Source organism: Podarcis muralis, chromosome Z (assembly GCF_964188315.1).
Source record: "Podarcis muralis chromosome Z, rPodMur119.hap1.1, whole genome shotgun sequence".
NCBI classification, from domain to species: Eukaryota; Metazoa; Chordata; class Lepidosauria; order Squamata; family Lacertidae; genus Podarcis; species Podarcis muralis.
Window position 1 is genome coordinate 29,051,568 of NC_135673.1, and position 71,793 is coordinate 29,123,360.

The 71,793-nt window shown below is 43.8% G+C and overlaps 2 protein-coding genes across 2 annotated transcripts; both read left to right on the top strand.

Annotated features, from left to right (window-relative positions):
* The first annotated feature begins 2,000 nt into the window (after positions 1 to 2,000).
* Positions 2,001 to 34,835, top strand: LOC114589450 (sodium/hydrogen exchanger 2-like). The gene is made up of 12 exons (XM_028715811.2): positions 2,001 to 2,151; positions 6,994 to 7,457; positions 9,579 to 9,829; positions 10,784 to 11,001; positions 12,260 to 12,456; positions 16,625 to 16,714; positions 17,849 to 17,919; positions 21,820 to 21,984; positions 24,199 to 24,310; positions 25,147 to 25,281; positions 33,520 to 33,592; positions 34,143 to 34,835. The coding sequence occupies exons 1-12, from the start codon at positions 2,001 to 2,003 to the stop codon at positions 34,280 to 34,282; spliced, it is 2,067 nt and encodes a 688-aa protein (XP_028571644.2). The 3' UTR covers positions 34,283 to 34,835.
* A 4,465-nt stretch (positions 34,836 to 39,300) lies between these two features.
* Positions 39,301 to 56,388, top strand: LOC114589446 (transmembrane protein 182-like). Its single transcript, XM_028715806.2, has 5 exons — positions 39,301 to 39,587; positions 41,092 to 41,206; positions 45,726 to 45,824; positions 47,516 to 47,653; positions 55,281 to 56,388. Exons 1-5 carry the CDS (start codon positions 39,435 to 39,437, stop codon positions 55,508 to 55,510), a joined length of 735 nt encoding a protein of 244 aa, XP_028571639.1. The 5' UTR covers positions 39,301 to 39,434; the 3' UTR covers positions 55,511 to 56,388.
* The last annotated feature ends 15,405 nt before the right edge of the window (positions 56,389 to 71,793 follow it).

A 71,793-nucleotide genomic window follows, 5' to 3' on the forward strand; every position in this document is an offset into this window, starting at 1 on the left:
CTGTAGTTTTCACACAGGTCCACATATGCAAATAAGGAATGGAAAGTGACGTTCAGTGATTGGATAGTTACAGAAAGTTGTTGCTGTTGCGTTGTAGTTGAGCTCTATATAAGCAGGTTGGCTGAACCCTTCAGTTCAGTTCTGTTCTGGATCTGTGAATAAACAAAAGCTGTTTGAAGAATCACTGTGTCGTCTGATATGTTCACCCACAACTTAACACTTCCCTCCCCGATGGTGCCACTGCATGAAAACAGTTTGTTCTTTGCCACCCCAACAGGGCAGGACGAGAGGAGGTTTGTAACATCTCTGGGAGGCTTGTTAATGCCTTTGCTCCCCTGACACCTTCTGCATCTGTCACCAAGGCCAGGTTCTATGAGAGGCATCAGCAGCCACCCTGGGAGGAAGTGCCTGGCCTGTGTGGGAGGAACACTGAGCTACTCCAATAGTCAGTTCTAGGCCAGGAGACTCAGCTGCACAATGTGTATGGTGGCGTATGGTAGGCCCCACCTGCCCACCTGAAAATTTTCATTTGAACTCCTAAGCAGAGAGCCAGACACACATTGATGGCTCAGTTCAGGAATTCAGATACACATGCTGAGTTACTAAACCTGTGCTTTTGTCAGGGAAGCCCTACTATGACTACATTGCCCCATAACTGACCCCTATGCCCAGGAACATATTACTTGGTTGGACCATGAGAAGGATCTTATGGGAACACACACACAAATATGTATATATGCAGGTATTTGTGTATGTATAGATAAATATCTTGGATCTGCTGCGATGGCTATTGTCTGATTGTCTATCTCATTGTGTTTTAAATGTATTGTAAGCTGCGTTGAGAATGTTAGGTAGTAGGCAGCATGTATCGATCCTCTTAAATGAACAAATAAATTGACTTCAGTGATAGGAAAGTAGATTTCAATTGAACTTTAGGAAAAATGAATAATTAGTAAGAGCAGTTTCACCACGGAACAAATTTTTTAAAGCCAGGAGTGGACTTTGGTCATCTTTGGTAATATGGTGCTCTCAGTCAGGCCAAAATTGGGTGCCCCAAAATGGTTTTTCTCAGTTATGGATCTTTTTGACTGTGCACCCCCTGGGCTCAGCACCCAGTGCAAGGGAACCGTCTGTACTGTCCTAAATCTGGCGTTGCTGGAACTTCCCCTCAGGTTGTTGGGCTAGAAGGACTATGAGGCCTCCTTCAGCACTGTGACTAGTGATGGCTGGTAGGGTGGAAGGCAAGGAGGCCAAGAGTAGGTGTATCCTGAGCCAGTGACAGACAGAGACAGCTAATTCACATTTTGTCCCCATCCTCCTCTTTCCTGATGAGTTCTGTAAGGGCCACACTAAGAAAGAGGAGGAGAAAGCTGACAGGCAACACTACTCACTGAACTGGTTGAAAACAGGAAGCAGGTAGGAGCTAGCTGAGTGTAGATTGAGGTTAGTGGGACAGTGTCCCATGTGCCCCTAATGGACCACCCTCTATGAATTGGTTCACATCAGGCTGGCCTGCTTTGCAACCTGGGTTTATATGCCTTCTTTGGCTTGTTTTTGTTTTGCAAAGTTAGAAGGATTGCTTAGGTTAGGCAGCATAGTTTAGAATGTCTTGATCTGGCTAAGTGGAAAATGCATTTTCCAAGTGACGTAGGTAGTTGCTGCTGGGTCTCTTTCTCCCCTCACTCCCTGCTCCAGCAGTGGCTCTTCCCCTTGCACACCCATCCATATAATTTACAGCATGCAGCAGGGTGCATTAAGTAGAGCAGCCTCCAGAACGCTCAGGCAGAAGCAGCAAAAGAGCTGGGCGCCAGCCAGCCAGCCAGCCAGCCAGATGCTTGCCAGCCAGCCAGCTTGGCACTTCCCCTGACAGTGAGAACTCCAACTGGCAGATGGAGGCTCTGATCCTTGGACGGGAGGCCATGCCAGGACTTTGGCTTCTGGGATCCTCTGCCTCTGTCCTCCTCTCTCTGCCAGTAGCTGCTGCCTTCCAGAGTTCCACGATGTTGGAGTCTCTTGAGGATATGGATTTGGAGACAAGCCAAGCGAATGAGTCTAAAGCCCACTCAGTCTTCTTCTCTCTAGACTATCAGCATGTCCAAGTGCCCTTTGAGATTACCCTGTGGATCATGTTGGCTTCCTTGGCTAAAATAGGTAGGTTTCTCCAGGCAAGGGTTGGTGGGCTGGGTAGTAGAGCATCTGCTTCGCGTGCAAAAGTTCCCAGGTTGAGGATACGGATTTAGAAGAAAAGACAAGCAAATGCATCTAAAGCCCATCTAGTCTTCTTCTCTCATCCAGGTAGGGAAGGGAGAGACTCATACCTGCAACCCTGGAGGGCCACTGGAAGTCAGTGTTGACAATACGAAGCTAGACAGACCATTGGTCTGACTTGGGATAAGGCAGCTTTCTGTGTTAGTCCCAGGGAGTGGGTTGGGATGGTGGATAAATTTGGTTTGGTTTGCACCGTAATCTGAACATAACTAATACAAGCTTCCCAAAAGTATATGTGAGTTGAAATGCAGCTGCACTTCGAGATTCGCTGTATTTTGTGACGTGGTTCTTCAGCAAGATAATGCGAACAAACGTGCATAATGTTAGGGGGCAGAAAAACGCACATGATAGTGAAAGTACAAAAATGCATCATATTAGGCATAACTGCTTGCAACAAGCTGTATATTAGGATAAATTCACACTAGTATGTTGGTGAGTTTTCATGAGGACTTAAAAAGGTTTGCAAACTGATGCGGAAATGTGGAAAGCTGAACTTAAGATTGGAAAAATGGAAGAATTTTTTTAGAAAGTCTGATCCATTCATCTCTAGGGGTGAGGTATATTTTACGAGTGTTTATTGGGCACCTTGCCTCTTGCGGGTACCGTTTTGAAATGCATGTTGGAGACTTTCGTTTAACAGCAATGCCAAATGCCAAAACTGTACACCAGCGTCCTGTGAAACGATCAGGAAAGTTCAAAGAAATCAGACCACGTCCAAATCTTTATAGAGGCGTATCAATGAGTTATTTTTAGCAATATAAACTGTGACATGACATAATGCATGGTTTAAACTGTAAACAGTGCTTTTTTTCTAGGGGAAAACGGTGCTGCCAGGAAAAAAAGCACTGATTGTAACACTTTGAAGCTCTTGTTTTGTCTGTACAGGGACTCTGCAACAGGCCTCTCTGATTGCTATCTGTCTATAAAAAAACCCCCAACCTCCTCCAATCCATTTGTTTCCTTCAAGAACAATAAAACAGCTGAATCTTTCCAACGAGACAGTAAGAATCCCCCCATTAATGTATTATTCAGATGCACAAATCAGCCGGCTGCATTGTGCAGCAGTATGGATGGAGGGCTTTAGAAGGCTGCATTGATGTTTTCCGTTCATTTGAAGTATGAATGATTCACGTACATTTAAATTGAATTCTCCACAACTAATAAAGCCGTCTCTGATTACAGGCACTCAGAAGCTTTTTGGAACTGCAGACAATAAACCCTGAGTACATTTTTTTAAATAAAAAAGTTAAATGTCTTTCTGAAAGATTATGTTGAGTTGACCACATCATATATTTTGCTTGGAAAAGTATTTAATGAGCAGCTGTTGAAATCTAAATACCTCTAGCTATTTTTAAAGGTAGGGCTAGATCCAAAAATTCTTGGGATGCAGGATCCTCCCCCCCCCCCCCAATTGTGCATCCCTTAATTTTGAGGTGGCTAAGGGATGTTTGTGAATGTCCTTTCTTTCATTCTATACAGCTTGGGCCCAGGTTAGCGGAAAGATCTTATTTCCCTTTACAACCCACCTGTATGCTAAGATTCTTGGGTTAGCACATTCTCTCAGTCCCATCCACCGCATGGTTGGCGGTGCCACAAGAAAAAAGCCTTTTCTCTGGCTGCTGCCGTATTGTGGGATTCCTTCCCAAGAGAGGTTAGACTGGCTCCCCCCTTGTTGTCTTTCCACCTGCAAGCTAAGACCTTCCTATTCTGACAGGCATTTGAAAACTAAGGTGCAGACAATGCTGAGCACTGGGCTGCTGTCAGGACAAAGCATAATTTAATTGCTGGTCCTATATGCGTTTTAACCATTGTTTTTAACGACCTTGTTTTTATTACTTTGTATTTTATAATGATTTTTAAAAAAATGTTATAAGCTGCCTTGAATCCCAGCTTGGGAGAAAGGCAGGATATAAATACATTAAATAATAATAAATACATTCTAAAAACTATTTAGTTAATGATGCGCACTCTGCAGGAAACCCCCCCCCCCCACTTTCTGCAATTCAGTTAAAGCTCTGAAGAAGACATCACGAGGTCTCTCCTTCTTAGGGGCTTTTTTAGGTCAGGAAAAATGGGCAGCTAGGGAGACTGCAGAGTGCTGAAGAAATGCTTACTAGAAAGAAACACCTAGGCAGTGTGCATACAAACCCAGAGGCGTAGCAAACCCAGGTGGTACCCAGTGCGAAATTTTTTTTGTCACACCCCCACACATCGCCACTCAGGGTAGGCTTGGGAGTCATGGGCGGGCGCCAAATGTCAGCCCCTCAGCGAAGACACCTGGGATGGTCCGCTCCCCCTTCCTACACCTCTGCACCCCCAGAGTGCTGGCAAAGTTGCGCAGCTCGTCCTCTCAGGAGCCATGGCTCCTGTGCGTCCCCCTCCCTCCCTCCGATATGATACTGTCAGGGGTGCCTCAGGTCCCAGCTCACAAAGGACCAACGCCAGTGTCTCTTTATATACAAAAGTCTTTATTGAAGTTCATTGTTGGTTTTACATCCGTGGCGCGCAGCCCTACGTCTGTAACTCTAGACCGCCGAAGCTCCGTCTGACTCTTCCCCTCCCCTACACCAGTTTAACACCCGAGCTTTGCTCCACCTCTTCCTCTGCTCTTTTCTCCTCTGGGTCCTCCTGCCCCCTGGGGTCCCTCCCTTCCTGGACTCTTCGGAGGCGGATTCCTCTGACTCCTCCCCCTGTCTCCGGCGGGCTTTGGGACCTGGCTCCCAATCCGGATTTTCTGCTGACCTGCGCGCCTGCACATTTGAACTTGGCGCGCGCGCCCAGCCAGCCACTTTCCTCCTAACGGCTACACTGCTCCTGTCACTGCTTCCTCCTTCGGGGGGGGGGGGCTGGCTGGAACTGACCTCCGCTCCGCCCCTCCACTCTCCGACGGAGGCGTGGTCAGTTCTGACTCACTCTCTCTCCCTGCTGGAGAAGACGCTGGTTCTGATCTGTGGGCTTCTTCCCCCCCGCTACGCTCTGGCAGGGAAGCTGGCCCTGATCTCCAGCTGCCACTTGGGGACTCACCGCTGCCCCCCCTTGCCCTGACCCTGGGCGCCTCTTTCTGAGAATCTTCTGATTCGCTGGAGAGACTCATGGAATCTCTCGGGTCACTGTCATACCCTCCTAAGCTCCCCTCAGATCCTTCCCCTTCGCTCTCCAACTCCTCTTTCCCCTTCGGCTCTGCCCCTGAGCCCCTGACAGATACGATACGATAATCTTTATTGTCATTGTCCCATACAGAACAACGAATTTGAAAAATCTACATAAGACATTCAAAACCCAACAAGCCTGCTATCCCAGCTATCCGAACCTGGTTGGCCCCCTAAAAACTCTGATACCCCATTTTTAAATACAATATACTCCCATACAGACTCCTTACACTGCGTTTAAAACCAAAATCGCATTTGGGTAGCAACCTTTCTCAGGTGGCCTCCCTCCCAGCCTCCCTCCCTCCCTGGCTCGCTGTAAAGCTGCAAAGCAGGAGCCGCTTACGGAGAGCCAGGAAGGGAGGGAGGCTGGGAGGGGGGCTGCCAGCTCGCTGTAAGTGGCTCCTGCCGGCGGTGGAGGGATCCCACCGCCATCCATACAGCGCATGTGTGGCGTCGCAATGCACAGTGCATGCGTGCAACACCGCACATGCGTTATACCTAGCGTTTTGTCACTGGCGCAGCCTGAGCGCCGTACGGACAGTGGTGGGAACCTCTGCTTGTGGCTGCAGCGGCAACGGAGGGATCCCACTGCCATCCGTACGGTACTTGGGTGGCACCGGTAGCAGACCACTATGTACAGCGCATGTGCGGCGTCGCTACATACAGCACATGCGTGCAACACTGTGCATGCGTTGTACAACATAGTGGTTTGCCGCTGGCACTGCTTGAACGCTATACAGACGGTGGCGGGATCCTCTGCTCGCAGCTGCAGCCACAAACGGAGGATTCTCCACATGCGGCTGCGGCAGTGCGATGGCTTCTCCCACTGATGCGCCCGGGCAAGCACTCCCGCGGGGTGCCTTCTTGTCACCCCCCCCCCAGATATGGAACCCAGAGTGCACCGCCCCTGCCCCCACCTTGCGACACCACTGTACACACCTATTTATCCTGCATCCGCTGTGCTCCCACTGCTGGTTTGAAAAGAAGTGTGCACATAATTTTAGACACAGTCCAACTACCATAGACAGCCACACTGTCTCCAGCCACCTTTATGATAAACTAAGCTAAAAAAATGCACATCCATTGAAATGAAACAAATCAAAAGTCCCTTGAAAACGACACAAAAATGAAAGTCTCTGGATAATCCCCAACAGCATTTTAGTGCACATATCCTAATAATCACATTTTTACTCAAGTGCACCTATTCTCCCAAGCAATTTTCTCCACTTTACTGTATGTGTTATGTAAAACCAATATGTTCATTTTTATGCACCGTCTCCCCTAACATGCATTTTTGTAAATGTCGTTTGAAGAACTGCATCACAAAATTGGACAAGTGCAAATTTTGAAGGATAGTATTTGATTTCCCATATTGTTTTGGAAAGTGGGAATTTGATAGGTTCGGCTTTAATGCATACTAGTTCTGACTCCAGCCCACCAGGTGATTAATTTCTGCTTCCTGACCCACAATTCACACAACACTTGGTTTGGTGGGGACACAAGACATAAGCTGAAATGACCACAAAGCAACAAATGCTTCTGATTTCCCACTAATGTTGCCTCTTGACCTTTGCAGGTTTCCATTTGTTTGAGAAACTACCTTCTGTTGTCCCCGAAAGCTGCTTATTGATTTTCGTGGGGCTTATCATGGGAGGGATCATTTATGGCTTAAACGACAAATCCCCTCCGGTCATGGACAGTGACATCTTCTTCCTCTACCTCCTGCCACCCATTGTCCTGGATGCTGGCTATTTCATGCCCAGTCGCCCCTTCTTTGAGAACATTGGGACCATCCTCTTATATGCTGTTGTGGGGACGATATGGAACGTCTTTGGAATTGGATTCTCGCTCTATGGGATATGCCAAGTGGACACCTTCCAGCTACGTGATATATCTTTGCTTCACAACCTCTTGTTCAGTAGCTTGATTGCAGCTGTTGACCCTGTTGCTGTGCTGTCTGTGTTCGAAGAGATACATGTCAATGAGAAGCTTCACATTTTGGTATTTGGAGAATCTCTTCTCAATGATGCTGTGACAGTTGTAAGTACGTCTTCTTGAGATCTTGATGTGCATGGAAGTGCTGTTTCTAGGGTAGGGATGGGAAACCTCTGGACCACGTTCCAAATGTGGCCCCCCAGGCCTTTTTATCTGGCCCTGAAGTCTCACCCCTCTCCCCAGTCACATCAATTCTCTACAGGCTACATCCCTCACCAGACCTGCATTGTACCCTCCTTGGACATTTTTGCCTGGCTAGATTGTTTCCTCGAATTCTGATAATGCTTCTTGCTTGGATGGATGGAATTTTTGTTGGTTGCTAGGAAAAATAGGTATATAAAAGGATAATCCCCTGGATAACAAGATCCAGGTTTGGGGCAAATACTCTTTGATGAGAGGACCCCAGCAGAGATTTAAAATCACAAAATATACAATAAAGTAAAGCGTGAAAATTTGGCTGTTAGACCTTTAAAATATGCCCTTATAAGTACCTTCCAAAGTTCCCCTCTTCCCCAGCATAGAAAAACACCACACATTTGGTAAGTTAATTTTTTTATATATACTTACAAATTATTCAAGGGTTAGGTTCATGTGCTTTTCCATATGTCAGTCAGAAAACACAGGCAGTAACATTGAGTTACTGTGCTGAAAGTTCTTAAATTATTGGTATATAAACACAATAAAGGCATATTAGAGCCATGCAGTCTTGAGTTTGGAGCAACCAGCTCAGACCTCTTTACATGCTGAGCTTCTCAACAACAGGCCTGATTACCTTCCTCTTAAGGTGAGGGAGAGTGACCTAGCTAAGCTTGGCAGGGCAGCTTACTCTATGGCATTAACCCCATTCATGTATTAATTAGACATGCTGGAAACCCAGCCAGATGGGCAGGGTAGAAATAAGAAATAATAATAATAATAATAATAATAATAATAATAATAATTAATGAGGCTGGTTATCCCACAATTATATGTTGGTGGTTTATTGATGGCATGTGATGCACCAACCTTATTGACGGCTGAGAGTCGGAATGGAGTAGTGGTTGCAGTAGAACTTGGGAGGCAAATGTTTGAACCCTTGCTCAGCGATAGAACTCACTGATTGGCCTTGGATCAGTCATTGTGTCTCATCCTAACTGAGTAGTGTGGTGGCAAATACAGAAGTGCAGGGTCACTTCATGATAGTCACAGCCACACACCCCAGAGCCATGCCCCTTTCTAAAATTATACCACCTCTAAGACTTATAAAGTCTTATAATTATACAATAATAATAATTAGAAAATGCATTGCAGTGATCAATGCAGATCTCCATGTGTTGTCTTTCAGCCAGACCTACTATTTTCTCTTTACATAGATGAGTAAATGATTTGGAGTGCTCCAATATCTTTTTTCAGAATGACTTGTGTTTTCCTTGAAGTTCCATTGCACAAAGTATTTATTGAAACTGAAGCACCTTGTGTTTTCAGTCTTCATAAATCCATAGCTTTGAAGCATAGAGAACAACTCCTTGGTGCTCTTCCACATGCCTTCTCCAGAGTGACCCTGGGAGCAAATCCTCAATGGCTGGCTAACTTGATTTTACTCTGATGGACTCCAAGCAGCCCAAAGAGTGAGAAGACTTCTTCCCAGTGGTTAAAAAGCTCCCCTTTAAGCTGATTGGGCAGCTCTAAGATGCTGGAGACAGGGACCCTGTTGGGACCCTGCTGCAGAAATAGTAATGGGTCTTTGATTACCTTCTTCCCGCACTGCACAATCCTAGACCACTACACCTCTGTCCTAGCCTACCTCTTAGAGTTGTTGGGAGGATAAAATGGCATGGGGGAAGAACCATATACATGGCCCCAAGCTGCTTGGAGGAGGAACAGGATTGGATATGTGGAAATCTGGATATGGTCAATGCCTAGATGGGAGACGGCCGGGAATGTCTGTATGCTCCATGTTGGGTTCTGCCATGCCAGAAATGCAAAAGATACGGTAAATGCAACAGACCTATGGTTTCAGTAATCCTGCTTAGACCAAAGGTGAAAGGACTAGGATAATAAGCAAAAATGGAGAAGATTAATTTGCCCCATGTTCCACCACATGGGGATCCTACCTTGTAAAGATCTCTCTCTCCATCTCTCTCTATTAAAACCTTTCTGTTTTGTTCATTTCTGTCTTCTTCTTAGGTCTTGTATAAGCTGTTCAGGTCCTTCTGTGAAATGCCGTCAATTAAAACAGCGGATGTGTTGGCAGGAATTGGGAAGTTTTTTGTGGTCGGAATCGGCGGGGTCCTGGTGGGCCTCCTGTTTGGCATGATAGCTGCCTTTACCACACGATTCACCAAAAATATTCGTGTGATTGAGCCCCTTTTTGTCTTCCTCTACAGTTACCTGTCCTATCTCACAGCAGAAATGTTCCACCTGTCTGGTATTGTGGCGTAAGTAGATTGAGGAACTTCAGAGTATTTCAGGCTTGCATGGCTCAGTGTTGAACCAAACTGGGCCTAAAGTGCAAGCTTTCAGAAGTATCGGCATCGTGGTTAGGATTATGAGGGTGGTGGCAATGGAAATCAGTGTGGTAAACAGAAAGTTTTGGGAAATTAGCCCAGGGACAAAAACCTATTTGTTGTGGCTATATGAACAGGCAGAAATGGGGATGTGATTTCTTTCAAATGTAATCTGTCAGGGCTTATCCACACTTAACTTTCCTCTGCGCTTTCCAGCTTGTGCTCTAAAGCTCCATGTCTGAGCACCCCTTTAATTGCTCCAGAGCTTACCTTATGAAAACCTGCTCTTTAAAGCTGAACCGAAGAAAATAGCAATCTATGGAAAACCCAAATAGCTGTTTGCTCTGATTCAGCTTTAGAGAGCAAGTTTTTGCGGGGACATGTCTGGAGCAAAAATTAAAGGGGCACTCAGACACAGAGCTTTAAAGTGCAGGCCTTAAAATGCCCAAAAAGAGGTAGATAAGCCCTTAGTCCATGTATTGCATTATGATTTGTGGTTTGGAAAGGGAAAGGAATGGGAAGAGCCATTGTTCTGTGGCAGATCATCTGCCTTGCATGCAGAAGACTCCAGGTTCAATTTCCAGCATTTCTAGGTAGGACTGAAAACCCTTGTATGAAATCAAACCACACAGGCAAAGGCACAGAACTTTGCAAGGCTCCGTTGATCAGCTGACTGTTGGCCCTTGCAAAGCCCTATGCCTTTGTGAGCGCCAGCAATCATAGCAGAACATGCAAAGGCACAAGACTTTGCAAGTGGCAATCGGCTGATTGTTAGTACTTGTAAAGCGCTCCCGTGTGGCTTGGTGGTTTTCTGTGGGCTGGAGATTCCCTGCTGCTGCCTGAAGTGGAAAAGTGTGTGGAACTTTCTTTTATTTTCTCTTTCAGAATTATTGCATGCGCAATGGGCATGAAACGTTATGTGGAGGCCAACATTTCTCTGAAGTCCCACACGACCATTAAATACTTCATGAAGATGTGGAGCAGTGTTAGTGACACCCTCATCTTCATCTTCCTAGGAGTCTCCACCATCGGTGACAATCATGAGTGGAGTTGGTCGTACATTTGCTTCACAGTCATTTTCTGTCTCCTTTGGAGAGCACTAGGTATAGAGCCCTTGAAAGATGGTATAAGTTCATGCATGGGTCTGATCACAATTGCACAGTGTTTATATACGCATCCCTGTATCTACCCACCACCAGTGCTATTTGTTCTGCTGGGAAGAAGAATGCAAGCATAGTGCATATATATGTGTATGTGTTTGTATTTTTAACAGTTAATAGCAGCTTTTGGGGAGATGCTTAGACTGGAGAAGTGGTAGAGGAGGAAAGGATTAAATATCCTCTCCACCAGCCCTGGTGTTCCTTCCCCAGTCAAGCTTTGCAATAAAGAAAAAGAATGTCCAGAGGCAGGTCTCTAAGGCCCCAAGACAGGGCCTAGGGGCAGCAGATGACTTCCTCCAGCAAGCACTCAAGTGCCACTGGGCCCTTTCATAGTCATCTCCTGTGGCCCCACTTCCTTTCTAAGAAATGCAGAGCCTTAAAGTTGCAGTCCAGCACGTTGCTGCCTGTCCGAATATTTTTTCACTGGTTATGTTTTCTGTGTCAGCGAGCAAGGTTGGTGGAGTGTGTGGCTTTTAGGAATGAGACTGTTAACCCCCTGATGGATTTGGAGGTCCAGCTTCAGGGCTTTCATGCCTGGGGATTGTCCATTAGTGTTGGGCCTGTACTCTGTGTTGAGTCTTGTGTGTACTGCCTTCTTGGTCTCCATCACTAGCCTTTTGTCCCCTGTGTCACTGCTGGAGTCATTACAGAGCATTGGGATTGGCCTTTACTAGGGATGTTGGAGAATTCCAATGGAAACAGAAGTAGAAACTGCTTATGTTTTCTTATTTGTCCCATGTCCAGAACATAGCTGTCAACTTTTAGATTTGAAAATAAGGGATCAGCAGCCTCACCTGTCCTGGGGACAGTCTACGGGATATCTAACAATCCGGGATAGCAGCGGGAAACGACACTGGAATAAGGGAATTTCCCGCAAAAAAAGGGAAGGTTGACAGCTATGGTCCAGAACGGACTGTTGTTGCTTTCATTCCGCAAACAATATGTAATTGATTTCCTCCCACCATTTGGATTGTGTTTCTTTTCATTGAAATTCATGGGATGGAATAATACGATGACGATGCTGTTAATTCCATCAGTTCCATAACTTATGAATGTAGTTTTCAGCAGAAGACAAACTGCAGTGAAACATAAGCAACTCTACATGTGATGAGTACAGAGTAGATGATGCCCAAACTTCACAATCACCAGTTTAATTCCCTTTCACTCCTGATAACTTGCCAACTTACTTCATCTGTTTTAGGAGTTCTTGTCCTGACTTTCATCATAAACAGATCACATGTCAACACCGTTACACCTAAGGACCAGTTCATTATTGCCTATGGGGGGCTTAGAGGAGCCATCTGTTTCTCCCTGGTTTTTTTGCTCCCTGACTATCCGAGAAAGAAGCTCTTCATTGCAGCAACCACTGTTGTGATCCTCTTCACTGTGTTTGTACAGGTAAAATGAAGGCTGTCACTGTAATTCTCCTCTGAGTAGATTTGTTAACTACTATTGTAGTTTTCTCGTAGACTTGTAAACTACTATTTTGAAGACGTCCTTACATGAAATTTTCACACAGATCTGATTCTGGACACTCTCTCAACATACACAATTATTTATTTAGAGCAGTTCAAAAACTGCTTAATGAAAATTAAATCAAATCTCTAAGTGGTGTGCTTAAAATAATTAAAATATTACATTACAAGCAAAATCAACTAAGTTTAAAACTGAAAACTACCGTATTTTCCGCCCTATAAGACACACCACACCATAAGATGCACCTAGTTTTTGGAGGAGGAAAACAAGAAAAAAAAAAACCATTCTGGATCTCAGAAAGCAGCGATCCCTCTTGTTGTTCTGGCTTCTGGGATAGCTGTGCAGCCTGCATTCGCCCCATAAGATGCACACACATTTCCCCTTACTTTTTAGGAGGGAAAAAGTGCCTTATAGAGCAAAAAATACGGTAAATTATAAGTCATGTTAGGCTTGCTGGAATAAAAAGGGGTCAACTGTTGTGAAGGAGTCAACACCGGAGGCACAGGGCATTTTTAGTCAGCACCATGCACTTGTGTGCTTGCATGGGCTGCTGGCATCAGTTGGCATTGCTACTTCGTCAGCAGCTGTACATATTATTGTGTGCTACCCCATTTTCCTGCCAGTGAAAGACTCCAGGGGTTCCTATGCTTAGGCAAGGACTGAGCTGCCCCCTGCCTCCATTGCCACTTTCCAAAAGCCAACAGCAAAGGTGGGCTGCTTTTGCCTCTCATCTCAGCCGATCCACAGGCGAGGAAATTGATTAGCTTGAGAGAATGCCTGAAAACGTGCAAATGTGTACCAGCTGGTGCACATTTGAAATGATTGCACTCTCCTTCCCCATATTACCTGTGGCTTTTCAAGAGATAGCCTAGGCTTGCCGTATTTCAAAAAGGAAGACCCCAATTATTATTCCCCCCCCAAAACACCAATAAAACATCAATTCCGCCTTTGAAATGTATGGCAGCCCTAGGTTTGCCACTCCTACAGCAGAGGATATTGAGAATTTCACCAGAATTAAATTTCTGGTTGCTGTTGGCAGACATACTTGTAAACCCCTGAGCAGGATTCAATGATTCTAAGAAACTTTGCTCAACTCGTGTCTTTTTGTGGCACCATGTGCCCTGAATAGGGTGGAAGGGGGTGGGTGGAGGGGGGAACAGCATACAGTATACTGTAAAACAGATATAATGTCTATATTTGCCTTGCACTGCCATCTTGTGGCTAAACTACATCCTTAATTATAGCACATCTGGGCCCTAAATATATTTTTAAATATCTATCTTGAAACAGGAAAGTTGGAACTGGGTACTGGATAGTTTCCCCCCCTAATATCTTTATTGGGTTTTTTAAAACATATATTTTATTTTATTAAAACACAAAATCAAGTGTAAAGCAAACTAGTAACAGAGAACAGGTATGATATTCTGAAGCAGAAACAAAAAGGGGGCCCTAGACATCAGAAATTCAATCCAGACAATGATGCTGTTGCTGTTATATAGACTTGTTATAAATCTATGCAACAACAGCAACAGCACCACCATTAACATGGAAATCCCTTATGGGATGAGCTGCATTTCCAGTTAAGCTTAAGTTTGTGAAGCTATGCACATATTCCTTTTTTATTGTACTTTATTCTACTGAGTTTCAATAATGACAGGCAGGTACAGAACAAAGAAATGAAAGGAAAAAAAATAGGTTTTTAAAATAAATAAATAAATAAATAAGATTAGTTGTCACAGCTGTCAATAAAGAAATATAGGATGCAACTATGTAATTTTAAACATAGGAATGTGTGGCGTACAATTACAAAGGGTTCCATGGTCTAAAGCAAAACTATTTTTAAAAAATTCACTTCAAAAAAGAATGCAAAAGCTGTACTAAAACCAGACAGGCACCCAGAGCTGTGGTACCTAATGCTCCTGAGCCAATGTGTTTGTATAAAATTTAAAATTAAAGCAAATGGTAAAGAAGTGATCTCGAACACTTTGGCCTATGGACACTGAATTTAAGTCAGATTCCTCCCCCCCCCCTCCAAGAAGTGTGATTTGCCAAATCTTGGAATACCAATAGAATGTAGGGTTTCCATTTATTATGTTCACAAGCGAAGAGTCATCACTGTATGGCCCATTTTACAGTGATTTATTACACATGACATTAATGTGAATTCAAATTTAACATGCAGGTTTCAAACAGCATTAGCTTGGGCTGGCGGTGGTAGTCATTGGGATTTCAGCAGGCAGGAATCCACCCAACACTCATGGGAAATTGTTGCATGATAAAAGTCTGTAATTTTATCAGGACAAGTTATTTGTTATTTACCGTTGTAACAATTGTTTCCCCAAAATTTGCTTGCTCAAAATAAATAAAAACAGTAAAAGAAAAATAGTAGCAGCCCATTTTAACTGATGAGGGTGCAAATTAAGGATAGACGTGTTTATTTTTTTTGAGGCTATTTTAGTTCTGGCATTAAGCACATCAAAGTGCAAGTAGATAAGTCCAGCAGGAAGGTAAACGATGTTCTGTGCGCTGCTCTGGTTCGCCAGAAGCGGCTTAGTCATGCTAGCCACATGACCTGGAAGCTGTACGCCGGCTCCCTCGGCCAATAAAGTGAGATGAGCGCCGCAACCCCAGAGTAGGCCACGACTGGATCTAATGGTCAGGGGTCCCTTTACCTTTACCTTTAAGAAAGCAGGAAGAAAATATGAAGGCTGGCCTTACCTTCTGACTATGAGTGATCAATTTTGTTTGTTAAATATTCTGCCTCCTTCAGAATCTCAAAAGGGCACCTGCGGTTTGTAAAGAAAAAATGTAATTTTGCTTTAATAAATTCATTTTATTATATTGAGAGGAGAACCCCCAAAAGCTCTCCTTCCCTGCTGTGATCCGGGGGGGGGGGGGCGGGCGCGGCAAACCTCATTCTTTAGCTGGTATTTAGTTGGGTGACAGCAGGGTTTTCTTCCAAGTGCAAATATCTCCTCATGACTACAGCAGGAGTGAGAAGTCTTAAACCCCATCTCTGTACCTGCTACATTGCCAATAAAGTTCACCATCCCAGATGGTTCAGTTTACATTACTGAATCCTGCATGTTAAATGTAAAGACGCATTCGTGTTGCATCTAGATTTGGCCCACAGTTTCATTCCTTGTTGAACCTCATGACCTTCTTTTGTGGGCAAACCTCCAAAAGATGACTAGAAAGCCATTAAGTGGAACCTGCAACAAAATGTTGTAGTTTAAATTCTCCTGCTTGGTGTGCCTGCCAACCAGCCATGCCTCCTTACTGAATGCTCCATTCCAAACCCCCAAACCTCGGGTTTTCTGCCCTCCTTCCCCAAAGTCAGCTGCATTCTATAACCAAGCATGGTCAGTCCTCATTTGTAGGGATGATCGCGGAGTGGGGAGTGGGGTCCGGAGAGAGCACACTCCCCACCTGCAGGCAGCCTCAGCGTGACCTTGGGGTGCGGAGCACTCACACCCCTCACAGACAAAGCCACAGCTGTCTGAACATTGTTGCCTTTGTGTAACCTTTTGCAGTCTCAGTAGTCTGCGGTGTCCTGTCTGTAACCTTTGTCTCTGATACCTTTTGTCTCTGTCATACACTGTGCAAGGGGAAAATGACGCAGTGGAAACAGGTGCCAAAATAACTTTGTACCACCCCACGATCTCGGGACCGGAAGATGTGTAAAGGTCACAGCCCAAAATGTATCTGCCTGGTTTGCATATTTGTCTCAATAAAAGGAGGCTCCACAGGGCTGGCCAGCAGCTCGCTTTCAGCTCACCTGTACGCAGCTCACCTGCATTATCAACTCCTGCCTCATGTCCATCACTTCACTCATTTGCCTGTTTTTGTGTTTCTTCCACACCTTAGGACTCCATCCCCACCACAAGATCTTCTATATTACTTGTAAACATTGTAGTTTTCAGAGCCCACTGACAGGTTCCTCTTGTGGATGGTGTCAGTTGGCTCCATAAGCAACAGCACACACACCTGAACATCAAACAGAGAGAATGATTTGCCCTGTGATTGATACAAATTTTGAATGAAATCTGCAAATTCTCTCTCTCTCTCTCATTCTTGTACTCTACGGCAGGGCATGACCATCCGTCCTCTCGTTGACTTGTTAGATGTCACCAGAGAGCAAGAAAGTGCTCCCACCGTGGGAGAACAAATTCATATTCGGGTAAGTTCTCCTCTCTGGGAAAGCAAGGATGTTTGGAAGAGGGCTAGTGGCTACCAGTCATGATAGCTGAGTACTCTCCCCACTCCTGGAGACAGTATGCCTCTGGATATTAATGAATGGGGTGCATAAGTTGGGAAAGAGTGCTGTTGTGCTCGTGTTCCAGGTATCAGGCTTCCACTGTGAGAACCAGAACCTGGGCTAAATAGGCGTTTAGTCTGCTCCAGCAAGGCTTTATGTTTTTATACCACATTGAGCTCCTTGAAAGAAAGTATAATAGTAAATGTAAGTGTAATAGTAATTTTTATTTATTTATTGCATTTTTATCCCACCCTTCCCCCAGAAGGAGCTCAAGGTGGAGTACATGGTTCTCAGCCTCCTAATTTAATCCCCACATCAACCCTGTGAAATAGGTTAGGCTGAGAGGCAGTGACAGGACCTGCCCAATAGTTTTTGGTGCCTGAGGTGAACCCCAAAATGGTGGCCCCTCTACCTCCAGGGAAGAAGGGCCGAGTTAATATCTACATGGGAAACAAGGGGTGGAACGGGACTAAAAATCAGCATCAGGATATGCTGCCCCTGTGGATCCTGCCACCTGGGGTGGTTGCCTCACCTGGAGATGCCAGGGATTGAACCTGGGACCTTCTGCATGCATAGCAGCTGCTGTTCCACCGGAGCCCATCCCTGGCATTTCCTGAGGGTGGGGTGGGGACCCTGCATACATGGCAGCTGAGTATGTGTCACATTCAAAGTAAACTCAGAATCTTAATTCAAGGTTTTAACTGGTGATTATGGTATGACATTCCAGAACAGGATGTTTACAACACTCTAACTGATGTAGTGCTTTTTGTTATGTTTGTTTCCCTCTCCCACCACCAGTTTTTTATATATTTAATAAGTGCACAAAATTGAGCATTTTAAGGAAAGACAGTTGAGAAGATATCTACCAGTGGAAGATTAAATGGGAAGCCATATAGACAATTTTTCTTTTTTTTAAATTGCAGTTGTCTCCTTTGCCAAAAATGTGGTGTTGTTTTATCTGTGCGCTGATGTTTTCTTGCTGTCTCTTAGAGTGCATACTTTATGCAACAGCAACACAGTTTATGTAGCAAAATTCTCTCTCTCTCTCTCATTTAGTTCTTGGATCATTTGTTGGCTGGCATAGAAGATATATCAGGACACTGGGGACAGTATTATTGGAAAGACAAGTAAGGATTTGATAACAATACAAGTCTCTACATGTGTAAGTGTAAGAAATAAAACTCACAAGCCTGATTTCTGTTTTCACAAAGTCCCTACTAGGAGTGGCTCAGCACTGCTTGATGGCTGCACCACAAAATGGGACAGCTTTTCCCTTTTCTTCCTCTTTTTCTTTCAACATGAAACACAAGACTCAATTGTTTGGAAGATAAGTTTCTTTACAAAAGAAAAGCGTTTCCCCATTGCTAGGTGTTGCTCACCCTCTGAGCATTAGAACATTTTTCACAGTGGCACCATCAAAGAGTCAGTAAAGAAGATTCTTCAAAGCCAAGATGGTTATTGCAGATGGGTTTCTGCCACACTTTCAGGATAAAATACCAATTTCCTTCACTGGGTTTAGGAGAACTAATTCCTTTTAAACAAGGGAGGAGGACTGCATGCATGGGGATCAAATATGGCCCTCCAGGTCTCTCTCTGTTTGACCCCATGTGAACCTCCCTTGGCCACATCCTATTTTCAGCCACACCCTCTTTCCTAGACCATGCCCCTCACCAGGCCTACTTAATCACAGAATCACAGTTTTATAGAGTTGGAAGGGACCATGAGGGACATCTAGCCCATCCCCCTGCAATGCAGGAATCTTTTGCCTAATGTGAGGCTTGAACCCACAACCCTGAGATTAAGAGCCTGAGCTGTCCTTCAGGTCCACCTCCCTGAGTGTTTTTGCCTGGCTGGGATGTGTCATTGAATTCTGGTAACACTTCTTGCTGGCCTGAATGGAGGGTATAGAGGAATGTATGGACAAAGAAATTAGTCTTCTGCACATGGGTGAAATTCTCATTTTTTTGCTCTGTCCACTCTTTGCCTCTGGTCGCATCCAACACTGGCATGTGGCCCTTGGAAGGTTGTTCAAAAAGGAATGCAGCTTGCCAGCCTGTGCTGCTCCTTGCCACTTTGGTTTCTTGAGCCTGGGAGGGAGGGAAGGGCTTGGGTTCAGGTGGAAACCAACTGTTCCTCCAGCACCTTCTGCAGCAGGCATGGCCAAACTTGGCCCTCCAGCTGTTTTGGGACTACAGTTCCCATCATCCCTGACCACTGGTCCTGTTAGCTAGGGATGGTGGGAGTTGTAGTCCCAAAACATCTGGAGGGCCAAGTTTTGCCATGCATGTTCTGGAGTAACTAACCTGTCTGCCAAAGACTTCCGGGTCATGGGCATTCCCAGGTACACCTCCCATCCATAAGCTTTACTTACAGAACTTGTTCCAAAACAGACACAAAACAATCACATCCAAATAGCTGCATAAAATCATGTGCTTATGCCACCATATTCTTGATTTTCAATTACTTAGCTTTCCCAACAGACTTCCGTCTTCCTCAATGCGGGTCTGTCTTATCTTTTTGTTAATCTGCTTCCTTGGTCATTTCCCCATTTCCTCTGTTATCTACATGCTATACTTAGAATCTGTCTTGTAATTTGCGAAATTTAATCAAAGCATGTCCAGATTTTGACTTGGGGACAATGCTTTTTTAAAAATATTCTCTATAGGTTTCCCACTCCTTTTTTGAACTTTTGGTTTGGCTGTCTCCTAATTGTCTCTGTCATTTTAGCCAATTCTAGGTAAAGGTAAAGGGACCCCTGACCATTAGGTTCAGTCGTGACCGACTCTGGGGTTGCGGCGCTCATCTCGCTTTACTGGCCGAGGAAGCCGGTGTACAGCTTCCGGGTCATGTGGCGAACCATGACTAAGCCACTTCTGGCGACGCATCTACTTGCTCTTTGAAGTGCTTTCAAACTGCTAGGTTGGCAGGAGCTGGGACCGAGCAACGGGAGCTCACCCCGTCGCGGGGATTCAAACCGCCGACCTTCTGATCAGCAAGTCCTAGGCTCAGTGGTTTAACCCACAGCGCCACCCGCATCCCTCTCTAGCCAATTCTAGATATTCCAATAATTAATCCTGCCATTCCTCTTTTGTTGGTACCGATTCTCCTTTCCATTTTTGGGCAATCAGTATTCTCGCTGCTGTTGCTGCATATAGATTCAGATGTTCTCCTTTTTTCATTTGGAATATCTGAATCTAAAATGCCCAAGAGGAAGGCTTCTGGTTTCTTTATAAAATTTTGCTTAAACATTTTTTTTCAATTCCTCATAAATAATATCCCAGAAATTCTTATTTTTTTGCAGCCCCACCACATATGAAACAATGTCCCTTCTGCCTGTTTACACCTCCAGCAAGTATTAGATCTCATTTTATACATTTTGGCCTGTTTGCTGGGAGTTATATACCACCTATAGAACATCTTCAAGAAATTTTCCTTTAGTGTGTAACAGGCCGTAAATTTCCATTCTTTGTTCCATAATCTTTCCCAGGTCGAAAATTGGATATTCTTACCAAAACCTTTTGCCCACTTAATCATTACTTCTTTCACCTCTTCATCTTTCACCTCCCGCTCTAAAAGAAGCTTGTACATTCTAGATATTACTCTTTTCTTATTTTGTATTAATTCTGTATCTAATTTTTATTCTTCTGTTGCAAAACCTTTTTTCCCATTTGTCTTAAAAACCTAATTTAATTGGTAATACTATAGCCAGTCCGTTATGTGATGTCTGATTTTTCTTATTTTTTTCATTTTCAATTGGTTATCTTCTTCTTCTAATAGGTCTTTGTATGTGGTCCAGTTTATTTCCATTTTTTCCCTTTTCACTGCAATGGCCTTCAGAGGGGATAGCCACCAGGGAGTTTTTGGTTCCAATAAATCTTTATACTTCTCCCATACCTTATATAGTGGCTTCCTTATGATATGATTCAGGAAGCCTCTATGAGTTTTAACTTTTTCATATCCCAGGTAGGCATGCCACCCAAAGCAATTATCGAAACCTTCCAAATCTAGTAAATCTGAGTTCTGCAATGTCATCCATTCTTTTAGCCAACATAAGCAAGCTGATTCATAATAAAGTTTCAGATCTGGCAGTGCAAATCCCTCTCTGTTCTTATTGTCTATTCATAATTTGTGTTTAATTCTACGTTTTTTGAACTGTCAGATAAACCTTGATATGTCTTTCTGCCATGTGTTGAAGCTTCCTATTCCCCCTATCATCTGGATCATCTGAAACATGAACATCATCTTTGGGAGTACATTCATTTTTACTGTGAATACTCTCCACCAAAGCGACAGGTTCAGCCTGTTCCATATTTCTAAATCCTTTTTAATTTCCTTCCATATCTTTGTATAATTATCGTTGAATAAATTGCTATTTTTAATTGTAAACCAAATTCTCAAGTATTTGACCTTGTTAACTATTGTCAGACCCAAAATTATTTGCAATTCTTCTTTCACCGGTGCTTACATATTTTTTGCCAACAGTTTGTTTTTATTTATATTTATTTTAAATCCCGCCACCTTCCCAAATTCATAAATTCTTTCTAAAAAAATTTGTAAACTTTCTGCTGGGTTTTCTGTAGTTCTGTAGATCATCCGTGAAGGCCTTTATTTTGTAAGATTTACTTCCTACTAGTATTCCTTTTATTTCTGGGTCTTTTCTTATTGCAGTTGCCAGTGATTCTAACACCATAATAAACAGAAGAGGTGACAATGTGCAACCTTGCCTAGTCCCTTTCATTATTTTAAAACCTTCTGTTATTTCATTATTTATAATCAGTTTTGCTCTCTTATTTTGATATAGTGTCTCTATGCATCAGATGCTTAATTATCATACATCGTTAGTGCGCATAGAAAGAGTGCAGGAGCAGGGCTTTCAGAAGTATTTTAGAATTCCAATTCCTTCATGGTAATCTTTGCTGAGATCATTGTATGGACAGAAATAAAGCTTAATTCTCTCTCTCTCTCTCTCTCTCTCTCTCTCTCTCCTCTCCCCCCCTCCCTCCCTCCTTCCCAAATTCCCTGGACAGATTGGAATACTTCAATAGCAAATATCTCCAGAAATTTTTGCTCCGGGAATATGTGCAGCCCAAATCGAGCATTGTTCTCCTATATGAGAAGCTGGAGAGGAAACATGCCATTGAGCTAGCTGAAGCAGGGCAGCTCATTTGCGGTCCAACCCATAGCTCATTGCTGTAAGTCAATTTTAACAACAACAACAACAACAACAACAACAACAACAACAACAACAACAACAACTTATCCATCTCAGGGACGTAGCAACCTGCCTTATCCTGAGTCAGATCATGGGCTCACCTAGCCAAGTATCCTCTACTTATTTTTATTTGTTTATTTTATTTATTACTTTTATAGCCCACCTTTATCTTCCAAGGATCTCAAGGTTGTGTACATGGTTCTCCTCCTCCCCATTTCATCCTCCCAACATCCCTGTGAGCTAGGTTAGGCTAAAAGATGGTGACTGGCCCAAGGCCACCCAGTGAGTTTCAGGGCTGAGTGGTTGTTGGACTACAGCTCCTGGCACCTTTGACCACTGGCCATACTGGCTGGGACTGACCAGAGGTCAGCAACATCTGAAGGGCTGCAGGTTGGTCTACTTGGATTGCCAGCAGCTCTCCAGGGTCTAGGGCAGAGGTCCCTTTCTGAGCACTGCCCATACCCCAGAACATTTTCCTATCAACTTGTTGCCATATACAGAGTATTTTAATCTTCATGTGTGCCAGGCTTTTACTCTGCACTTTCCTCAAGCTGGGATTGTGGACATTGCATCCTTGCTTGCATGCATGTTATAAGCAGGTACTGGGGGAAGGAGGTATGGATGGATGGAAAGAAAGATCACTCTGTTTCCAGTTCATGCTGCTTTGCACATCAGTGGTAGAACATCTGCTTTGCATTCAGAAGGTCCCAAGTTCAACCCCTGGTTTCTCCATGTAAGCCTGGAAAAAACTCCTATCTGAAATCCTGGAGAACTGTTGCCAGTCAGTATAGACAAGATGGACCAATGGTCTGACTCCCCATGTTCCAATGACCTGTTTCTGCATTAAAGGGTGACTGAAAATAAATAACTCTGGAGATAAATTCATATTTAAATGCCTACTTCTAAATGCCTTTTCTCTCAAAACACTGCATTAAAAAATGTACTTTGATATGTGTTTTGAGTTGAGAACTGTGCTGCAGTGTTTGGCAAAGTACAAATGCCAATAGACAGCTATGTTGCAACCCACACATGAGTCCCAGAGGTACAAATCAGATTGGTTTGTGTTGAAATTGAGAAAGATCGAATGCCTCAAGCATCCCTTCTGTGTGAAATGTTGGGGAGAGAACACAGTTTAGATGTAGATTATATGTCTTGTATGCGGATGAGCCAAGGTTCAATCCTGCAGTTAAAAGGAACAAGCAGCTTATTATTTTGTTAGCAGGTGTCATGAGCCCCATGACCTCTGGACACTTCAGTAGAAGTAACCTGAGTTTTGAAAAAAATACACAGAGCTGAAGAAGGATTGTGAAGGGGTGTTGCTTTTCCAGCTTCCTCCTTCAGCTCTGTGTACTTCTCAAGGGAATAGAAGGCAACCATACATACCACTTCATGATGTGGGGAAAGGAATTCTAGAGGCTTTGTGGGCACCAGAGGAGAACTTCCAAGCATAGCATCACACCCACAGGAGCTACAGTTGGAGACTCACAGGTGCTCAACAACTCTGACTTGGTATAAAGTACCTTCCTGTGCAATGTTTAAAGAAAACCTGTTTCAGTAGCAAGGCTGCATATACACAGCATGCATTTAAATGCAGGCTAAACCACAGAGCCTAGGGCTTGCTGATCAGAAGTTCGGCGGTTTGAATCCCTGCGACGGGGTGAGCTCCCGTTGCTCGGTCCCTGCTCCTGCCAACCCAGCAATTCGAAAGCACGTCAAAGTGCAAGTAGATAAATAGGTACTGCTCCGGCGGGAAGGTAAACAGTGTTTCTGTGCGCTGCTCTGGTTTCGCCAGAAGCAGCTTAGTCATGCTGGCTACACGACCCGGAAGCTGACCCTCGGCCAGTACAGCGAGATGAGCGCTGCAACCCCAGAGTCATCCACGACTGGACCTAATGGTCAGGGGCCCCTTTACTTCCCCCAAAGAACCCTGGGAACTGTACTTTAATAAATGGTGTAGTTCCCGCAGGATTCTGTGGGGGGAAAGGATGCACTTTAAATGTAATTTAAAGGGGTATGTGCAGAAAGACAAGAGTATTATCTCTGTGTCCTCCAAAGCATCATGCAGCAGTAGAACAGAACTCGCTCTCTCCTTCCAGCTTTAATGTCCATTTTGAAGGTCAGTAACTGGTTGCCCTCTTGCCTCATATAAAGCATCTTTATAATATTCTGTTTCTCTCTTTCCCGCCCACTGCAGCAACAATGACAAACACCCCACCACAGTCAATGACTCGGACAGTCTCAATCTAGATGTGGTGGATGATATCCAGAAGATATTGGAAAGGAACCTGTACAAAACAAGGAGAACCGTGAGCTTTTTTTCTTTAGTTGATAACAATAGCTGTGTAAACAAAAATGTGGCTGGGTCTGTCTGAGTCACCAATGCTAATTTCCTATAATTGCCTTAAAGTGACATTCATTTCCCCCCAATGTTGCATTATTTGAGGGTACTGTGAGAAACTTAATGGTGGTTCAGATAATGCGGCCATATGCTAATGACGCCACAGCTGCTGCTGCTGACTTCAGCTCAGTGGTGGTTGGTGCCCATTGGGACTGGTAGGGTAGAATTCAGGGAGGCCAACAGTAGGTGGCACCAGAGCCACTGATCCAATGAATTCCAGTTTTCTCCTCCTCCCTGCTGAGTTCTCCAAGGTTAACACTGAGACCTAGGAGGAGAAAGGGGTCACAGGCAGTGTTGCCACCCCCTGGAGAGGTTGTAAGTAAGAAGGCAGACAGGTGGGGACTGGTAGAGGGCAAACTAAGGTTTTGGGGGGAGTGCTCCATTCACACTAATGAACCAGCATCTACTGCTGCCACTATCACAAGCACAGTTGCTGTCCACTGTGGTGCACCAGCATAGAATCATAGATCTGGAAGGTACCACAAGAGTCATTTAGTCCAACCCCCTGCAATGCAGGAATCTTTTGGAACCTCCCTTGGAAGTGACTTGCAGAAAAGTGTCTCTGAAAATAGCCTAAGGGTCCTGACAGCCATGCCTTGAACTTCTTGGAGAGCTAAAGCAGGATATAAATATAACATATAATAAATGATCCAATCTACAGTGGACAGATGAGTCGGCTCCGCTGGGTAAAGAAGAAAGAAGCATTAACAATTAACATGTCTTGCTTGCATTGTATATTACCAGGTGCCGGCATACAACAGGCATACTCTGCCTGGAGAAACAGAACCAGTGGAGCAAGCAAAGGAGATCTTGATCCTCAGACACAAGAGCTGGCAGATCCACATGAACAGAAGTGACTCGGACCGCTTGAGCAAAGAGGTACAAGCCAGGGTGGGCACTGGGGGTGGGTGGAGCATTGAAACAGATTCAAATTAAGGGCAAGATAAGTAAGCTTTTACTCCAGTTACAGTTCTCAGTTTCCTGACCTTATGGCGGGGGGCGGGGGGGGGCGGGGGTCACATGCCCTGATGGACAACCTTACAGGGGCAGCATGGCAGTGGTGCACAGCGCCAGAGGCAAAAGTAGCTAGAGTAGCAATTGTTCGTCCTACCTTTGTACATTGCAGCTATGCAAAAGTCAAGAGGTTTCTGCATGTACTCTGTCCTCCACACAGGCAAGCAAAAGCCATTGTTGCAGTTCAGGGACACATTTGAGCTTAGCAAAGGCACTTATGGAGGGCGTGGAGAAGGGCCATTGAGGGGTGCAGACTGGGGGTAGGTTGTGTAGACTGGGAAGATTCTTGAGGACCACAGAGAGACACAGGCATAAAGCTCTCCAGCAGAGATTTAAAATAGTAGTAACAAAAACATGCGGCGAAGTAAAGTGACTCCCAAAGCATCCCCTTAAAAGATTTCTTTCCAAAGTTTCCCTCTTTCATCAGCATAGGAAAAGACCTCAGGTACGTTAAAAAAACAGTTTACTTACAAACTTCTCAAAAGGTCAGATTAATATGCTTCAGAAAATTGCACAGGCAGTAAAACTTGGCTTAGTTACAAAGTGGTGGTAGTTCCTAATTATTGGTATAGGAACCCAAGAGTGGCTTGTGCGAGCCTTGCGGCAAACCAGCACAAACCACCTCACATGCTGATGAGGCATTTGCTTGACACAATTAGTACTGAAAAACATGTTCTCTTAGGCAAATAAGGATGAATGCTAGGCTAGAAGCCTTTGCCTTGACACCTTCTTTCGTATGTGCAGGGATATATTACTTTTCATAACATGACTATACCGTTATGTTTTTCCCACCCCCTCCTCACTAGTAGTTTGCAGTCATACAAACCAGACACAGGTTTATTCATTTGGTCTCAGGAGAATGTAGCACAATATTTCAGTGTGGCTAACTCTCCATGATAACTCTTCAGTGACAACGAGGCCCTGTTTCACATGGGGTGCTAGTCTTCTTCTCACCACAAGATGGAGCCATTACAATTATTATGTTTACAAGAAGAAGAAAAACACACAGAAAGAATCTTGGGAAAACCATAGGGAAATAATTGTAAATTGTGAACTATTAAACATAATGGTTAGGAGGGTCATGTGTAGTTTAAAAAAAAAAGTTGGAAGAATGAAATGAAATATCTTATTTTGGTTTGTGTTTGTGAATTATTTATCGTGAATTATTGTGAAGTTGTTATCTTGGTCATTTCTGGCTGTACTGTGATTTTAAATTATTGTAAGCTGCCCTGAATGGTGCATGGACACGGAACAGATAAAGAAACGATACTTATTTTATATAAAAAATTTAAAAGGACTGGCCAACCTATAAAAATGTGTGTGCGTGTGTGGACTTAAGCTTAAGAGGGTGGACAGACTTGGTGAAACTACTACATTTTATGGGACCCCTTAAACTTGATTGACATTGGAAAGAACCAAGGCTTTGGGAGTAGAACATCTGCTTTGCATGCAGGGGGTCTGAAATTCAGTCTCCAGCACCTCCAGGTTGGGCTGGGAGAGACCTCCTTTCTGAAATTGTGTGTGTGTGTGGGGGGGCTACTGCCAGTCAGTGTGGGCAGTACTGAGGTAGATGGACCAATGTCCTGACTCGGTACAAGGCAGCTTCTTGTGTTCCTTGTACACCAGAGTCAGGTTCAAAAGACAGATAGACAGGCAGAAGTAAAGAACAGGGTCTTCTGTGCACATTTTGAGTCTGGGAATTTGCTGTCGGAGTCTGAAAGGAACTTGCACTCCTTTCTGTCACTTCCACTCCCAGTTACACCAAGTCTTCTAAATTTATTCTAAATTGTCCTGTTGGACGCCACCCCAATCTCTGAGTGGTGGGAGATTCCAGGGGTTCCAGGCATTTAACCAGTGTTCGGCTTCCTCGGAATGAGGGACAGCAGAGACCACCGTGTCTTTAAGGATATATGGCCTATTGACACATATATGCAATGAGCATATATGTAACCTGCTGGAGGGGCTCACAGCATTAACACTCCAATAAGGAGTGTTCTTCCATAGCCACAGCCTTGAATTAGAACAGGAATCAAGCATCTCTCTCCCTCTCAGGTTTCTGTCTGCATTCTGCTTCTAGTCCAGCTCTCTCTCACACACTTGAACTCCCACCTTTTCCCTTCTAACTACCTACCAGTTTCCTGCCAACCTAGCAATTCAAAAGCACATCAAAGTGCAAGTAGATAAATAGGTACCACTCTGGTGGGAAGGGAAACAGCATTTCCGTGCGCTGCTTTGGTTCGCCAGAAGCGGCTTAGTCATGCTGGCCAAATTATCCGGAAGCTGTATGCCAGCTCCCTCAGCCAATAAAGCGAGGTGAGCGCCACAACCCCAGAGTCGGCCATGACTGGACCTAATGGTCAGGGGTCTCTTTACCTTTACCTTACCTACCAATTGAGGAAGGCCCCCCCATTCGACCAGAGCCACAGAGCCAGTTCCTTTGTTACCCTATCAACCCATACTTTAGGTCATTACCAAGAAGCCGGCCAGCTATTCCAACAATTTAATCCTTGCTGGATCCAGGAATGAGGAGAGTCTCAGGCATGCAGTCTACCCTCCCCTGCCCCCAAACTCACAAATAGTACATTCATGATTATTTGTGCTCATGATGTACTTGGAGCAGTTATGCTTTCAGTACTGTACTGTTTTCACCTGCAAAAGTTGTGGGGTGGGGTGCATGGACCACTTTGTACCCATTTAGTGTAAGTCTCATAACTTCTTGCTGAAATACTGTTAACTTTTTATACACTGGTACCTCGGGATGCGAACGGGATCCGTTCTGGAGCCCCGTTCGCATCCAGAAGCAAACATAACTAGCGACGGCACATCTGCGCACGCACGTGTCGCTTTTCGCCACTTCTGCGCATGCGCATGATGCCATTTTGAGCATCTGCGCATGTGCAAGCGGCGAAACCCAGAAGTAACTCGCTCCGTTACTTCTGGGTTGCCGTGGAGCGCAACTTGAACGTGCTCAACATGAAGCATATTCAACCCAAGGTATGACTGTACTGCAAATTTTCCATTTATTTATTTTTTGTCCCACTTTGGTTGTGCTGTCGTGCAAGAATGCCTTTCCAAACAACAATAATGTTCTCACTTTGGGAAGCATTGCAGAACAACCAGTGCTTTTTTTCTAGAAAAATTTTCAGGGGTACTCTCATTTTGACTCAAATAAAAAACCACCGTTTTATAGTTCAAACTGGGAAAAATAAATACTGTAAATGGACAAAAGTACAAAGATTCACAAAATATTTAGGGGTACGTGTACCCCTGCGTCCCCCCAGAAAAAAAGCACAGAGAACAACCAATAAAGGCCTATGGGAAGCCTTATATCAGGCCTTAAACCCTTGGTTCATCTAGTTCAGTATTGTCTACACTGACTGGTAGTAGCTCTCCAGGGCTTCAGGCAGGGAACCATTCTCAGCTCTACCTGGAGATGTCAGGGACTGAACCTTCTGCATGCAGAGCAGGTGTTCCACCACTGAACAAAGGCTTCATGTTTCTTTTTTTCCTACTAGGAAAAAAATATATATATTAAGCGCCATATAGGTAACTCTATTAGGGACGCGGGTGGCGCTGTGGGTAAAAGCCTCAGCGCCTAGGGCTTGCCGATCGAAAGGTCGGTGGTTTGAATCCCCGCGGCGGGGTGCGCTCCCGTTGCTCGGTCCCAGCGCCTGCCAACCTAGCAGTTCGAAAGCACTCCTGGGTGCAAGTAGATAAATAGGGACCGCTCACTAGCGGGAAGGTAAACGGCGTTTCCGTGTGCGGCTCTGGCTCGCCAGAGCAGCGATGTCACACTGGCCACGTGACCCGGAAGTGTCTCCGGACAGCGCTGGCCCCCGGCCTCTTGAGTGAGATGGGCGCACAACCCTAGAGTCTGGCAAGACTGGCCCGTATGGGCAGGGGTACCTTTACCTTTTTAGGTAACTCTATTCCCCCTCCCCAGGAAAGTTTGCAGAAGCTGTGTGGTCTTTAGGTCAGGAAAATGACAGAAAACAATCTCTCTCCCAGTGCCACTTCTTTGACCAACACCAGAGTCTCCCTCCTCCTTTAAATTACCGTATATCTATAGAAAACCCTCAACAACAGTAAAGCCCAGAAGATCTAATGACTCACCTTCTGCATTATATCTGCTTTTGGGTCCTAAGTTGAATAATTCATTTTTTTTATTGCTAAAACTATTACCATCACACAAAACCAATTCCATCTATACATACAAATTTAATGAAATCATACAAATAACATAGGACAGGTTTATTTGATATCCTATTTCTGATATTCAGAGGAGACGGCTTCTGCTTAGGTTAACAAAATGGCAGGGTCCATGAACAAAAGGGAGGCATCAGATTGTGGGAACTCCAGGGTTTGCTGAAGGACATAAAAAGGTATCTAGGAAGAAGAAGCAGGGGTGGTGTGTGGAACCCAAGTACATATCCTCCAAGTATCCCGATTTTCCAGGGACAGTCCCGGAATTATGAAAGCAATCCCTGCTTCTGATTTGATTCTGGAATGTCCCTGTTTCCTTTGCCACAGAGCTTGAAGATAAGGATGATATAGTGGAGTAATGTGTGCGTTGTTGTTGTTTTTAAAAAGAATCACATAACCAAGCAAATCGTTTGCAGGCCATTAACTATGTCAAACTGCATCAAATGAATCCAAATGCTAGAAATCTCCAACACTGCAAACCAGTTGCTTTTTTAAAAAAATAAATAAAAATCCAACAAATAAAATACATTTCACCATAAACTTCAGGTTTGATTATTTTGCCCATTGAAAACACAGAGGCATAGGAAGGTCCCCTTACACTAAATCAGACTACTGGTCCATCTAGTACTGTCAACTCTGTAGGGTTTCAGCTCTGCTTGCAGATGCCAGGGATGGAACTTGTGTGCACAGCAATGGTTCTATCACTGAGCTATGGCTGTTTCTCAGTAGATCTACACTGAATATATGAAGCTGCTTTTTTGGGTCCCACCAGTGGCCCTCTAGCTTTGTATTGTCTATGCCGACTTGTAGTGACTCTCCAAAGTTTTGGGCAGGGATCTCTCACAGTCCTGCTAGGAGATGCTGGGGATTGAACATAGCACCTTTTGCATGCAAAACATGTGCTCTACCACTGAGCTATGGTCCCTCCCCAAACTGGAGCTTAAAGAAATAAGGGGGAGAATGACCAATTCTTGAACATCCTTTCTACCCTTGATGACCTTTTCAGCTTGAAGAGACACACGCACACACATACACAGAGTGCGCTGCTCAGAAACAATCAAAATAGGATTTGGAAGGCTTATGCCCTGCATGGTGCCTTGCGTGTGTTTTATTTTTTGCAATTGTATCTCCATAAAAGTCCTTTTGGGACCTCATTTGGATGACCTTCTCAGGAGTCATTCAACTTCTGTACAACCATGAATCCTATTGTTATTACAATTGCAGAGACATTGAAAAACAATGGGCAAAGAGCACAGGGTCCCTTCTTACAAGTGAAAAGAAACAAAAGCAACATGGAAAAAAAATGAATTGGGAAGTATCCAGGCTTATTTGGCAGCCCTTACTCTGGGGCCTAGCTGCCAGATCACACGTCCATCAGAGGCTTACACTCTGCTTTAGAAACATAGCAGGCATATTCAGGCTTTCAATGTGGGAACAATAGTTCTTGAGGAATGCAGATTAGTGCTTTAGCAAAAGGACATGGCACTCATTTGCACGAGTCTCTCGACTAGCAAGCCCTCCACTGGCTTCTCGTCACAGAGCCAAGGAACACCTCTGCAAAGACAGGCCAAGTTTCTGTTCGATTTTGTGTGGATTGGCAAATCTGCTGCTTTCCAGATTAGGTTGGACAACTGTGTCCAAGGTAGATTGGTTTTAGTGCATCACCTTAAAAAATGTATGATCTGTAAACATCACTCCTCGTAAACTGTGGGTCTTGTGTATTTTTAGATGTCTTTTTCTTATCTTGGCGAAAAAGGAAAATAAATGGAAACAGGCTGGGTGGGAGAGTAACAGATGGCTGTTTGTATGATCCAACTTAATGGTAATCTTCAGGCAAATGTAGAATACTGGAGTTGGAAGGGGCCTCCAGATGTTTCTTGGACTTTGCTCCCATCAGCCCTATGGAGGGACACAGGTTCCCCATCCTTGCCATAGATAATCAAGCTCCCCAACCTATCGGAAGCTGGAATCTCAGCCAAAGCCATCCATGTGTAACCTTACTTCCAGCCATGGACGGATTTGGCTACTGTATTTTGCTGTTTATGGGACTGCCTTTGGAAACACACTGGAACTTCAGTGCATACCTCTGCTAAGATTCCGAATGGGGCAAAGTGTTTGGATGATGTACCCATGTTGTCATGCCTGACACATTGGCAGAGGCATACCTAGGATCCCTTGCACCCTTGGCAAGAAGCTGTATTGGCATTACCTCCCCGCCCCCCATCACCTTTGTGTCATGTTTGATCTTGCCACAACAGCAGCGGTTCGTTGCCACAAATTTTTGCCATACACTGCCTAGTCTGATAGCTGATTTTTGTGTGTGTCCCCCTTGGCCTGTGTCTCCAGCAGGGGCTGGTTTTGCTAACTCCTAGGTATCCCTCTCTAGGGACGCGGGTGGCGCTGTGGGTAAAAGCCTCAGTGCCTAGGGCTTGCCGATCGAAAGGTCGGCGGTTCGAATCCCCGCGGCGGGGTGCGCTCCCGTTGTTCGGTCCCAGCGCCTGCCAACCTAGCAGTTCGAAAGCACCCCTGGTTGCAAGTAGATAAATAGGGACCGCTTACAAGCAGGAAGGTAAACGGCGTTCCGTGTGCTGCGCTGGCTCGCCAGATGCAGCTTGTCAGGCTGGCCACGTGACACGGAAGTGTCTTCGGACAGTGCTGACCCCTGGCCTATAGAGTGAGATGGGCGCACAACCCTAGAGTCTGTCAAGACTGGCCCGTACGGGCAGGGGTACCTTTACCTTTACCTAGGTATCCCTCTGCACATTGGCTTTTGGTCCAATGCAGGTTCAGTGACTGAGGTGATTTTCTAGAGTTCTAAAATGTGTGAGGTGCCAGCCTTCATAGGAACAACAGGCTCACGCCTGAGACAGTGTGTGTGTGTTGCATTGAAATTAATAATGGTAAATTTATTGTTGTGGACACCCATCTGTCTCGAGAGACAACAGAGTATGCCTCTGGGGGTGACGTCAAACTGCTGTGTTAACAGCACCAAAGTGACTTCCCTGGGGTACACACACATTTAATACATCTAGAAGAGTTTTAACATCACCAGGAAAAGCAATATCAGCAGAATAAAACAATATACACATAAAGCATATAAAACAAGCAATAAAAAACAATGTTTTAAAGCCTGCAACAGTAAGTCCCCAGCGTACATTTCAATTAAAAGGTGTTTGGATTTTTTAAAAGGGGTTTCTTTATGCAAATACAGACTTTCCAAGGACCCCTATTTTCCAGGGACAGTCCTGGATTTACAGAAACCATCCTGGTTTCTGATTTGATCCCAGAATGTCCTGCTTTTCCTTCAGACATCCCTATTTTCATCAGAGAAATGTGGAGGGTATGGAGTTGTGAGACCCCCAAGCCAAGGAGATAAGTAATTATACAACCTTTAGAAGACATCTGAAGGCAGCCCTGTATAGGATTTTTTTTTAATGTTTCATGGGTGGTATATGATGATGATGATGGTGGTGGTGGTGGAATAGGATGTCCCTATTTTCATTGGAGAAATGTTGATGGGTATGCAAATATGTGTTCTTTCATATTGCTGGCACGTTCCCTTGGAGTCTTCTGTGGGGTATGGTTAACAGGAAGGCATGAAACTGTATAGGTAGATGCACAACAGACCCATTTAAGCATATAACACTGGGGATATGGAACCTGTGGCCCTTCAGATGTTGCCGAACTACACTCCCACCATCTCTTATTATTGGTCACACCGGTTGGGACTGGTGGGAAATGGAGTCCCCTAACACAGGATGAGCTTATCCATCCCTATATTCAGCCTATTCTCTTAAACTTTGAATGTGTTTTCCAATGTTCAGCTCCAATAATTTTGGGTCTATTATTTCTAAATGGTTAAAGGATCAGACTGTGAATTATGTTCTTTCTTCATTGCAGAAAGATGATTCTTATTCATCAGAAGGGGCTGATGGGACTAACCCCAAACCCAAGTTGTGCAGGTCCCTTACTGGTAAGTTGGAAAACTCTGAGCCTAATTATCCCAACACTGGTCCAATTTGAGTTCCACATGTTTTCTGAGTGAGAAGATTTCAGATTCATTGATAGGCCTTGATGCTGACCCCGACCCTTCTCCTAGCCACCAGATGCTTTTTGGTAAGTGACAGGAAAATCGTTCTTGCTGAAAATGAAAAAGGGCAGTTGCTGGAAACTTCAGGTGGGAAGAGTGCTGTTGTTGCTTGGGTCTTACTTGTGGGTTTCCCAAAGGCATCTTGTTGGAGGCTGTGTGAGCTAGATCTACCTTCTTGATCCAGCAGGCCCTTCTCAGGTTCTTATGTTCAGATGCTGGTGTGTGAGTTTGGCAATGCAATGGTGTTTTGATGTTGTTTTCCCTCCTTTGACTAATAACAGTATAATTGCAACAGGTTTTTATACCTGTGTAATGGTTTTGTACTACTACTTAGAAGCCTACTTTGGCATTAAGTAGTAGTAGTAGTAGTAGTAGTAGTAGTAGTAGTAGTAATGTTTCTAATCAGGCACATATCTTTCCTTCTTTCCTACAGCCAGGCATTCTAGAAAAGCTCCGAGTGTGAAATCTAACAGATCAAAGTCAGTTGGTTTTATTATACCTCTGCAGCCAAGTACAACCCGCTGGGTTAATGACGAAGAAACTGGGAAAAGGCCAATTTCAGAGGAGAAGTAACACCATGTCTTGGCTTCCCCCCTGCACTCCTTTTGTACCTGTATTCTTTTCCTGACTTTGTAGAAAACAATAGAAAGTGCTTGAAATGCACTCCTGTGTTATCACATTTCCTCTTTCAGTACATTGGAACTGGTTTGTGATTATGTTAAACACTGTATTTATTTAATTAATTTTATTTAGGCAATGTATATACTGCTTAATTACAGTCATCTCTATGCAATGTACAAAGAGTGCAATACATTGGTGGGAGGCGGGGATCAGCTAAAGCTATAAAATCAGTTAAGATGCCTGCTGGAATAAAAAAAAGTTTTCAGGAGGTCCTGGAAGCTCAACAGAGATGGGGCCTGTCTCAAATGCAAGGGAGCTCCATAAAATAAAAGAAGCATGTTCAAACGTATCCAGTTTCATGAGGAATTCTCAGAAATCTTAAAAAGAATCCATATGATCATTTATTTTATTTAACAACATTTAAGATTACAGATTAGGGACGCGGGTGGCACTGTGGGTTAAACCACAGAGCCTAGGACTTGCCGATCAGAAGGTTGGCGGTTCGAATTCCTGTGACGGGGTGAGCTCCCGTTGCTTGGTTCCTGCTCCTGTCAACCTAGCAGTTTGAAAGCACGTCAAAGTGCAAGTAGATAAATAGGTACCACTCCGGCGGGAAGGTAAACGGCACTGCTCTGGTTCGCCAGAAGCGGCTTAGTCATGCTGGCCACATAACCCAGAAGCTGTACGCCGGCTCCCTTGGCCAGTAAAGCGAGATGAGCGTCGCAATCCCAGAGTCGGCCACGACTGGACCTAATGTCAGGGGTCCCCTTTACCTTTACCTTTAAGATTACAGATTAAGATAGACACCAATTTTACATGTCTGAGTAGCCTTGCAGAAAGATAAAAGATTTTAGCAGGCACCTCCCCAAAAACTACAGCAAAGACTCCTGGCTAATTTCAACAGGCTATTTATTTTTTTGTTTACCAACCTTTACCAGTCATACAACATGAGTGAATTTTACAGTGATTGCTTGAGACAGTACATTCAGGAAAAAGAAACTGTGTGGCACAACCCTTTCAGAACAACACACTTTCAGAAGCGGGGGGTAGGTGGGTGGGTTTCCTGCCACAAAAGTGCTCTGTGTTGCAACCCTGTGCACGTCTACTTGGAAGTACCTTCTGTTGAGTTCAGTGGGCCTCATTGTCACAGGTGTATGCATAAGGATTGCAGCTGTAATCTAGTGTTTTAGTTGCCTATACCCAGGGAGCTTTCTAGGAGATGGAGCAATAAAACGTGTGATCACACCTCTTGCTTTCTGAACTAGAATGGCCAGAAAATGGCAGAACTGTGTGTGCTTCTTTTCCTGAGCATATAGACTGGCTCTTACAGGCCAGATTCTTTGGAAAAGAGCACTTTAGCAGTGCACTATCTTGATGGCAGCAACCATTTAATGTAAACTCGCTTTAAGTGAAAAATATATATTAAACATTTCTGTATTTTGTCTGTCTATCTCGCTATCTATCAGAAATAAAAATGCAGTGTGTGCAAGCGAGAAGGTTTGCATCTATGTGGAGTACAATAGTGTTGTCATAATATTTTTACTGTCACTACAATTACTTTCATGACTATTATTCCTTCTGATTAGGATACTTTGTGTGTGTGTGTGTTTGTGTGTGTGTGTGTGTGTGTGTGTGTGTGTGTGTATCTATACACCATCCCATTATATTGCTGAGTCCACTGAAGCTGTAAATCAGGAATGGGGAACCTGTGGCCCTCCAGAGTTCATCAGATTCCAGCTCCCATCAACCCCAGCGAGCACAGGAAATAGCCAGAGATGAGAGGAGCTGTAGTCCACCTATGGAGGGCCACAGGTTCCCTATCTCAGCTGTAGATGATGACCTGTGGGCTGGATGATGCTATGGATAGATTCACAACTTGGTAGAGCAACCATACCCAATAGATGCTCATGAAAGGCTCTGTAGAAACCTAGAGAGAGGTCTCAAGTGGAATGGCCCTGTGCAGTTGAACATTTGTATAAATAATTTAGATGCTGCTGCAGGTGGTTCATCAAATCTGCGGATGGAACAAAAGCTGGGCAGAACAGAACACTGGACTGAAACCAACAAGATGAAATTTTGCAGAGATGTAAAGTTCTACATTTAGGTACCCAAAACAATTGAAACAAAGGATAGAGGAGGTCTGGTTTGGCAGTAGCATACAAGAAAACAATCTAGGTGACTTAGTAGATCACAATGTGCACATGGGCCAGCAGTGTGATGCAGCTGCTTTTTTTAAAAAAATCAAATGCCACCTTAGACTGCATAAACAGAATCCCAGTGTCCAGAGCACATGGTTCCATCCTCTTCTATACTGGCCAGGGAACATCTGGAATAACTAGGGTTGCCATATGTTCGGAATTTCCTGGACATAGCTGGGATTCGGTCGTCAGCGACAGCATCCTGGCGGAAATTGCTTAAATGTCTGGGAAACTGTCAGAAGAGCAGATTTTGGTGAATTTCCTTAGAAATAGCTCAAAAGCTATTTCAAAAAGTGTCCAGATTTTCACTTTTTGAAATATGGCAACCCTAGGAATAACATGCCTAGTTCTGGGTGCCATATAACATGTTATATTACATATGTCCATAAGAGGGTGACTCACTGAGGGAACTGGAAACTGATTCCAATGATGAATGCTTGAAGAACTGGGGTATGTTTAGTCCAGGGAAGAGAAGATTAAGGGGAGACATGATTGCCTTCTATTATTATTATTATTATTATTATTATTATTATTATTATTATTAATGCTGCAATTTATAGACCACCCTTTATCAAAAGGCAGCAGAGGATGGAGCAGGGGAGAAGAGTGTGAGGGGGCACTGTTCAACATGGCAGTCCTTCAGATATTTGAAGACAATTATGTATTCTTGAACGATGATATTGCCTTCTAGTTGACTGGAAGACGTATTTGTGTGCTGTAAAACCTCTGACTTCTGCATGGCTGGAAAGTAGGCTATTGCACTGAGGTAAGAGTCATAGTCACTGACCCACCCACTTTTGCTACTGGCCACTCCTCTTTACCTGTGGCCCCACCCACCACCGGCACGTGACCCACCCACCCCAAAGCAAAATGTCTCGTGCTGGCCCTGAGTTTTGCCCTGCAACTCTGGGTCCCTCACACTGAAAGCATCACTGATTCCATCTCAGAATGATCTCTTTTGATATCCAGCATTTTGAAATCCCACAGTTAAGTGGAAAATGCTTTAAAAGTTGGGATCTCAATGCATGGCAAATTAATTCGCTGTGGAGTTTCAGGCTTATGAAAAGTGTTTAAATTCACTGTGTCATTGAGTTCTGCATGCCTGTGTGGGAATAAATTGTTGCCATTTGATCCACACACATTTCGCTCACACAGCTCCGAAATCCTCTCTCCTCTTCTTCTTTCACTGGAATAGCAATGACATCTTTTAGCTGTGTAGCTTTTGGCTTTTTTTTAAAAAAGGGTACATCTAAAAATCTGAAGATTGAATGCAGCATATACATGGTTGCAAATACTTGTAAGCCACATGCATTAGTGGGCTGAGGTTGGCTCCAGCTCCCTGTTGAGCACAATTTCCCTGGCCTACAGTCGTACCTCGGCTCCCAAACGCCTTGGGAGTCAAATGTTCTGGCTCTCGAACGATCGAAAACTGGGAGTGTTCCGGTTTTCGAACGTTCTTTTGGAAGCCAAACATCCGACAGGGCTTCCGCGGCTTCTGATTGGCCTGAAGGAGCTTCCTGCAGCCAATCAGAAGCCAAGCTTTGGAAGTCGAACGTTTCGGAAGTCGAATGGACTTCCAGAACGGATTCTGTTCGACTTCTGAGGTACGACTGTATGATTCTGTGTAAAGTGGCCCTTCTAGTTGGTTGACTTTTAAAAGCAGAAAATAAATAGGTGTTTACTTAGGGACACTTAATGCAATGGCAGTAAAGTCCTCTTCACCTCTTACTTGTGCAAAGGCCTCTCATGTGTAGAAAGAGAAGCTGTGCTACAAGGACCCCACACCAGCACCATAAAACCAAGGTGTGTGTGTGTGGGGGGGAGGGACAGACGGACCAAAACACCTTTCTTCTTCAGTCAGGGTCAACTCTACTATTAGAAAAACTGTTAGTTATTTAATTCCATTGCCAGTGGGGAGTGGCAGGGAGAGGCCTTTATGGAATCTTTTGCTTTAGGGGATCAAATAGATTTATGAATCTTGGGCACCATGTGATTTGTTTGAGGTAGATTGGGTTGAGATGTCAGGTGTAGGGAGACTGTGAAATGAGATTTGCTTTTCCTTGGAGCAGGAGATTTTGAGCCGATGCGTTTTTTGCCCACAGGAGCCCCAGACTTAATTTTGTTTCTGAGTAATTTGAAGAAGAAGAAGAAGAGTTTGGATTTGATATCCTGCTTTATCACTACCCGAAGGAGTCTCAAAGCGGCTAACATTCTCCTTTCCCTTCCTCCCCCACAACAAACACTCTGTGAGGTGAGTGGGGCTGAGAGACTTCAAAGAAGTGTGACTAGCCCAAGGTCACCCAGCAGCTGCATGTGGAGGAGCGGGGAATCGAACCCGGTTCACCAGATTACAAGTCCACCGCTCTTAACCACTACACCACACTGGCTCTCAGTGTAATTTGGTTCGTGGAAGAGCCATTGCTCAGTACTGGAGCATCTGCCTGCCTAGAACCCTGAATAGGAGAATTCCACACAGCAACATCTTGGACTCCCAACATTTTGTTGCAGGTTCCACTTTCTCTATTTTTATGAGAGAAGTTGGTTGCAATATGTGCAGGTGACAGCATGCAGCTCTTTTTCGGACAGAATGTCAGTTACCTTGATGCAGATTGAAAGTTCAGAGTATACATACATGGGTGTGCTTTAATGCCTTAGCTGCTTGGTAGGCCCAAGTCATCAGCTTTTCATAGCTCTCTCCTTAGTGCCCTGTGAAATGAACACCAGTCATGAAATGATGCTGATCTGTGTCTTAAAATAGAACCCCTTCTCTTCATTCTCCACTCCCTGCTCCTCTCTCTCTCTCTCTCTCTGCCTCCCTTCCTCTCCCTCTTCCTAAAACAAGAACGCTCTCTTCCTCCTTTGCTGAGTTTTGAGCTGCCCACCCCCTCCTGCTTTGTCTTTCTATCATGAAGATCAAAATAGCTGCCTTTTTAGCAGGGATCATCGGAGTCCTTGGGGTCCTTCTCTTTCTTGTAGCCTTTGGGACAGATTATTGGCTCCTGGCGACGGAGACGTGTGGAGGATTCATACCTGAGAACGGCACCTATCACACTGAGGAGGTAAACCTGGAGAAATAGTTTGTGAAGAACCTTCTGTAGCTTTAATGCACCGTTACCAGGGGAAAAGAGAATGCTCTTGGAAAGGAGAGGAAAATGAAAGAGGTTGAGAGTTTTGATCTCAAACAAGAAACTCTCGTGCATGCTCTCTCTTCACCTGACATATTCAGATTAAATTAATTCTTAAACAACCAGGCTATCATCAGTGACTGTCATCTGCAAAGAAAATACAATGTTTTCCTTAGAATTATGTGTGTCCCCCCCTTACATGCAGATCTAATGGATGAATTAGTGCAGTAAAACTCGGCTAATGTTTATTTAACCTGGTGTCACCCCTGCTAAAAAACAAGGACATATTGTAGTAAATATTCTAGTTCTGGTAACTGGCTAAGCCTAAGGTCCTATTCACCCTTACCTGGGAGTAATCTGATTGTACATACTGGGCCTTACTTTCAAAGTAAATATGCATAATATTAGAGGGCAAAAACCAGCCAGGCTTGTAAAATTCTGGCCAAATAGCAAACCTTGACCATGTGAATGTAGGAAATGTCCTTGGGGATTCTCTCAACTCCATCCATTGTGTCTCCAGTTACTTTGGCATGTCACTCACTCTTCCAAGTGGAGGAGGAAGCAGGGGAGAGGTCCAGTTCAAAACATGCTTTTACCCAGTGTATTTGTGCCAACTGCTGGAATGAGATATTATTAACCCCACACCCAGATTCTTTTAAAACATTGGCTGGGATCCAAAGAACCAGGCTGCTTGTTCTGTGCCCACCAACCAGACTTTTAAGGCTTATGTTTTCCTATGGTTTCCCCCACCTCTCCTTCTGCATGACAATCCACTTTTAAAACTGAAAGACCTTCAGAAACAGTTTGACTTTGTGACAAGTCTTAGGGAAATGGAGCCGCAGCATTAAGCTGCTAAACACGCCCCCCGGAGACACCTGGTTGGCTGCCTCCGGTGGGCGTGGGTGCCAGCCAGGTGAGGAGGGGCGGGGGCTAAGGCCCCCGGCCAGGGGCGGAGCTCGGGCTCCCGCCCACAACCACTGCCCTCTCTTCCAGGGAGGAGAGTCTCTGCTTAAAAAAATGAGAAAACAGCACCCCCACACCTGCAAAACACACTGTGAATGTTTCCAGTCCTTGGGTGTACATAAAGTAGTCATTTGGGTTTTGGAGAATGATGTCCAAAACTTGCATTTAAGTTAATAAACAACAACACATTGGCTAGCTAGTATGCTCTGTCTTTGTATATATAAGCAGTGATTGGTATATTAGGGATTCAAGCTCAATTTTAACACTATCTGCCTATTAATACCGTGTTTAAAAATATAACCTATCTAACAAGAGTTGTTGTGATGATAAAATGAAGTGGGCAGTACCCCATACAGTATCTTACAAGAAAAGTGGGGTACAAATGTAACTGTAAATGAACAAATGCTTATGTGCTAAATGGAATGCAATAATTTCCATAGAACTCCTGGATTTTGATTTCATTTTTAAAAAATAGGTTGGGACGGGAAATTGGACAAAAGGAATTCTTACGTTTCATCATGAAGGTTTCTTTTGGCGGTGCTGGTTCTTTGGTGAAGATTACAAGGAGACCATATGGAACTTCTGGTTTAGTGAGTACAAGTGGAATCGGCAACACAGTGTTGCAGTATATAGTAGCTACCTAACAAGAGTGCTTCTGTTGAGGTTGTAGCCACCCAGAAGAAGGCATTGATTTTCATCCTGCCCTCTATTAATCACATGTGTCACTGTTTCTATTCCACTGCAGTTCACCTTCCACCAAAAATGATATTATTCAACTCACTGTGGCAAAATTATGTACAGTGGTGCCTCGCAAGACGAAAAGAATCTGTTCCGCGATTCTCTTCGTCTAGCGGTTTTTTCGTCTTGCGAAGCAACCCCATTAGCAGCTAAGCGGATTAGCACTATTAGCGATTTAGCGCTATTAGCGGCTTAGCGGGCTTAGCGGCTAAGCTGTTAAAAGGCTATTAACAGCTTAGCGGCTTTGAAAAGGGGGGGGGGGAAGCAAAAAAAAATGGCGAGACTCGCAAGACGTTTTCATCTTGCGAAGCAAGCCCATAGGGAAATTCATCTTGCGAAGCACCTCCGCGACGGAAAACCCATTCATCTTGCGTGTTTTTCGTCTTGCGAGGCATTCGTCTTGCGGGGCACCACTGTAACGTACATTGTGATTACATTATTCTACTCCATTCATTTCACTGCAAAGGAAGCTTAGTACAAATGGTGGGAGATCTGTAATAAATTATGTGTCATTTGCAGACTGAAAGCAGCAGTCGTATTTGTTGGATTGGTTTGCCATCCAGCCTGCAGCTTTGGTTTAAGCATAGTAACCTTGAGACTGCATTATTGAACTGCACTCTATGTGGGGCTGCCCTTGTGCCTGGTCTGGAAGCTCCAGCTGGTGTAGAATGCAATAATTGGTCTGCTGATGGGGGCAGGTGACTGATAGCATCTGCTAAGACACCTGCACTGGTTGTCCATATGCAACCAGCCAGGTTCAAGGCTCTTGTGTTGATATACAAAGCCCTGAATAACTTGGACAAAGCATACTTTGAGCCCTTGAGCCCTTATATCCAGGTTTAATCACCAAGAAAGCTGTTGTCCCCCATGTAACAGAAGCCTGACTGGCCTCAGCTGCAAGTTGGACATTGAGTGTCAATGGTCACATGCTGTGGACCAGTCTTCCAGCAGGGATTATTAGGCAGTCACACTCATATCTGTCTTTCAGGTGCCTCTTGAAGTCCTTTTAATTACAGCAGGCCATTGCAGGTGTTTTAATTAGTCAATTGCTTTTATTTGAATGGCTTTTAACTGTGTTTTTATTTTATTTTATTATGAATCCCTGGCCTGATAGTTTATGGTTTGGGAGTAGATAAATATGTTTAATAAATAAGCATGATAGTTATCCAGGAATTTTGTGTAATCTCTTCCACATTCCTGATTCTAGAAACTCACCAGCATTTTATTCTGACTTCTGATCCCAAGCATATTTACTTGGAAGCAGACCTCACTTGGCCCCACAATGCCAAGTATGTGTGCACAGAACTGCCAACTGAGTCTTCTAATAGCCTCCCTTTATATTGTACTTCTAGCGTTCATCGATAAAGTATAGATAATTCTGGATTGCCACGTTAATGTAATAATGGAGGCCATCCAAGCCTAATTATTATAATACGTTGTATAACATGATATTACCTTAAGTCAAATGATCAAATTAAACATCACTTGAAGCCCATTCCCATAGCGCAAGATATTCTTGATAACCAGGAGATCTTTTATTACTTTTTGTGTCTGCATTAATGAGACCGAACGCAGCAAATTCATTTTGCCGCTTTTTGCAGATGCAATAATTAATGCAGTTGAAATTTCATTAGTCACTTAGCACGAACGAATGTCCATTTATTATAAAGTGCCCCCCATTTTGTGGGAAGCATTTTTAAGTAAAGTGGATAATCATTAATTAATTTGTTGAACATTCATCCTATTACCGTTCATCATGATAAGTCTTGGTGACATTAATATTGATGGGACACCTCTGCAGTAATGGCCCCTCTACTTCCTCGGAAGTATGCCATCCTTAGGCACTGCAGCACTCAAAAATGGCAACTATTCCTAGGTCAATTCCCAGGCAGTGCAGGATGAATTCAATCAATAGGTGAACTGCTACCTGAAAGTGGTGGTGGGGAGATCATAAATTATGATAGCTTCTACCACATCAAGCTTAGAACAAAGTAGGAAATGCAACAAAGGTCACACCAACGCAATACGTTGAAAGCACATTTAACAGACATTTAAAGTATATAAAGGACCCCTGACCATTAGGTCCAGTCGTGGCCGACTCTGGGGTTGTGGCACTCATCTCGCTTTATTGGCCGAAGGAGCCGGCGTACAGCTTCCGGGTCAAGTGGCCAGCATGACTAAGCCGCTTCTGGTGAACCAGAGCAGCGCACGGAAATGCCGTTTACCTTCCCGCCGGAGTGGTACCTATTTATGTACTTTCACTTTGACGTGCTTTTGAACTCCTAGGTTGGCAGGAGCAGGGACCGAGCAACAGGAGCTCACCCTGTCATGGGGATTTGAACCGCCAACCTTCTGATCAGCAAGTCCTAGGCTCTGTGGTTTAACCCACAGCTTCTCCCAAAGAATCCTGAGCACTGTAGTTTGTTAAGGGTGCTGGTAGCTGTTGCTCTGTAAGGGGGAAAACCTCTGTGAGGTTGAATCCTGACAAGACAGAAGTACTGTTTTTGGGGGACAGGAGGCGGGCAGGTGTGGAGGATTCCCTGGTCCTGAATGGGGTAACTGTGCCCCTGAAGGACCAGGTGCGCAGCCTGGGAGTCATTTTGGACTCACAGCTGTCCATGGAGGCACAGGTCAAATCTGTATCCAGGGCAGCTGTTTACCAGCTCCATCTGGTACGTAGGCTGAGACCCTATCTGCCTGCAGACTGTCTCGCCAGAGTGGTGCATGCTCTGGTTATCTCCCGCTTGGACTACTGCAATGCGCTCTACGTGGGGCTACCTTTGAAGGTGACCCGGAAACTACAACTAATCCAGAATGCGGCAGCTAGACTGGTGACTGGGAGCGGCCGCCGAGACCATATAACACTGGTCTTGAAAGACCTACATTGGCTCCCAGTACGTTTCCAAGCACAATTCAAAGTGTTGGTGCTGACCTTTAAAGCCCTAAACGGCCTCGGTCCTGTATACCTGAAGGAGCGTCTCCACCCCCATCGTTCTGCCTGGACACTGAGGTCCAGTTCCGAGGGCCTTCTGGCGGTTCCCTCACTGCGAGAGGCCAAGTTACAGGGAACCAGACAGAGGGCCTTCTCGGTAGTGGCGCCCGCCCTGTGGAACGCCCTCCCATCAGATGTCAAAGTGATAAACAACTACCTGACATTCAGAAGACATCTGAAGGCAGCCCTGTTCAGGGAAGTTTTTAATATGTGACATTTTTGTGTGTTTTTCATCTTTGTTGGAAGCTGCCCAGAGTGGCTGGGGAAACCCAGCCAGATGGGCGGGGTACAAATAATAAATTATTATTATTATTATTATTATTATTATTATTATTATTATTATTTTTCCTAAGATTCTATGAGGGAAGCTATATGCTTTAAATGTGCATTGAATGTGCTTTAAATGCTTGGTGCGGATGTGACCCAAAGGTGTAGTGTGGAATGCATCTGCTTGGGGTTGAGGACCCTCCATTCCATTCCCACTTCCACCTGATTTTCTATCTCCTCCCATCAGTCAGTATTCTAGGGGCACTGAACATGCTCAATCCTCATTAGGTTGCTTGGGAATCTCCCACGCTGTGCCTCCCCTAAAGATTTTTTGTACTTTTGTAAAAACAGAGATTTTCCCAAGCTTGTTGCTACCCTCTACTTGCATGTGGATGGTGCCATGTTGGCGGCAATGACACAAACAGCCTTGACATTGTAAACAGAGAGAATAATGATTTACTAAAGAAACAGCCATGTAAAAATATATATAGTAACGAGGATTTTCATTGGGATTTCTTCCCACTAAATAGTGCCCTTCACCACTCTAAGAGATACTATTGACAAAAACTCAACCACCCTTGCAGTTACTTTTGTGTTAATGTCAGACAGATAGAATCTGATATTTCCATTGTGCCGTGATGTTAGACTACGTGTTTGCCTAGCTGGTTGTACAATGGACAGTAGAAAAGAATAAGTTCTACAGCGTCTGGCCACCCAAAATGCAATTTTTGGTTTACTTGCTGAAGATCCAGGACAAACTGCCACCTTCCGGAAATTCCCCCTGGACGTCACTTCCACCTTTGAAATCCTGGTAATGTCTGGGAAATCCCGGATGTACAGCAGCCCTAATTAAAAGCAAGACAGCTCCTGCCTGCAGGCTTACAATCTAAAAAACAAACAAAAAGACTCACAAGGGGAAAGGGCAGAGTGGGTAGGAAATAAGTAAACTTGGGCACCAATTCTTAAACAGTTGCTTTGATAATGGCCAGCTTGCATATTAGATATTCTTGCATTACAGATGCATGATTAGAAACCTTGTAGACCTGATTACCGTGACTGTTAAACCACAGATTCAGCAGACAACTGTCCTGTTTTCTATTTTTTTCTTCCAGCGAGTCAAGCACATCCAAAACATTGCATGCATGGCTACCTGTTTCCTATGCCTATTGCACTTGGACCTCATCCTCACCCCTCCTACGATGCAACTGCAGGTATGCACATGTTAAGAGGCAACCAAATAACACATGTATCAGGCCAGCTGTTGTTGTAGGTGTTTGTTGAGCAGTAAAAATGTAGCAAGCAGCAACACCTCTACAACTGCGTTTTAGGGCTGGGGGGTAATGGTGGGAAAACCCCTGTGTCCAGGCCAAATGAGATGCATGGTGCAGGCAGCAGATGTCTGGGATGGCAGCATCCCTCCTATCATTCCCCCTGAGCTGACCTATAGCCCTCAGGTACTGTAAAGTATGTTGTCTCATTGTGTTGAAGTAAGGTTTACCTGCTAGTCCGGCCAGATTACATGCATCAATCAGAGGGGGTGGGGAGGCATCTTTTTATTTATTGTCTCTGCCTCTATCACCATAGAGTGGGTGGACAGCAATTTTTCTTGGCAAACTCACTCGCTGGGCCAGCTATTAAAAATTTGACCCCATAGACTGAACGTCTACTGTTATCCTACCACCTCGGGTGTAGTGGTTAAGAGCGTTAGACTCGTAATCTGGGGAACCGGGTTCGCGTCTCTGCTCCTCCACATGCAGCTGCTGGGTGACCTTAGGCCAGTCACACTTCTTTGAAGTCTCTCAGCCTCACTCACCTCACAGAGTGTTTGTTGTGGGGGAGAAAGGGAAAGGAGAATGTTAGCCGCTTTGAGACTCCTTTGGGTAGTGATAAAGCAGGGTATCAAATCCAAACTCCTCCTCCTCCTCCTTCTCCTCCTCCTCTTCTTCCATTGCATGTATAGACCCAACTTGACTTCTAAGTAAACAGGGAAGGGCTATAGTAGCACAGGGGTAAAGCACATGTTTTGCATGCAAAAGGTTCAAAGCCCCATTATCTCAAAGGAATGGCTGAGAAAGATTCCTGTGTGAAACCCTGAATTGCTGATCCATTGTTCTGCTGGGAAGAGGGCTTAACTCTTTGCCTTTGCACTGTAGTCCTAATGAATAATGGAACACCAGTCTTATACTGAGTCAGATTATTGGCTCATATCTCAATATTGCCTACACGGACTGGTAGCATCTGTCCAGTGTTGGGACATTCCCAGCCTTACCTGGAGATGGTGGGGACTGATCCAGCGACTTTCTGCAATCCAAGGAGATGCTTTTACTACTGAGCTACAGCAGAGGTAGCCAACACAGTGCCTTCCAGATGTTGTTGGACTACAGTTCCCAGTATCCCCAGCCAACATAGTAAGTTGTTAAGGATGATGGGAATTATAGTTCAACATCACCTGTAGGGTGCCATGGATTCTGGCTGTGGCCCTTTCTCTGCATACCATGGTTGCAATTGTAATCACCTCCTCCACCCCCCTGCCATGAAATATGATCATACATTTATCATGTTTGTAAACATAGAAGGGACATGGCTATTCAGCACTGGTGTTCTGTGTATAACATGATGCCTACCACATGACGCACCCTGGTTATGCTTGCGAGTTAGGGTGCAGAGATCAGCTGAGTCCATTGCAGCAGCTCCATAAAACTGACAAGAACCTGATTCTGAATTACTGATGATAATCCTGGGATTTGTTTCATTCTCTCTCTCCCCCCCCCTGACTTTCCCCAAATTGTTTGCTGGAGGAACTTGGAACAAATTGGTTTGCTACAAGCCTCTCCTGAAAGGAGATCCGATTATGTGAGTTTACTCAGCGTTCCCTTCTACTTTCTTCTTTCCGATTGCGCAGTGTACAGGGGCTTCTGGACAGCGTTCATTGTGCTGGCTGTCACCGCCAGCCTCGTAGGAGGATTTCTCTTGGTGTGTGGTGTGCCTTTTGTTAGTGCACGGTTCTATAAAGTAGGAGGCGGATTCTTCATCACGGCTGGTAAGCTGCCAATTCATGATAATTGGATATATGGGTGCCCAGGATGCTGAGGCTAATTCCCACTTTGTGTAGCCTGTGTGTGTGTGTGTGTGCCTGCATGCGCATGCGCATAAAAGAGAAAGAGAGAGAGATTGAGAATGAATTTGAATGTGTGCAAAAAAATTTAAAAAATCACATGGTGTTCTCATAATAAATTACACAGTATTTCATAAAGAGAAAGGTGCATGTATTGACCACTAGTTAGTTTCTCTTTCCTTCTTTCTGGCACAGTAGTTGGAGTGTTGGATTTCATAGAATCATAGATTTGTAGAGTTGGAAGGGACCCTGAGGATCATCTAGTCCAGTCCCCTGCAATGTAGCTGTCCCAAAGGGGGATTGAACCGGCATCCTTGGCATTATCAGTATGTTCCATCCAACTGAGCTATCCAGGATTTGGATCCTGAGACTCAGATTTGAATCCCAGCAGGCCCACAAAACTCACTGAGTCCGCTAATTCCTCCCTCTTGTTTGTGGGTGTGTGGTGCTACCTTCGCTGTATAAGGACCATCAGCACTCAGAGAATGAAGGTCATTATGACGTTGTTATGAGTTTTGAGGCAGGTGGAGAATAGGTTGTATGCTGAGGCCCTTCTAACCCCTGGATCCAACAAGTGTTAAAATATAAGCCATGCTAGATTCCTGATGAGGTGATTGCCTGGGTAATGAGCCATTAAGGGGAACAAAGGAAATGAGCTGTGTGTGAGACAAACACACAGATAGTTAGAAAGACAAGGCAGAATTGAGAGAAACTGAAATTTACAGATTTGGTTATTCCTACTTCTGAATAATTGAGGTGACATTCACCTATCGCTGTTCATTGCTGTTAATAGATGTGGCCTTCATACATCATTGGACTACAGTTTCTATCATTTTTGACCATTGACTATGCAGGCTGGGGTTGATAGGGGTTGGAGTCCAATGGCAGATGCAACTAGAGCCCCTCTCCCACCAGCCCCAGCCTGCATTGTTAATGGTCAGGAATGATGGGAATTGTAGTTCAACAACATTGGGAGGGCCACAGGTTCCACAGTGCTGATTCCTCATTCCTTTTGAAGGCATCTAAGATAGTAGACACCACTACATTTAGTGTTAGGATGTTGCAATAAGTTAATTATACACTGTGTGAAAAGTATTTTATTTTGTCTGTTCCAAACCTCTAGCCAATCCATTTCATCTGGAGACTCTTGAATTTTATACACCTATATTTGATTCTCCACATAATGCATATGTGATTTATACCCTGCTCTTTCAATAAAATTCCCAGGGCAGCTAAACATAACTTCTAATCCAATAAAACAAATGTAGGAGTATACAAAATACAATTGTACAAAGTACAATTAATACATCTAGTAAATACTTTAATCCAAACTGGTTCTTATGATTGTTCCAGTAATATTTAGTCAAAGGTCTTCGTATGAGATAATCTGGACCATCATCTGAATCTCTGAATAGAGTTCTGTAATGTTTATCTACACTGGCTGCTGCTTCTGTTGTTATTGTGTATCCTCTGTTAGTCATACTCAGAGCGGATCGATTGAAATTAATGAATGTGGCTAATCTAGGGGACGTTAATTTCAGTGGCTCAACTCTGAGTGGTTTGTAGCTGGATACACACCCAATAATAATTCAATGTATGAATTGCTTGACAAATAAGGAGTCTCAAGGTGACTTACAAATTTAAAGACATAAAACATCATAAAAACAGGAAAACAAAAACGAATTACAACAGAAGTTATAAAATAAACTGTAAAATAGACTGAGTGGGGGGTTATTGGGTTGTTTTTGTTTTTACTTTTATTTTGTGTTTGTGCATTGTGACTTTATGCTGTAACTACCCTGAGACCTGCAGGTATAGGGCGGTATACAAATTTAATAAATAATAATAACTAATAAAATAAGCAGCAGCAAAGGCTCTGACAGCAAGATACACAATCAATGAACTGCAAAATCATTTTATGCACCATCCACTCTAAGAGTAAAATAAGAATCCATTGCCATCTTATAACATTCAATAACATCAACAGTATTTCTTTCACAGCCTTAGGATTTGGAATGACAACAGAAGGGGGAAACTGTCATTGTCATCTGATATGGATGGCAGATCATCCTTAATTAACTTACGTGTCCCGGAGATCTTTCCTTCGAGAAAAGTGAAAGTGATTGCAATTTATAGGGAGGGGGAATTTGCCTTGGGATTAAGTTCTGAGATGGGAAATCAGGATTCTGCCTACACCCTAAAGTAGAGACTTTCTTTGCTCCTAAATAATAATCTGATTGATTGATTGAAAATACATCATCCTCCAGTTGCCACCCTATTTGCATTTTTTTGGGGGGAATAAGGACAGGAAAATTCATGGTGGTGGTGGGAACAAAATCCACTAGCACGATCAGAAGAACTTTCAAATACACGCTAGCCATCTTTCTTTTTTACATAGAAGACCCTGTCATGACAGTATTTCAGGACTGAGGTCACCAACATACTACCTGTAAGCCCTCAGACAACCCCCTTGGGACTTGCCATGGCCCCCTACCCCCTAATTCTGATTTTGTGGGGGTGTTGCCTGAGGTTTTGGTCTGTGTTTTGTTTTGAGGTAGGTATAGGTTGCTTATTACAGATAGGAGTTCTGAGCACTGCCACTATCATGATGTGCCTGTGACAGTTCCTAAAATTTTCAAGTGTGTCCGCAGGCCACAAATGCTTGGGGACCACTGATGAAGGGTGTTTTTTAGGTTTTCATTTAAAAAAAAGTAAACTAAGTGTTGTCGCCCCTAGTTGCTCCACTCACTAACCCTGCAATGTAATGTTAGAATGAACTTGTTAAGTGCTATTGAGGCTTTTCATGTCTCCTGTGCCTTCTCTTTTCAGCTTTTGGCCTATTTTATTGCAGTTCACTGTGGTAGCTGAATTACCACCGAACAGCTTCTTTATTATGTAGTGACCGTGTGTGACAATAGACTCTAGAAGGCTATTGGAAGTTTCTTGCAAGTGGTCTCTCTTTTCATGCATTTAACACCGCAATTGTAAACGCACCTGAAAGTTGAAGGCATCCATCTGCCCTAAGAGACAATGGAGTACACCTCTGGAGGTGAAGTCTAATGGCTGCATTAGCAGCACCTAAGTGACCTCCCTGGGATGCAAGCCTGGACAGTGTTCATAAAGGTCCTGGGCTTCCCAGACCACAAGATTCCCCTCTCAGCCTCGCGGATGTGGAGCAAAGGCAAGCAGAACAATACATTTGTCACCAGCTGGGCTGCAGAAGTTGCTGGAAGGAGGTGTACAAGGCACCATCCAACCATTTCAGGGACTTCACTCCAGATTTGGGTAGGGTTTACTCTTTAGCCTATTCTTCTCCTGAGGATGTCCTGCAAGCCAGCAGAGGTTTAGGATCAGACCTGAAGTGTATGTCTGCATATGGTGATCAGGAAATGACACTGTGTTACACCTCTAGGGATGGGGAAATCCACCAATGTTAGTTTCTCTCAGTTTCTCATTTTCCCCCAATCTTAAATACAGTTCCCCACATCTTCACATCATTTTGTGTGCTTAAAAAAACAACCCACCAGCATTTTAGTGCAATTTTCACTTAATGTACTCTATGAAAACAATCTTGCCTAATATACACATTTTTCTAAAGCACTTCCCCTTAATATAATGCACTTTATTGTATGTTACTTTTGCATTAGGTAGGTTCACAAATAAATGCAAACTGAATCAAATTTCTTCCCTATCCCTAAATGTCCCCCAGTGACTAAAACGTGGGCAAGGTTTAGGGATTTCAAAGCCAGAAGAAGGGGAATGTGTCTAGCAGGATCTCAGGTTCAAAGTGACAGAAGTTGGTAGGACTGCATGCTGTGCCGGCAGAGACCTTTTTCAATTACAAACTGGGCTTCAGTAGGGAAAGATTTGATCATCTCATTGCATTCTTTCTTTCTAAGGATGGCAGGCAATTATTGACCGTGTTTTAGAGCATCTGCCTGGTAACCTGCCAGCTACCTTAACAAAATCTTTCTAGGTGGTTTTTTCCAGAGGCACCCTTTCAAAATGAACCAGCTCATCTACACTTATAGGCTGAGAAGATTATTCAGCAGATGGACCTGGAAGCTTTTTGATATTTATTGCTATCTTCTCTTGGAGACCTTTATCCCTACCAAGCTACTGGCTGTGTTGCCAACTGCTTTATCAGATAATGAAACACATTTTCTGTGAGAACTGCTTTGCCATGAGGTGTTCTTAACCATGTTTGACATGTGACAGTTCACTTGAGAGAGGCTTTCTTTGCAAATTCATGTAACAGTTTCCAGTGGGGTAGCCTTGCAGCAGCAAAAACCAACCAAGTATACTTTAAAGACTAAGAGATTTATTGGATTAGAGCTGGAATTTAGTCCATGAATATGTATGTCATATCACAGGGGTGGGAAAACTCAAATGTGGTCCTTCAAATCTTCCCAGCTGGCCCCCACAACTCTTCCTGGGCCACACCCCTCATTGACCCTGCTTCACACAGAGAATGTTTTTCTCTGGGTGGAATGCATACTTTAACTACAGTATTTCCTCTCTCTTGGAGACTAGAGTGGGGTGTGTGAATGTGTGTTGAAACTAGCCTACTGTACACAGACAACAATTATAACAATTGCTCCATCAACCTTCACATCTAGTCCTGCCCAGAACTGGCATGTGGCCCTTGGAAGATTGCTCAGAAGGCAAAGCAGCTCTCAGAGTGAAAAAGATCCCTCTCACCTGCTTAAATCCCCGCTTCTACACAATATTATGGATGGAGCATGAGACCTGCCCTCCTTTCCACCTGGACGCTCTACATGCACCTGAAAGACCTCCTATCACATGAAAGGATCAAAAATAAAACTGCCAATATCAGAATTCCTTTACGCAAATCTATGGTGCAGCAACACTTGGAATACTCTGAACATTCTCCATTCAGAAAAGATATACTGGAGCTAGCAAGGGTGCAGAAAAGGGCAGCCAAAATAATCAAGAGCCTGGAGACACTCCCCAGGCTGGGTGTGGATTGGATAAATTCATGGTGGTTAAGGCTATTAAGTCATGATGATGCCTATGTTCCAATGCCACTGTTAGAGGCCACATGCCTCTGAAAACCAATTAATGGGAACCATTAATTAATGGAAATCAGTAACAGCAATGTGAGGAGAGTTGCCGTTGCAGTCATATTCTGCTGGTGGACTTCCCATAGTCATCTGATTGGCTGCCGTAGAACAAGTTGCCTGACCAGATAGGCCTTTGACTTGATCTAGTTGCATCTGATGAGTGTAACAAGTGGCCTGGCTCACAGGGATTTTTCCTAGTCCTTGACAGAGTTCCACCAAACCTTTTAAAGAAATAAAATAATAGAGAGAAAGGGGGGTGGGGAGAGATAGCCAACACTTTATATTCAGAGTTGTTCTCTCAAAGTTAATAGTTCCATATTGTGGCTGCTATAAGCTCCTCATATATCATATGCATTTGCACTTATGAACTGCCAATAAAGATATCAGCGTCTCATTATTTTTTCTTAGGTTTTTTTTTTGATGTTTTTGCTAGGCAAGGAGGTGAGAAAAAAGGGGAGTTTGAAAGTTCACTTTCCCTGTAATTAGCAAATTATAGACAGGCTTCGGAAGTTCTAAAGAGAGTCTGGAGTTCATCCACTTGTCTCTACAATTAGCCAACAAGGTTTCACGATGCTATGAAGCGAGAAAGGATGGGACAGAGTTTAGTGAACAATTTACTTGAAATTAAGTTGCTACCATCCTTTGACTGAGGAGGAGGAGTTAGGAAGGCTTGCAGTCAGCCCCTAGACAATTGTTGCGAGAATTTAAAGGCGAAAGGTGTCATAGCACGGTTCAACGCCCTTGCAATTAGCCCCTCCCCAGAAGATACCATTGACCTAAATCAACATTGAAATGGAAACTCTCAATTAATCGCAGGCCCAATGCGTGGAGGCAGAGAGCGTTTAAAGAAAGGAAGGGATCAGTTCTGTCAATATATGCAGCCAGCCAATGCCACAAAGCAAAGCTGAACAAATGCATACAATTGTGCTATGAGTAAAAAAATGACTAGATCAGTCCCAACACAGGATTCCAGGAGCTGTTATCTGGCCTGGAAACCAGAAGGTGCCTTCAAAAAAGTGTGTGTGTGTGTGTGTGTGTGTGTGAGAGAGAGAGAGAGAGAGAGAGAGAGAGAGGGGTGGGGTGTGTGTGGGTGTGTGCTTCCCATCCTTCATATCTTTCCTACTCACTCCCACTATACCTTACTTCTGCCAATGCAAACATCTCCCACCAGTCCTGCCCCATGGAAATAAGCAATTAGAGCAGGGGCGTCTAATCTTTTATTTTGGCTTAAGAGCCCCATCAAGAATTGGCAAACCCTTCAAGGGCCACATTATGTTAGTTGTGGGCACGGCCAAAGTGGACAAGGGCCATTTCCTTGCATGTGTTCATGCACACACTCACCACATATGCAGCACACATACAGACCTCTCACATACCATCATTTTAATGCAAATATCCCCTGGTATGTGAATTGTTGTATGCAAATTTCTGTAATATATACATTTTTGCAAGCAATTCCCTCTTAGATGATATGCATTTTTGCATATTATTTCCCTCTCAGATAATGCATTTTCTCCTAATAGACAATGTGAATTAAAGAGTTAAAGAGTTTTGTATTAAAATGCAAACTGAACCGAATGCATCTCCCATTCCTATGTACCTTCAGTTCCTCAGTACCCATCTCCTATGTGGCAAATCTGCCCTTTTAGGCCACCCTGAACTTTCCACCTTATGAGGAAGAGACAGCACAAAACAATATATATATATATATTTAAAGTTTTTATAAACTTTTGCTCTTGTTTGGATTGTATAAAAATATTACCCTCCCTGTGTTCTGATCTGGAGAAGTCCAATAAATAAACAGTCTTTTCCCAAACATTGCAAGAGGGTATGTAACATAATCACTGCAAAGTGTATCTTGGAAATCTGAAACCAATGGCTAAGAAACAAGTTCAGCAACATGCGGAGGGTGATAATGGCACCTCATGCAAATCTAGGAATTTGTGACTTTTGCAGCTCAAGAGAATAGAAACAAGGTAATCTTTTATGCAATTTGGTCACACTTCCTAGAATTATATCAATAGCTTTGCATAGCATGCATAAAACATGTGACAAAACATTGCGACAGATCCTCCCTCCTAAAAGCTTGCTGCTGAAATCCTGTAACTTTCCATACCACAGATGTTCCAGGGGTTTGCTTTGTTTCTTTGTCTTGATTTTGTTGCGCTATAGAGCAATATTGCCCCTCCAGACACCAATAATGTGGTAACACCGGGGAAGCATTGTAGAACAAACTAATAGTGCAGAATGGTGTGTGGATGGTCTAGCATAGGTCCACCACTAATGCATGATTACTGCACCAATGACATGTTGCAGAATACAACCGCAACCCTGCCCTCACAAAACACCTGTCTTCAGGGGCCCTGTTTGTAAGGTACTTTGGGATTCATTCGAGTAGGAAGTGCCACAGAAATACAAATAAACACCAATTAAACCAACCAAGCCTCTCTCTTCTTCTTCTCCCTCAGGTGCTTTATTTGCCCTGCTCATATTCATGTTTGCAATGTGGAAGGAATTTGCTGCCGATCTCCCGAAGTACATACTTCTAGAAAGAAGCGAAAGATGCCTCGACGATACCCCTGTGAACGTTTATTATGGGTGGTCATTCATGTTTGCAGCGGCGGGAGTCCCCTTAGTGTTTATTTCTGGAATCCTTTTCTACCTTGTTGGTTACAGTATCCCGAAGGAGCTGGAATAAGGAAGGGCTGGGCCTCTGTGGGAGATGTGCAGGAGGGGAATGATCTGATGTCTTGGCATTGGGGAAAGCGTTTGTAGAAATATTTGTGTCATTTAAGTGTTTGATGGCAAAGCACTCTAAAACAATGGTGGTGGATCACTTTAGCACAGAGCTAGGGAACCTCAGGCCCAGCGACCAAATGTCTGGACCTTGGGACACCCTTCACAGCCACAGCTCCTTAACTAGCCCTTCTTAGCACCCTTCTTGTGTGCTTTTGTGCCTGGCTGGAAAGTGTCTATGAATTCTGATAAGGCCTCTTGCTTCTGTTACAGAGGATAAAGGTGTGTGTGTGTGTGTGTGTGTGTGTGTGTGTGTGTTTAGAAACTAGATTACTGGACAAAGGTAAAGTTTATATTTGTTGCTTTGCCCACTTTTGCAACTGGCTCCACCCACCACTGGCATGTGGTTCCTAGAAGGTTGTCCATTGTGGTCCTTGGACAGAAATAGGTTCTCCACCTCTGCCTTAGTGGGAAATATGTCATTTGCTACCTCGCAGGGCATGTCATTTTGGGGGGTGAAACTTAATTTTTGAAAATTTCTTCAGCAAGGGGGGGTCTTATATATATATATATTATTTTGGGTGTGAGGAATTCAAACAAGCCATTATTTTTGTGACTGGACAACATTTAGCTTGGTAAATCCAGGTTTGATTAAAAAAACTGTTCTTGGAAAACCAAAGAATTTTAATTTTAATTTCTGAAAATGTGGGCAATGCTATAAAAAGTTAGTTTCTCTGCACAAAGCATATCCAACTAAGCATACAACATTACCTTGTACACATACAGCAATATTAGAAAGTAATGACATCCGTTCATAAGAAATTTAAACAGCAAGTTTCATCAAGTCTTGCTTGGCTTTGTCCTTGGCCATCAGCCGCTTCCTGGCCTCTGATGTAGCCCTGCTGCCTCTGTGATTTGTTGCACACACCTCTCTATAGACTGAGCATAACAGGGCCATTGTGGAACTTTCATGGGCTCAGCAATAAACTTATTCACTTCCACCATAGTAAGATGACATGTCAAAGGAGGTTCATATATCCCATCTAATTGATCAGCTCAAACAGGGACAAAGCACTGGGGTTCATGGAAGGTGTCTTCCTCAGACATACAGAAGGTTCTCTCAGTGCTCCTCAAGTCAACAATCTTTTGGACACCAGTTCTCCTCTTCGCACTGTCATCTGAGTTCAAGGGTGTCTGGATTATTATTTTGCTGAAAGCATACCATGCTGAGCACTGAATTGTTGGCAAAGCCTGTTTGCTGTTGTTAACCATATTGAATGGCTCTCTGGATCAATATCAAGAAGGTCCAGAACCATTTCATGTATTCCTATCATCATGGCCTGTGTGATCCAGTACCCATATACTTGATCAGTAGAAAGATTAGTTACAATATTGTCACTCAGTGAAGTAAGAGGCTCTCCAATTGAGAGTTTGGTGACTGAAGGACTACTGTATTTTTCCGTCTATAAGACACCCCCATGTATAAGACGCTCCCTATTTTTGGGGACTCAGATTTAAGAAAATGGAGGGAGATGGCCCTGTGTATAACCCCCCCCCAATTTTTGACATTATTTTTAAGGGAAAAAACCTAGTCTTATACACAGAAAAACATGGTAATTTCGTTATGTAGCAGTGTCTAGCATCTTGCTAATGTCAACTGTCCACTTGCTGTTATACAGGATCTTTCCATCCATGCTGTGATCAAGTGTTGCATGGGGGACTCGTTGATGTGGAGGGTATAAACCAACCAGATCAACTGTTATGGACTGGCTGGATCGAGAGAAGTGGTGGGAGGCACCAACTGGGGAACACCCAAAGGAGCCCCCAAGGAAAGAAGGCTCAGAGCCAGGGGATTGGTGGTGGGATGACAATGAGTGGTCAGAAGGTGAAGAGGGAGAAGACTGGGAGAAGGAGGTGTTGGAAGCTGAAGAGGTAGCAGGATTTATTTAGTGAGCAGGAAGTGTCTGGTAGAGGGCAGTCCAGAACCAGAGGCAGCGATGAGTCAGGCTTGTGAGGAAGCCAAGCTGTCTCCCCCTCCCCATGTCTTCCAGAACCAGAAGAGGTATGAAGAGGCTGGGCAAAGGGAGACAAAACATTGGAGTCTCAGATTGCTTGGGAAGGACCTGGCAGAGGAAGAGACTTAGACATCTGTGGGACAGTGGGGGCCTTCAGTCCTCACAACAGCCTCATTGGGGCAAGATCTACTGGGAAGGGCTCACTAGGCCTGACCTCCTGAGCTGTTTTGTTTCTTTGAATAAAGAGAATTAACTTCACTGACACCATGTGAGTTATTGCGGACGTCCTTCTGAAACCTACCCTGACATCAGCTTACAACCAAGCTTGACCTCTACCCGATTCATGGTACCACCCTCCCAGCCAGTGTTAACTTTTGTAGAATCACCTGCAGTAGCCTGCAGGCTCTGATCAATGCCCTTCTTCTTTAGGAAATCTACAAGATTATTAGTTTGTTTCCCCCTCTTTGAGCTTTTGTCTGGAGCGAAGTGGTAGAGGTATCTTCCGTCAGGCTCACTGCACACTGAATAATGCTTTCCTGTAATGATGTGGAACTGCTTTCAGCATAACTGTAGTTGTATCTTCACAGCTGTCAAAGAAGATGCAGTCAATATCACCCTTCTGAAAAAGACCATCAAATTCTTGATCCAGGGATTTCATAACCTTTTATTGGGCCCTCTTGACTTTATTGTGATCAATGGCAAGTCTCTGGTCTTCTCCAGTGATCAAGCTAGCATCCATAAAGGCAGCAGTGGTGATGGCAGCTGTAGCACACAGGCCAACTCCATATCCAATGCTCTGCATAGCAAAACAAAAAAAAATCCTTCCAGTAGCACCTTAAAGACCAACTAAGTTAGTTGGTCTTTAAGGTGCTACTGGAAGGAATTTTTTTTGTTTTGACTATGGCAGACCAACACGGCTACCTATCTGTATCTGCACAGCAACATTGTGTACTTCTGATGTTTTGTACTCTTTTTATTAGAAGTGGAAGGTGTACTTGATTTTTGGCAACCGGGGCAGCAAAATGCAGAGCAGAGGGAAAAAATTACACTTGCAGTTGAGGATGTCAAAAAGCTTGTCGAGTTTTGAAGTGAAAGCCTCTTTGACATCTAGTATTTCTCTACCAAGAGATATGTTTTTGGCTTGCTCCAGCTCTCTGGAATCTTCTTTAAGACTGTGACTTGTGAATATACAATGGGGGTCTCAAAAGAACTCTTTGCTTATTCCCACTTTAGGGCGAATGTCTTTTGCAAGACTGGCTGCTGGGTAGTTTCTGACATCCTCATCACTTTGTTCTCTTAGCAGTAGCCCGTATGTCATGACGCCTTGCAGAGTTGGGAGTTCAGAGGGCAACAACTCTCTGCCAGTTCCAATTAGGTTGCTCATATGCACGAACGTCCCCAGTCTTGTTCTCTGTTTAGAAGTCATTGTAGGTCAATTCCCAATGGTTGGGATGGTAGTAGTAGCAGCACTGATGGACAAGTAATATAACTGCAAGTACTTAGCAATCATTTTAAATTATTTTCATGCAATTTTCCACACATTTGTTTCACAATATTTTTTTAATAAGACAAGTTTAAAATGATTAGAAATGCAACACACACACACGTACGTCAGTATTGTTATGCAGTTATTTACCAAACAAAACGAAATCATATTAATTTACCCAAAATATGCTTTGGATTCCCAAGTCATGTTACAGCTTTTTAGCACCCCTCATTTGGGGAATATGAAAAATTCAGCATGCCCTAATACCTCAACATTTGCCAACCTGTTGTCCCCCTCCCTCTTGTTTCGGTCCACAGCTTCTACTACTTCTAGCCAGCACTGGGTGGGTGTAAGGAGAGGGAGGAGAACTCTCCAAAATTTTAGAAAGGGGGTTGCCACTTGCCATATGTATCCATATGACATGGCCAAGGGTTTCTGGTTCTTTCTTCGTTTGTTTGTTTGTTTGTTTGTTTGTTTGTTGAAGCCTCCCCAGAATGGCTCCCTGTGCAGCCTCCTCACCAGCTACATTTCCAGGAACCCAATGGGAGCAACACATTTTTTTCAATCACATCTCATTGATCCCAAGGCATCCTAGCTTCTTCCACAGAATGATTTGCTCATTTGAGAGCCATGAAATGTAAATAGGCTTGAAACTGGTATGCATTTGTAATGTAGACCTAGTGATGTCAGGACCTGCCAGTTATAATTTCTATCATTTTTCAATCTCAAGTTAAGTTCTCCACATTTGTATACCAGTTTGTATTCCCCTCCCCCATAATAAAAATTACTCCTGAAAATTAACCATAATTTTAATGCCGATTTTTCCTAATATGCACATGTCTCTACGTAATTTTGTGTAATATACCCATTTTTGCAAATGGGTTATCCCTGAGGATAATGCATTTTTGTATGCTGTATTAATATATACATTTTTATGCATGCTTTATCCTCAGTATATGCATTTCTGTACATATTACTTGGCTGCAGAGCTTCCCTGCAAAATTCAGATAAGGGCAGGTGTCAGAGTATGGCTGTGCTTCAGTTTGCTCATTTTTTGGGAAAGTGCAGTTTAAGCAGGTTTTCCTTTAAGTGACAGCTGAATAAAATCCACCACCAACCATCCCTACTGGAGACACATTGCAGAAGAAGCTGTGCAAGGCCCTAAAGCCTTTTCCCAGAGAGCTAATAGAATCCCCACCTACTGCTCTAAGAATTTCACTGGGCTTTGCCCAGATGTGAGAGTTTACACTCACTTCCACATTTAGAGGAGCTAAAGATTAGCTTTTAAACAACTGAAGCAGAGAAATATTTATCAAATTATGCAAGACCTTAGGGTTGCCATATTTCAAAAAGTGAAAATCTGGGCACAAAAGTTGTTGAACTTGATTTCCCCAGACATTCCAGTGATTTCTCCATGGGCACTGTTTGTGAGGGCTATGTCAGGGAAATTCTGGGCATATGCAACCCTACCTGCCAGATCCTGGTTTTGCACAACAAATCCAGGGACCCCCCCTCCATCCCAACCCAGTGTTCCCCATGGAAATCCCATACCCAGAACAGCATCCCCAATCATGTAAATCAAGCCACTTAGTCCATGCGAGTATTGCTGGGTGCATGTGGGATGGGTCCTTCCACTGAAACAAATAGGGAACAGCACATTTATCAAGATCCCTCTGCAAGATGGAATAGTCACCAGCATCTTCAGATGCTTACCTGGTCTGGAGAACCTGTTACCGCAGTGGACTAATAGAAGTACACCACTCCCCATCACTGTGATAAAATAACATGTGATACACGATAAATTGATGTGCATTCCTGTATGAACAGAGGCTTAAACTGTTTAAATCTTAAACCTCAAAACAGGGGAGAAATTGAGTGACATGGATCTCCAGATTTTGGGAGCCCTTGGTAAAGCTGCCCTCTGAGAGACACCCCCTAGTGGCTAAATTGTTGCAAATCAAGGTTTATCATCTTTGTCCCTAAATTTAAGCAATGAGTGCATTTGTGTGTGTGTGTGTGTGTGTGTGCAATTGTCCTCAATGGGAGGCAGTTTGCACTTAAGTGAGCATGGTGAAATGTTGGCTGTCTCTTCAATATTTATATTAACCACAGTTATAAATATTCAGCGTTAAGTCCCAATTGACCTTATTTCTTGTTGAATGCAATCAAATCTGGCTGACATCATGTATACTATTAGCTCTATTTGTAAATGCTAATTAAATATATATGTTTTTAAAAGGAAAAAAAATACTTCAACTGACATAAAAGGGTGACTGTTAACATGTCTTTTAAATATTTTAACGTAGCGTTATGCTGAGAAGATGAAACAGGGGAACTATGTTGGTTTTAGAACATGTATTTTGTTTGCATTTATATTTTGGGCAAAATAATTCTTTGATTCTTTGCAAACCTTGATGAAGACATTGAATCCCAAACTTGAGTGGACCCACTGACTTCTGAAGGCTTGGCAGTCACCATACGATTAAATGTACTGTTTGTGTATTAAGTTACCTTTGTATTCTGTTGCACAGAACTTCAGTTCTGTCAAAGCCTGCTAATCTTAACACTGTATGCAATCTGGTTTGTACTGCAGAGTTTTAAATGATGACTGCCCCTGCTCAGTTCAATATGAGAAGCTGCCATACCAGGTATTTGACTCACCTAGCTCAGTACTGTCTACACTGGCTTGCAACAGCTCTCTAGGGTTTCAGGTAGGAACACTGAGCCAGGTTGAAGCTCCTTGTATTAACTTACAAAGTCCAGGACAACTTGGTCCAGGGTACCCTAGGGACCACCTGAACCCTTATATCATACCCCAGCCACTGAGGTAAACAGCAGGAATTTTGTTGGATGTCCCCATGGCTTGTGAGGTTTGCTTGACATCAACATGAAAACCAAGCCTTTCATAGGGTTGCCATACTTCCTCTTTTACCTCTTCCCTCTTTTTCATGGGTAGAGTCGCCATACTGATTCATAGTAGACGTTGGCAAATGCGTCTTCTTTTTTGCTCTTCAAAATATGGCAACCTTACTTTAGAGGCAGTGGTGGCTACCAGCTTGGATGTCTTTAGAAGAGAAATATACAAATTAATGGAGAGTAGGGCTACCAATAGGGACACGGGTGGCGCTATAGGGACGTGGGTGCAGTGGCGTAGCGTGGGTTGTCAGCACCCGGGGCAAGGCAAGTAATTTGCGCCCCCTAACCCGTGGATTTGCGCCCCCTAACCCGTGGATTTGCGCCCCCTAACCTGTGGATTTGCCCTAACCCCAGATGTTGTGCCCGGTGCGGCCGGCCCCCCCTGCACCCCCCACGCTACGCCACTGCGTGGGTGACACTGTGGGTTAAACCACAGAGCCTGGGACTTGCCGATCAGAAGGTTGGCAGTTCAAATCCCTGCGACGGGGTGAGCTGTATGCCGGCTCCCTCGGCCAATAAAGCGAGATGAGTGCCGCAACCCCAGAGTCGGCCACAACTTTACCTTTACCTTTTTAAGGCTACCAATAACTATTAATCCTGATGGCTATCTACTGCTTCTTTTGTCAGAGGCAATATGCCTCTGAGTGCCAGTTGCTGCAAACCGGCTATTGTACAGAGCGCTGTTGTACTAAGGTCCTGCTTGCAGGTTTCTCAAGGGGACCTGGTTCGCCCCTGTGAAAACAGGAAAGTGACTGATGTAGTGGCATTCAAATATTACCTGGGATTTCCAAGGCACCCCCCCCCATGTTTCTTCATGTTTCTAAAATACTATCCTTCCAGTCTTAAACTGCAACTGATACGTTATGGGAAAAGTAGCAACAGGTAAGGTGGGCTCTGAGAGCTCAAAACTCTGAAGCTTTCCAATATGAAGGATTTTATTTATATTTTAAAAAGAACTAAAACAGAGTTGAGGATCCTATGGAGATACTTTTGGGCTACACCTCCTATCAGCTCTGACCACTGGCTATGCTTTTATTTAACGCTTCCCTGAAGCAAAAGGAAAGTCACATCTCTCTCCTTTCCAGCCCGCAGATAGGTATTTTCATTTCTTAATCTGAAGCATTTTACCATTATGACCTTTAGGATTACGCTGGTTCCCCCTCAGATCCCCGAGTGATAATTTTGCTTTATAAATTCTCCTTTTGGATAATTTTTTTTTGTCATTTTAATAACCCATCTGATGTCAGGACGGACACTTATGGGTCACACAGAATAAAAGATGAGAATCCAGGAGCAGAGGAAGATTTACAGTCATTTGCCTTTCATCGATCCCATAAAACAACCCGAGCATGTACAAATGATGATCTTGTAAGAGTCACCTGGGCAGGAGCATGAGAACGGAATGGGAAATCCATCAGACTTATTGATACCTGCAAAGCAGAGGATCCCCGAAGTTGTGAATATGGAAGTGAATTTTATATTAGAAAATGAAATATTTATTAACTTTCCCCATCTGTTCTTTTTTTTTTTTTTTTTAAGTTTCATGTCATCAAGTCATTTGTGAAATATATTTAATTTAACCACCCATTCATGCCATTGGGAAAAGGTTTTCCTTTGAGGCTCCCAGGATCTGTTCAAGAACTTATTTGGAACTGCATTTAAAATAGTCCCCCTTGTTCGGCACATCAGCAAGCTGTGAAAATGGATCCATGGCACACATTAGAAGATGCTCAGAATTTCCTTGTGGCTTTACACAATGTAGGGGATTTTTGTTGTTGTTTGTTGTTGTTTAGTCGTTTAGTCATGTCCGACTCTTTGTGACCCCATGGACCAGAGCACGCCAGGCACCTCTGTCCTCCACTACTTCCCGCAGTTTGGTCAGACTCATGCTGGTAACCTCGAAAACACTATCCAACCATCTCGTCCTCTGTCGCCCCCTTCTCCTTGTGCCCTCCATCTTTCCCAGCATCAGTGTCTTCTCCAGGGAGTCTTCTCTTCTCATGAGGTGGCCAAAGTACTGGAGCTTCAGCTTCACGATCTGTCCTTCCAGTGAGGGGATTTTAAATGTGGACAAATTTCAGACAAAGGTTTTTTTAAAAAAAATAAAAAAATGCATGCCTCGCTTCATGAGACAAATGTAAAGTTGCTTATGAATAAAATGATTGATATAGATATAAACCACAATTAAAAACAAACCAACTTCAAGTTACTAAAACCAATTAATAAAAAAGGAGAATCAACCAGTTCAGCATAAATACAAGTGGGCAAAACTTTAGCCCATGTTAAAGTCTCAGCAGAATCAAAAATGTCTCATAAGCTCAAATGAAACTTAAGAGAAAGGGGGCCAACCCAGGCCCTTTGGTTTTTCTCAGTTTCTCATTTATACAGTTTTAAATTCAGATCTCCATATTTCCACATCATATATCCATATATCTAGATACTGACACATTTATATAAAATTCATAAGCATTTCAGTACAAATTTATTCTAATATACACATTTTTGTATGCAATTTTTCCAAATATAATGCATTTTTAAAATATTGTTTTCATTAACATATGCATCTTTATGCACTTTAGGTCAGTACAGTGGTGCCCCGCAAGACGAATGCCTCGCAAGACGAAAAACTCGCTAGACGAAAGGGTTTTCCGTTTTTTGAGTCGTTCCGCAAGACGAATTTCCCTATGGGCTTGCTTTGCAAGACGAAATGTCTTGCGAGTTCTTGCAAGTTTGTTTCCTTTTTCTTAAAGCCGCCAAGCCGTTAATAGCCGCTAAGCCGCTTAGCCACTAACCCGTTAATAGCCGCTAAGCCGCTAATAGCCGTGCTTCACAAGACGAAAAAACCGCAAGACGAAGAGACTCGCGGAACGGATTAATTTCGTCTTGCAAGGCACCACTGTATGTGCATTCTTGATCACATTACTTGGCTGGAGAACTGCAATGCAAAATTCAGAGAAGTATGAATTTCAAAGAACAGTGGACAGTGATCCAAATAATGTTTTTTTTTTTGGCAGAGGATGAACTGCAGTGGAAGAGAAACAGCACTGCATGCAATGAATACTGACATGGCAGAGTGGAAAACTGTGCCTTCATAACACCCCAACTTTATAGTCTCTTGGACACTCTTCCAGGGCCCATAGGATTGCTCCCTAAGTGACCTAGCTGGAAAAGCAGATTCCTATTATGGATGAATAGTGAGGCATGAAGGAACAGGAAAGTGGCAAGGTGGATTACAGTACTACTGGATTCAGAGTTCATTTTCTGTATGCTGGAGTCAACTTTGTCAAAGTCAGTGGCACCTCGCCAGTATCAGAAGCTGGTGCATGGCAGGTCGGAATTGGTTCTAATAAATACACCTTTTCAAAAATGCATAATTAAAACAGTGATTTGATCTCCCTCTAATGAATTTTAGTCAAGGTTCTCTTCAAGGATACTTTTCTCCCATTAGCATTTGACATTAGTAAGCAATGAATAATTCCATTTTTTTCTTGCCAACAGCTGGGACACTTCCTGCTTTATTTGCTATCCACTCAACAGTCTGCAAGAAATGCTAATGAGCCCTGAGTGTAAAAAATAAAAAATTCCATCCACTTGATCACAGGCAGGAACCAAGGTAAAAAAGAGAAAGACTCGAGAGCTTTCAAATTAGGACATTTGGGTAAAGGCAACTTGAAAAGCTTTAAACAAGAGGTGGAAAGCTCAGGCTAGGGCGGCAAATGCAGCCCCCATGACTCTCTATCCAAACTGTGGTCTGCAGTCTTCATGCAGATGGATGTGGATCATTTGACATTCATCATATCAAATATTTCACACATATTTTTTTTTTATTATATTTTATTCCTTCTTTTATTTCAAATACTGAATTCTGGTGAATTCAAATTGTGATACAATGAAGCACAACAAATAAGAAATAAAAAAGCAGGAAAAATGCAATTAATAACTGCACATCACCTATTGTCTACAGTGCATTATAATCACCATAATAGGCAGAGAAATCATTAAGCGGTTCACCAGTGCCAGCAACCATTTTCAGGTAGTTTTGAGAGTGGGTGGATGAGAGAGTTTGCGAACCAGTGCACTGGGCCACGCCCCAACTCCACAGGCCACACCTCCAATCAGCCCTGCCGTGCAACTTCCTTGAGTGTTTCTATCTGGCTAGAGAATTGAGAGAGATTTCTCTGTAGCTGGAAAGTAGCCTACAGTGCAAAAGTAAAGAGTCTCATGAGTTTCTCCAGGCACTTTTTGCCTCTCTGCCCACCTACCATTGGAATGAGGCCCTCAGAAGGTTTGAAATGTGGCCCCTGGGCTGGAAAAGGTGTCCTAACTACTGGAAGACATTGGTCCAGTAAAACCATGTCAGTGTCCCTTGTCAGGGGTGGAGGGAGGTGGTCTTATTTCCTTAAAAAGCTTTATCCACATTTTGGCACCATTTTGAAGTTCAAGTCATTTCACCTGAATCAATTTGGCCCTTGCCTATTAACAATATTTGGCATTTGTTTGTGCACACGTACAAGAGAGAGAGAAAGGGCTAGAGAGATAGCAGTTCAGATGATATGGATGTGAAAACAAGTGTTCTTGCATGCTGTTAAGTGTCCAAATTTTATCAGTCATTTTTGGAGGTCATACAAATGTCTCCATTTCCAAATGCAGATGGAACCGTTCTTGCAACATGGCCCGAAGCCGGGGAAAATATAGTCATTTAGGAGCAATGCAGTTAAGCCAGAGTGAATGGATATAAGCCAAGGATGTTCTATCGACTTCATCGGAATAAAATCAGATACAATCAAAGCCCTCGGACTTAACTGGGTTTGTAGATCAGATGGGAAATCGGCAATTAGATGCTAATTTGGCTGCCAGTAAATTTCACATCTGATTACAGCTTTTTACGCTGAGGCTTAGTTTGCTTAAGCCCCACCCATCCACAATAGAGAACACTTTCCCTCTGTTATGTGGCCTGATTAAAATGATCTCTCATGGAAAGTGGCTGTGTAAATAAATGGCCCAGAGACTAACAACAATCTTCTGCTCTGATATTCATCTCATTTACAAGGATTCTGTTGGTGCTTTTGCAAGAGAAAGATGGCTTGGTGTACAGGAAGGCTTATGGCAACAAATCTAAATATGCTGACTTGTAAAAAAGTATTATAGAAACCAATTGTGCTTAGACTTCCTGCTAATAAATTGCATGGCAAGGTAAATAATAAAATGATGACCTTTCCCCCCCACAGCTGACAAGCATGTTCCTACCTTACACTCTACCTACAAAAGCCTTTGCTAAAGCTTTCTGACATTTTTTTTTTTGGGTGGGTGGTATAAAAGCAATTGGGACATGGGTGGCGTTGTGGGTTAAACCACAGAGCCTAGGACTTGCTGATCAGAAGGTTGGCGGTTCGAATCCCTGAGATGGGGTGAGCTCCCGTTGCTCGGTCCCTGCTCCTGCCAACCTAGCAGTTCAAAATCACGTCAAAGTGCAAGTAGATAAATAGGTACCAGCTCCTGTGGGAAGGTAAATGGCGTTTCCATGCACTGCTCTGGTTCGCCAGAAGTGGCTTAGTCATACTGGCCACATGACCTGGAAGCTGTACGCCGGCTCCCTCGGCCAATAAAGCGAGATGAGCACTGCAACCCCAAAGTTGGTCACGACTGGACCTAATGGTCAGGGGTCCCTTTACCTTTATTATACAAGCAATCAGAATCAATAATGCGGGGGGGGGGGGAACCCTGATGTATTTTTTTGTTCATTTGCATCACTTATACTCAGAGCAAGGAAGTAGGAAACATCAGGATTTAACCACGTTTTACTCAGCATAGACCCATTGAAATTAATGCGCATGACTAAGCTAGGTATAATAACCTCAGTGAGTAAAATTCAGTTGAATTCCACCCATTGAGCTATGATGACATATTAGAAATGATAGCCATCATAGTTGAACCACTCAGCTATGACCTGTGGCAAATGCTATTAAAACAAATAATTCCACCCTGCAATGTAACATTGAATATATTGATTTATTTAACATCCACATCTTTCCTCTGGGGATGGTATATACACTGTTCTTCCCTTGCATTTCATCCTACAACAACCCTGTGAGGTAAGTTAGGGAAAGAGGCAGGTGATTAGACTTAGGCCAGCCTGTATATTTCATGGTTTAGTGGGGATTTAAACTGGGGTCTCTCCAGTGCTTGCCCAACACTTTAACTACAACTACCACCACACAGGTTATCCTCCAAAGAAGACTTTTCAACCTGCTTGAATCCCCTGAGCTGAAATCTCTCCTGCACTGCCTGGCCTAAAATTGCATAGGCCTAAGTATGTTATGGTTTTCCCAGTAGTGATGTATGGAAGTGAGAGCTGGACCATAAAGAAAGCTGATCGCCGAAGAATTGATGCTTTTGAATTATGGTGCTGGAGAAGACTCTTGAGAGTCCCATGGACTGCAAGAAGATCAAACGCATCCATTCTGAAGGAAATCAGCCCTGAGTGCTCACTAGAAGGACAGATCGTGAAGCTGAGGCTCCAGTACTTTGGCCACCTCATGAGAAGAGAAGACTCCCTGGAGAAGACACTGATGCTGGGAAAGATGGAGGGCACAAGGAGAAGGGGGCGACAGAGGACGAGATGGTTGGATAGTGTTTTCGAGGTTACCAGCATGAGTTTGACCAAACTGCGGGAGGTAGTGGAGGACAGAGGTGCCTGGCGTACTCTGGTCCATGGGGTCACGAAGAGTCGGACAAGACTAGACGACTAAACAACAACAAAAGTATGTTATGGTTTATTTGTACACAGTTTTTGACCCAAGGGACTCAAAAGCAGCAAACAGCATATGAACAGGATAAAAGATGCAATAAAAGGAGAATCAATGAATCAAAACAATATAAAACAACAGAATAATGAAATACCAACCAATAACACTGGATATGCATTTGTGAATTGCATGCTCTCACTATACACATGATTCATTTGCATTCCATCTCTCACTTAGAAGCCAAGTTATTTCACATTCATCCCCCCCGCCCCAGTTGCTCCAAGGAGCAAGTCAATCAATTGCCCATTGGGAGTACCCTTACCACATACCACACAATTATTTTTTGGCATGTGCCCCTTTGGCACTACCCCACCTGGGCTGATGCACTGCTAGTGATTCATCATTAATGGTGGTCTCAGAATAAATCTGCTTCACCATGGGAAATCAGCCACAGTTGAGTTCCTGCTCTTCATGAATGGGGCTAACTTCTGGCTCCTCCAACAAGCTGCTGTTCTCCAGATGTAGCAGAAAAGGGGGTTCGGTTGTACCTACCCCTTAGCCCAGGGTTTTCCAAACTTGGGTCTCCAGCTGTTTTTGGACGACAGTTCCCACCATCCCTGACCACTGGTCCTGCTGGCTAGGGATGATGGGAGTTGTAGTCCAAAAACAGTTGGAGACCCAAGTTTGGGAAAACCTGCATTAGCCAGTAATAGTCCTGCTTCTGCTATCTCCTTTTGGAGCCAACAGTGGCCTTTGAATAAAAATACTTCCTCTGTGGAAGTAGTGCCCCATAAATTGTCTGAGTTTACACTGAACTAAAAGTAAAGGTAAAGGACCCCTGATAGTTAAGTCCAGTCACGAACGACTCTGGGGTTGCAGCGCTCATCTCACTTTAGTAGCCGAGGGAGCCGGCGTTTGTCCGCAGACAGCTTCTGGGTCATGTGGCCAGCATGACTAAGCCACTTCTGGTGAAACCAGAGCAGTGCACGGAAATGCCGTTTACCTTCCTGCTGGAGCGGTACCTATTTATCTACTTGCGCTTTGACGTGCTTTCGAACTACTACTTTGTTAAATAACAAGAGCCAGTGTGGTGCGGCTGCAGCCTTCGGACCAACCTCAGAAAGGTACAATGCCACCAAGTGAAATTTCTTACTTTTTCTTTTGAGATTTCTGCACTGCCCTTCACCAGAAATGGTGACAGGGAAGTTTGCAAAAACAAGGTAACATGACAAAGTAATACACAGCAAATTAATACACTAGGATAATTTTCACAAACTGCATGGTTATTTATTCTTTAGGTATTTTCAAAAGTGCATTTGGAATTCTTACTTAAGAGAAGCGAAAAGAGAGTTTCGAAAAGACCAGCAAAATCCAAGTATGTGCATTTAGGTACATTCTAACTAATTCTCCTCCTTGAGGGTTGCGGGGTTTTTCCCCGTTTTTTTTAAGGGGGTGGGAACTGATCCCATGATCCCACCACCTACAAGGCCTCAGAAGCTACAGGGCCTTCTTTGAGGTCTCTGACTGGGAGCACATTTCTTGCAGCAGTGGCTCTCCCTAATCCTGAGGATTCAACCTCAAATATTTAAAAGCCATTGGCTTTGCCATGTAAAACTGCCTCAGCCTAAGCCACAAACACTTCAAAAGACATCAAAGACAAGAATTACCCACAGCTCAGTCTGAAGATGAGGCTGAGAGTGCTGGAGTCAGCTGATGCCGACAGTTTCAGGATCTTAGAGCATGAAGCACTTTTCATTCATTTTAAATTAATTAAAGTGAGGAAACATGGAAGAAGAAAAAATAGCTCAAGATTCCTTTTTCTTTTAAAAGTTCTTTCTCTTGAAAATGCCAATTTGAGATTAAAATAACCCCACGCTGTTTAAATAGACTTTTTTTTTTTAACCACGAAAAATATTTAGAGTTTTAAAGTGGCGACAAGCCCACTGCTTGCAGCCATTTCAACAAGGGAAGTTTGCAACCTTCCTTTCAAGCAGAGGTGTAGAGGGGGGCCCCTGGAAACTGAGGACCCTATTCCTCATGACCTAGATCAGAGGCAAAAGCTGGTGGGAAACAGATGTGTGTTGTGTGTTGGGCTCTGTCTGTTTCAAGAGACAATGGAGTGTGCCTCTGGAGGTGAAGCAGCAGTGAAGTGACTTCCCTGGCGTGCTAGCCTGGGCAGTGCGTATGGAGGTCCCTGGTTGCCCAGATGATAAGACTCCCCTCTCAGCCTTGCTGATGTGGTCCAAAAGACAACAGTGCAATACATTTGGCACCAGCTTGACTGCAGGAGTTGCTGGAAGGAGGTGTACAACCATCTTAGGGACCCCACTCTGTATTTGTGCAGGATTTACTCCTTAGCCTTTTCTTCTCCCAAGGATATCTCACAAGGTAGCAGAGGCTTAGGATCAGAGTTTTCCTTGTCGTAGATGGAGCAGCTTTGCAGGCTGCCGAGCCCCCCTTACCCCTCACTTCCCTCTCTACATGCAGAATCACTTATGAATTCTTGGACCTCCTACTGGTCTTCTCTGCGCCAGGATCTGTTCAACATTGTGGGTGTTGGGTGCATCCTCCTCGAAATCCCAGTTCTCTAAGTTCTACTGCTTATGTAGTCAAACACAACTGAGGCTGGGCATGGGATGCTGGCTGGCTGTTGAGGTTGGTAGTGGGAAAATCAGGAAACTACTGGAAAGTGAAAACAGAATGGAGTATTCACAGCTGAACAGCAGGACTACTCCATGCTGCAATATTTTGTTGCATGTCCCACTTGTTAATCTCTTTCTTTACTTTTTTGGGGTGGATGGGTTACTTATTTATTTATATTTATTGAATTTGCATACCACCCTTCATCCAAAGATCACAGGGCAATTCACAACATAAAAGTACAAAATGAGAACATAAAATACATAATAATAACCCCCCACAAAAAAACAATAACCCCATTTCTCACAAACACATTTAGTAGGCTACAGAATGTTTAATCAGCCAAAGGCCTGGTTAAACAGAAACGTTTTCACCTGACGCCTAGCGAAGGGGCCAGGCGAGCCTCCCTAGGGAAAGCATTCCAAAAACAGAGAGCCCGTTC

What these genes read in the sequence shown, in the direction of transcription:
- LOC114589446 (XM_028715806.2), top strand. Translation starts at nt 39,435, where the DNA reads ATGAAGATCAAAATAGCTGCCTTTTTAGCAGGGATCATCGGAGTCCTT. An exon ending in CATATGGAACTTCTGGTTTA is followed by an intron (nt 41,207 to 45,725) that starts GTGAGTACAAGT and finishes TTTTTCTTCCAG; the next exon opens with CGAGTCAAGCACATCCAAAA. An exon ending in CTCCTACGATGCAACTGCAG is followed by an intron (nt 45,825 to 47,515) that starts GTATGCACATGT and finishes CCGATTGCGCAG; the next exon opens with TGTACAGGGGCTTCTGGACA.
- LOC114589450 (XM_028715811.2), top strand. Translation starts at nt 2,001, where the DNA reads ATGTTGGAGTCTCTTGAGGATATGGATTTGGAGACAAGCCAAGCGAAT. An exon ending in CACCTGTCTGGTATTGTGGC is followed by an intron (nt 9,830 to 10,783) that starts GTAAGTAGATTG and finishes TTTCTCTTTCAG; the next exon opens with AATTATTGCATGCGCAATGG. An exon ending in CCAACCCATAGCTCATTGCT is followed by an intron (nt 21,985 to 24,198) that starts GTAAGTCAATTT and finishes CGCCCACTGCAG; the next exon opens with CAACAATGACAAACACCCCA.